Consider the following 72,089-nt stretch of genomic DNA (forward strand, 5'->3'; position numbering starts at 1 on the left):
TGTAATGTTCTCATTTTAACAACGGAGGAAGTAGAGGACCAGAATGTAAAATCAATTGACCAAGAATTTTTTGTGCTCAGACCTAGGATTTTGCTGGAATGGGAGAATCCTTCTGCCAGTGCAGACTGATAACTCATCTGCAACTCATAATCGTTGAGAAAATGATGAGGTCTGTGAGAGGTTAAGTGACTTGCCCATGGTCACATTGCCAGTATGTTAACAGAAGCAAGATCTTAATCCTGGTCTTCCAGGATTCAAAGCCAGCCCTCTAGTCACTAAGTCAGGCTTCCTTTCTTACCTAAGCTTATTATTTCATGTTGCTTATTTATGTGGCTGTGGTGTCTTACTGGGGCTGCCATGTGCAGCTTGAACCTAGAAGTAGGGGATTATGCCATAAAAGCATATGGATGTACTACATGAGTGAGAAATATTGAGAAAGATGACTTAGGATTTTTAGAAGGCCAAAAGAGACTAGACCCAGCAAAATTATCGCATATAAACCTGTAGTTTCTGGTTTTTTGTTTTGTAGGACCTGGCAAACAGTACATGGGAGTCCCGTCTCCCCTCCAGATTACTGTTCTCATCTTTAATAGATGCAGGAATTCTAACAATAGCCTTTTCCCCAAACCACTAATCTCCTTATAGGAAAAGAAATAAAGTGGAGAGCCTATACTATACTAACAATAGTTAAGCCAATTAATTTAAAACAAACAAACAAGCCAAACCTGGAACTGAGGAGCCTAACGAGTGGAGCCTTGACTTTGGTGGGATGAGCAGGGCTTTTCCCCAGGGTGCTGAATTCAGAGGGTGCTCACAGTACTTGGAGTCCATCTTTAGCATAGAAACAGCAGAGTTTAGTATCTAGCTAGCAAGAAGAAAAGGAAAATAAGAAGCTACTGGATGGTAGGTTGAGGTATGTCCCTTTTAATGATTTTCATGGCAGCATCTTCAGAGATGGCATTGTGCCAGTGTTTTCTACTGTTTCTCACGTCATATTTTGGTATCTTCCTCCCTCTTTGCCCCCCTCAACTAAATTTATGTCCCTTGCTTGAGATGCACATATCTTTACCTATAGCTCTGCCTGTGAAGGTCAGAGAGATGAAGATGCTTCACAAAACGCAGAGAGGAGAACAAATATGTCCATGTTGAGGCAAATGGGAAAACCAGAGAGAAATGAGGATGAACAACATTTACCTATCCCTACCATATGGAGGCCAGGAGAGCTAACTTATTAACTATGTTATAATTTTTTTGTTTTTACTTTTTAGGCATTTGGGGTTAAGTGACTTGCCCAGGGTCACACAGCTAGTAAGTGTCAAGTGTTTGGTCTGAGGCCAGATTTGAACTCAGGTCCTTCTGACTTCAGGTCCGGTGCTCTATCCACTGTGCCACCTAGCTGCCCCTATGTTATAGTTTTTAGAAAAGATGCATAATCTCCTTACAGCCTTTGCCTTTTTTTTCTTGATTTGACCGGAGTGGGGCAGCTACCAGTAAAGAAGATTATTGGAAACCTCTGTGTCTCCGAATTGAGTGTTTGTAGTTCCTTATACCCAGCAGAATGAAAGAGAAAGGTACTACAAACCTTCCTTCAAGAGTCAGACATACCTCTTTGTATGTTATCTCCTGCTACTAGGCTGTGAGCTCCTTGGGGGCAGGGGCCATGTTATTGGCTTTCTCTGTATTCCCAGCACTTAACCATAGTGCCTTCACAAAATAAGTGCTCAATAAATGCTTTCTGGCCAACATCGTTGGTCTTAATAAATGCTCACTGATAGTGTCAAGCAAGTAGAATGTGTAGTGGTTGAGATGCAAAAAAAGCATCAATCAGACATTAAAAAATGAAAAGAAGAAATCAAAATGAAGCTCAAAAGTGGACACAAGTAAATGGCAATTTTATCACTGGTGTGGTAAATCTTCAAAGCAGAAATTCAGAGTTTCATATATAACCTACTTTTAATAGTGAAATGTTAGTGTATGTTTATGATTGTAAGTCATATATGTATATATACATATATAAGATGTATGTATGTGTGTATGTTTATATATATGTATACACACACACACACACATACACACATATTAAAGCAAGCATTAAGTAAGTAGGACTGGATTAAGGTGTTATAACGGGTGCAAAAAAATGTTACTTACCAAAGGGCCATTTTTGTTTTCTGCTTCTGTGAAAACCTGCCTCCTAGCAGACAGGGCTTCCTAGGAGAACATCTACCCTACATTTTGCTTATGTATAGTGAGCTTGTGATACCCTTTATTTGGAGGGTATGATTACAGAGCTAAAGCCCTTACCAGAGATGGGAAGAGGCAGCTGGGAATTCTCTGCTAACACCCCTGCTACTATATTCAGCCCTGCATAAGAGGCCAAGGTAGTTGGTATTCCCATCTCTACTGCCTAGTGGTCTCAGCGTGGCTACTAGTTTCATCGATTCCCCAAGAAAGAGTTCTAAAACATTAGTTGAATGAGGGTGAGGACTGAATGGTTGCTTTAAACAAGGTGCCATGCTTCCTCTCTTTGGGCAGAGGAGGTTTGACTCTTGGGAAAGGAATTTCTCATTCTACTCCCAAAATGAAATTCCCTCCTTTTGGCTTAAGATGACCCAAACACCTACTCTTCCCCCAACCCTGCTGTGTAGGAAGAAGGTCCCTCCAGCTGCTTTGAATATTTATAGCTTCTCCCTCTGCCAGAGGTTGTTTTATGTTTCAGAGAACAGACATGCCTGGCAAGGTTTTGCAGGGTATGTATGGTTCCTCAGCAGACGCGGTCTGCTGGCTGCTATCTGTTGCACTGCGGTAGGTAGCAGAGGCCCCTATCTCTCCAACTACCTGAGGATTCCACAGGAACTTCTGACAGTCACTCTCCTCCCTATATTACCTTTAACTTTGGCCACAAGTGTCCCATACCCAGAATACATCCCTTCCCTTTGTAGATGGGGTACAGTCCTTGGTCATACTGCTCCTCCCTTTCCTTCTCTTCATATTGCTTTTCATTACCTGTACATCAAACAGTCCATTAGGCTACCTGTCATTTTCCTGGCTTGGTTTTAGAAATTCTTCAAAACGTGAAAGTAAAATTCAGAAGTTCTAGTGGGTAGTTTTCTAATTTTGATGAAAATTATATTTAGTACCTTCTTTCACATTAAGCTTTGTGTATGTGTGTGTGTGTTATTTTTGATAGGTTTAGTTACTAAGAAAGTCTCATTTCCCAGTGCTTCTCACATTAAATGGACTTCAGTCTACTCTAGAGCCTTTAAATAATTTGCATATTCGTGGGGGGGGGAAAGGGAGGGAAAAAGGGGCATGAAGGAGTCTCTATCCAAGCTCTTAATGGAGAAAGCAAGGATAAAGTCTGTGCTCAGGGAATACTCAGCTCATCCCCATTTCCCTCAATTGATTTAAAAAAAAATTCTCAAACTAAAAAGAATGGGCATTTTCATATACAGCCAGGTGCTGGCTGTATGCGAATGGAATAAGAATAATGAATCCCTGAAAGTGGCTGCTTGTATCCGAATTCACAGTATTTGAAGTTATAATTATATAAAATATGGTCATTGGTTCCAGCCCAATGGAAATATGCAGTGCAAATTCAAATACTGTGACCACTTCAAGGGATTCATTGTTCACACTAACCATGACCTAGGTGTATATAGTAGAACTGAAAAGGATTGTACATGAAACTGTAGATCTTGTATACAGTGTAGCTTGCCTTCCTTTTAAAGTATATAACAAGATCAACTCGTAGCTTTGAAAGTTGTTCTCCCTGTCTGGCCATCTTTCTTTTCTCTCTATTAAAAAAAAAAAAGATGCTTCAATAACCCTCGTTTTTCTTTTTTTCTTTTCTCTAACCCATCCCTATCCCTACCTGCCCTCTAACTCACCCATTTCCCTACTGGGGAAAAAAAAAAGAAAAACAAAGCCCTTTTACGAAATATACACAGTAAAACTAAACAAATTCCCACATTGTTTGTGTCCAAGGTTGTATGTGTCATTGTACACCTTGAGTCCATCACCTCTGCTAGGAAGTGGGTAGTTAGTAAGCTTTATCTTCAATTCTACTGAAATGTGGTTGGCCATTGCATCAGTCAGAGTTCTCAAGTCTTTCAAAGTTACTTTTTCCTTCGTAATGTTGTTTCTATTGTATAGCTTTTCTGGTTCTTCAATCCTATCTTATTTTTTTTTTCAGCTCTCGGAGCTGGGAGTTCTGGGAGTTCAGTCATATCTGACTCTTCATGACACCATTTGGGGTTTTCTTGGCAAAGATATAGGAGTGGTTTGCCATTTCCTTTTCTAGCTCATTTTACAGATAAGGTAACTGAGGCAAACAGGGTTAAGTGACTTGCCCAGGGTCACATAGCTAGTAAGTATCTGAGGCCAGATTTGAACTCAGGAAGATGTGTCTTCCTGACTCCAGGCCCAGCACTCTATCCATTGAGCAACTAGCTGCCCCAGTATTTAGTTGGTAGCAAAGTTTGCTTCAGTTTGAGAAAATAAAGATAATAAGATCACAGACTGAAAGCCAGAAGGCACTTTAGTGATCGTCTAGTCCAACCTGGTCATTTTGCAGATGAAGAAACTGAAATCCTGGGAAGTTAAGTTACTCAGATTTGCACAGGTAGTAAGTAGAGACATAGGATTTGAATCCAGGTCCTCTGATTGAGCCACAGTCTCAGATGCAAAGGGATAAAGCGATGTCTTCACATCCCAGGTAATGCCTTGCTGTGCAGAGTCCCTCAAATGATGTTTTGGCCAATGGGTCATGGACTTTGGGGAAGTCACATGTGCCACAACTCTAGAAAATGATGGTTCAAACATAAGGAGGAGCTGTGGCACTTGCAGGAAAAAAGAAAAATGCAAGACAGATGATTTTCCCTTGGATGTACCTCTGGGGGCCGGGCAGTCATATTAGGGTCATAAAGTTAGACCCAGAAGACCTTCAGAGACCACCTAATCTAACTGTCTCATTCCATAGATGAGATTACTGAAACCCAGAGAAGTCAAGTCATTTGTCCAAAGTCACACAGGTCATAAGCTTTGGAAGCTTAATTTGAACCCAGGTCCTCTGGTTCGAGAATTAGTAATCTTTCCACCATATTTTATTTCTTGTGGGTTTGATCTTGATGCCAGAGCTTGCCCATCAGGTCCCTTTATGTGAATTGGGATCAGCTCAGGTCTGGGGGGAATGTTTTTATCCCATACCAACTTTGAATCCATGAGTCTGGTGTGCTTTCTGTGGGGATGCCTTGATCAGTAATGTCCTATGCAAATTAAGATGGAGGGAGAAGAGTGTGATTCAAAGGAATATCCCGACCTCCATTTCACAGTCCAATTATATCTCTTCCTTCTCACAAAATTTGCCTAAATCCAATAGAGGCTGATAGTTACCAGGCAGCTTGTCAAAGCAAGTGCATCATCCCACACTTTGTTATTTTGATAGGAGTTACTGGGCCATGAAGTATACCGTACCTGCTTTGCTGCTACCTGTTTTAAAAACTGCTTGCCCATCTAGCCAGCCCTGGGTAACCCCCTGCTTCTAGCCAGCTGTCTACACAGTTGCTGAGCATATGAAAAGGTGATGCATGCCCTATGACTTGTTGGAACGAGGGTCAAACTGTAAAAAAAAAAAAGAATCTTTTCTATACTATAGGCATGTTACTCAAAAGCCTCTGCTCCCTGGAATTCTCAAGCAAAATTAGAAATGTCTCAGTATAGGTTTCTTCATTTATAAGATGGAGACAATGATATATATAGTATTTACCTCATAGGATTGTCATGAAGCTCAAATGAGATTATGTAAAAAATGCTTTATAAACTCTAAAGCACTATATAAAATACCACTTGTCAAAAGAAAAGAAAAGAAAGAAATCTCACAAGTAGATTTTGGAGTACCCTGTTGTTTTTTTTTTCCCCCTAACACTATTCTCCCTACCAGCATCTTAAGAGTAGGAATTGTTTTTGAAGATGGAAGTGGCAGTCACTAACTTTACTTGGAACAGTATTTGAGGCACTGGATTTGGAGTCAGGGGACCTGGGTTCCTGTCTCAGACACCACACTCACTGTGTGACCTTGGGCAAGTCACTTGACCTCAATTTCCTCATTTATAAAGTGAGGGGATTGGATGTGACTAAGGTCCCTTTCATCTGTAAATCTCTAATCCTATAACCCTGATTCTGACTCCTTCAAGCATGTTTTCCCTAATTCAGACAAAATCTGACAAAAAGATTTTATTGGATGAAGATATGGGGGGCAGACCCACCTATCTGTAGTCAAAACAAAGGCCCAGACCTCAGCAATGACCTGATTTTAGGTCCAAGGGGGTATGTATAGCTCTCTCCATCTAAATTAATTAGATGTAGCTTAATAGTTAAATGCTTAGATTGGGGAGTAATGTGTAGAAACTGTTTAGAAGCAGATTCTAGCTCTATGGAAGGGAAGATTTCCTAACAACTGAACCTGTCTTAAAGCGGAGTAGACTCCTTTAGGTTGTAGCCTTCCCTAGCACTAAAGGTCTTCAGGAAGAAACTGGATAGCCCCTTGTTAGGAAAAGCAAAGAAAGGGATTTCTGTTCACGTTTAGCTTGTGCCAGATGATCTATGAGATTCCTTCCAATTCTGAGATTTTGTGATACACAGTGGAAACAGAGAGTATGAGATCAGATTTCTTTCCACATCTCCCTGAGGCCCATTCATTTAACCTTGGACACACGGGAAAGGAAGTATTGTGTGATTGACGGATCTAATTTAATGGGAGTGGCAGGCTAAGGGAGGGCATTTTTAATTACAAGGCTCCTAAGAATAGAAGAACCATGCTACCTCATTCCAATTTTATGGAATTGTTTTTGCAACGTGGCAATGGAACTCAGCCACTAAACCATGTGGGTCAGTTCCTCCTCCTTGAACATCTAGGTTAAGGAGACAACAATAGTCAGAACTGAGCCACTGACTTTCAAGAAAAGGATTCTAGGGACAAGTGATCCTTGTACATATCCTTAGATTGTTATCTAGTCAGCCAAAGCAGAGGCCATTTCCATGTGGATAGTAACTAGAATATGTTCTAGAGTTCATATGTAACTCCTCTACCAACAGAGTTTTCAGGAAGGACCCTCCCTAGCTCTACTTTAGGCTAAATGAAATGTTAATCCCTCTCCTTCCCCCCAAAATGCTCCCTTATGATTATGAGTTCTGGTGCTGCTTTTTGGTTTTGTATCAGTTTTTTTTCCCCCAGATATTTCTACATCATTCCCCAATCCACCTCCCAGCCCTGCCCTGCTCATTGCCAAGCACACACACAAGTACCCTGCCTTGTAACAAAGAAAGAAAGTTAAGCAAAAATAACCAGCAGCGTTCACATGTGACAATATGTGTAAAATTCTGCACCATAGTCCCTGTACTTTCTGCTGATAGGAAGAACTTTCCAATCTCTGGGGCTAAGATTAATAAATTCAATCCCTCAGCATTTGGCTCTGTTTTTGACACTTTTTTTTTTTTTAACAGAGAAGAGGGATCTATCCAGAGCTAGAGAACATATGAGGGGGAACAGAGGGAGTCAATGACCTTTAGAGGGCCACAGTTGATAGAATGTAGGTTTAATAGCTAGTGTTGGGGACTGGATTTCAAGAAACTTGGGTTCTAGTCTCAATTCTGTCACTAATTATCTTTGAGAGAGGCAGCTAGGTCGTGCAGCGGATAGAGCACGGGCCCTGAAGTCAGGAGTACCTGAGTTCAAATCAGGCCTCAGATCAAACACTTGATACTTACTAGCTGTGTGACCCTGGGCAAGTCACTTAACTCCAATTGCCTAAAAAAAACCAAACAAAAAACCACACACACAAACCCCACCCCCCCAAAAAAAACACAAAAACCAAACAAACGAATTATCTTTGAGAACTTAGGCAATTAATTTAAATTCTCTGTGGCTTAATTTTCCCCATAGGGAATGAATTCTATACCTATAGCAATGGGGTTTACAGATCAATGAAATTATAGAGCTAACATCTTTGAACTTTTTTAGAATCTAGGAGCACATAAATCTAAGGCATTGGTGCTATCTTACTGTCTTCAGTTCACAGCTAGTATCTGAAGGCAAAATCTTCTCCTTAGCATTTCTTACCTCATTTAGTCCCAGGAAAGTGACTGGAAGAGGCCCAATACCGAGTCTCTCAAATTGCTTATCAGCTCTTGTTTTAGCCTCTTTAATCTTCTTGTCAGCAAGCTTCATCACTGTCCAGTTAGCCTGCTGTCTTACAGCAGGGCAGATCCAATGGGGGCATGATTTAGTTCCCCATTGTCTATAAATCTCTACCTTCAGTTGGTTCCACAGGGTTTTCTCACTCATTTCCCCACATTATACACTGAACTCTTCTACAGAATTATACTGATAAGTAACTTCTAGCTCTGGAAGCCTGTTGGGTGGGTAGAGTCAATTCCTGATATATATCAGTCCCTTTGCTTATGTTGCTTACATTTACCGGCTCACCATTGACAGTATTTTCTTCATGGGGGCTATGCAGCTAACTTATTTGCTTCTCTGCTCTGTCAACTTCTTCGACTGAGCCTGGTCACATGTTAGGTCTTGATCTTCTTGGTCTTCGTTGCTGGTGTCTCTGACAAGAGAAAGTCTGTCTGTAATCCGTCTCTCTGTTGACCTCTATCAATCACAGAACTCAGTGCTTAGCATATTAGGGTTGGGTGACTGGGTCTTTGATCCAAGGAGTTGAAATTTTTTTTTCAATAAAAATGTTTTATTAATGCCTTTTGTCATCATGTCACAATCATTTCTGGAGGGGAAAAACTCTCCCTCCATTCTAGATTGAATCCTTCTTTGTAACAAAGAAAAACAATTAAGCAAAACCACCTGATTTAGTGACCTTATTTGACAATGTAAACAACATTCTGACCTAGTAGTCTTTGTCTCCCCCTTAAAAGGTGGTGTCCTGGCATGTGTTTTCCCATGAAGCTTTGTGTCCTCAGTTCTGAGGTCTCTCTTGTTCACCAATTGCTTGCCTTGGGAGCATTTTGTGAAGCAACCCCTAGTCACCATTTTTATTGGCTATGGCATTGCAGCTTGGCTTTCAGAACCCTTCGTTCCTCATATTCCAAAATAGCTCCCACCTATACAGTCACTGAGGTCCCTCTATCCTAACCCCTAGAAGTTGTGAAAATGAAGACACAGAAAAGTCCCCAGACACCCCAAAATAACTATATTCAGAAATTGTCTTATTCTCAGCTTTCTGTCCTAGGCATGTAGAGGCTTGTCTCCTCAGCTTCTTCCTGAAGTTCTTGCCCTCACCTCTTTGTGCTGATTTTTTTTTCTATTGATGAGACAAGGAATGGTAAGGGGTAGCCCAAGTGAAATTAGAAAATTAGGAAATTAGAAAGCTGCTGGGAAGAAAAAGTATCCTAATGCCTTTCTGTTCACCTTTGACTATCTTTTGTTTCTACATTGCCTTTATTTCCAAATGTATACCTCCCCACTCCCTTGCCCAGTGAATCATTCTTTATAATAAAGAATTTAAAAAGAAAATTTAAAAAGCAGTTCAGCAAAACCAATTAAGTCATCAACCAAGTCTGACAGTATATGCAATATGGAAGCAACTCTCCTTATTTGGACTCTGTAATGAAGGGAGGGAGGTACTTTTCCTCAACTATTCTTTGAGGTCAAGCTTGGTCATTGTAATTGTTTCAGCACCGAATGCTGAATAGTTGTTGTTTCCATTTTCACTGAGTATATTCTTTTCCTGGTTCTGCTTACTTCACTCTGCATCAATTCATACAAGTCTTCCCATCTTATTTGAATTCTTTATATTTCTTATTTCTTAAGGCACAGTAATATTCCATTACATTCATGCACCACAATTTATTTAGCTACCTGAAGCATTTTTAGAGAAGGGCTTTGATTTTACAATCTCTTCATCTGATCTCCCAACAAATAAGAATATAAATAATAAACCAATCTCTATTGTTATTGAATAATAGAGCCTGTAAGAAAAAAAATGATACATCCAGGGATGTGCTGGAGCCAGCTCTAACTAGCTTTAGATAGCCTATTGTAAAATTTTCAGTATGAGCATTTGTATCTCAGAAATTGTCAATCCCTACAAATCAAGGCTTGATTCATTATTTTGTTGATTGTCTAGACTTAAGCATGTGTTAATTTTGTTGCTGTTCAGTCATGTCTGACTCTTCATGACCCCATCTGAGGTTTTCTTGGCAAAGATACTGGAATGGTTTGTCATTTCCTTCTTCAGATTTTACAGATGAGGAAACTGGGGCAAGCAGGGTTAAGTGACTTGTCCAGGGTCACACAGCTAGTCAATGTCTAAAACCAGATACGAATACAGGATGATGAGACTTCCTAACTTCAGGCTGGACACCCTATCATTATGCCACCTAGCTGTCCCAAGAAGGGGTTAATAATGTGGATTGAATTTAAAAGTGGGTAGATGTGATTTTTTCCTGAAAGCCCATTTCTCAGCACACCTTGCGGTGCTCTATGAACACAGCTAGAGTTCAGCAAGAGTACAATAGAAGGCTCAGGGAATGAAATCATCCTCAGACTGGATGCCTACTGACCAGAGGCTAGCTGATGATGATGATGATGATGATGATGATGACGATGGTGATGATGATGGTGGTGATGATAACAACAACAACACTGGTATTTATATAGTGTTTAGGGTTGGCAAAGCCCTTTAAATTCATTATCTCATCTGAGTTTCATAACAACTCCCTTAGATCCATTTCTAGTCATAGTTCAAAGTATCAAAAGCAGCCGTGTTTCTTAACAGCATAAGCTCTGTGATGAGTGGGGCTGCATTAATTTCATCACTCAAGGATCCATGAAGGATCCCATGTTATTGAGGTCTCTTGGGGGAGGTTATTGCTAAATGAGGCCTGCAGTAGGCAACAGAATCATGGAAGACTTTCATGAAAAAAGACACATTTGAGTTAGGTTTTAAAGAATGGGTAGCAATTCCACAGGCTAAGAGAGGGAAAAGGAATTGGAAGTAATATAAAGAAAAGGAGATAGAGGGATGTGCTATTTGATTGGGGCAGAGAATTGCCTAATTTGACTTGGTCCCACAGTATGTACAATGGAAAATGAGACAGTTGAAAAGGAGGCTGGCAGCAGACTATGGAGGACTCAGAAGAGACTGAATTTCATTCAGTAGACCATAGAGAGCCACCAAAATTTTTGAAGAGGGTGGCATTAAATCAGACCATCAAACGCAATTCCCTAATTTTACAGATGAGGAAACTGAGCCTGAGAGAAGCGACTTGCCAGTGTCAGACAGCTTGTAAGTGTCTGGGGCAGGATTTGAATTCAAGTTTTCCTGACTCTATCCATTCCTCTAACCACTGCTCTAAGAAAGATTATTATTTTTTAAATTCAATTTTAATTTTCAGTTCTAAATTTTCTCCTTCCCATAACTCTTCCTCAACCCCACCCATTGAGACCTTATGCAAAATCTATTACAAACATGTAGTATAAAGCAAAACAAATCTGTCAAGTTCCTGTATTAGGTGTGTCAAAAAATATTCTCCAATATGCACTCTGAGGCCTATCACCCCTCTTTCTGAAGGTGAGCAGTATGTTTCATCGTGAGTCTTTTGAAATTGTGGTTGGTCACTGTGTGGATCAGAGTTCCTAAGTCTTTCAAAGTTGTTTGTCTTCACACTATTGATGTTATTGTAAAAATTACTCTCCTGGTTCTGCTCACTTCTCTTTGCTTCTGTTGTTATAAGTCTTCTCAGGTTTTTTTTTAGAAATCATCCCCTTCATCATTTCTTACACCTCAGTAGTATTCCATCACATTCATATGCCATAACTTGTTCAGCCATTCTCTAATTGATGGGCACTCCCCCACTTTCAAATTCCTTGCCACCATGAAGAATTGCTATAAATATTTTTGTACACATAGGTCCTAGAAATATCAATCTGATAGCAGTATGAAGGTAGAGATGGAGGAGAAAGAAAGTGGAAGTAGGAGAGGTCAAGGAAGATAAGGACTGAAGAAAAGGTAATTGTATTTCACAACTTAGAAGTCATTGTTCATCTCTGAGAGTACCATTTCATTGGAATGGTAGAGACAAAAGCCCAACTGCAAGGGGTTCAAGACAAAGTAAGGAATGGAGGCATAGAAAGCTTTTTCTATGGTGCAGAGAGAGAGAGAGAGAGAGAGAGAGAGAGAGAGAGAGAGAGAGAGAGAGACAGACAGACAGAGAGAGAAAGAGGAAGACAGAGGGAGAGACACACACACACACAGAGACAGACAGACAGACAGACAGAGATTTTGGAAGAAATGAGATCGAGGCACAGGTACAGGGGATTATAATGACCTCTTCTGAGGGACAGAAGGAAGGAAGTAGCAGGGAATGATGAGAATGAGAAGTATTAAGGAATGGGAGTTGCAGAATTAGAGAGAGCTCACATTAGATAGCCTTAATCTTCTTGAAGCAGGAGGTTAGATCATCTATTGGGGATGGAGTGGAGAAGGGGAAAGATGGAGGAGGTAGCAAGAGGAAGAGGCTTGGAACATATGTGTAGGGAATGAGATAAGAATTGTATGAAGGTCAAGCAGAAGACCCACATGAGGTTGTTTAACAAGGTTGTTATGGGTGAAATTAGTCACATTTTGTGGAGTGCATCTGGGGTGGTGTCAGGCTGATTAGAAGAGGGATGAGGGTTCAGGAGCATGTATTCCTTCACATGTGAAATCAGGAATTCTGTGCTACAAAAATAAAGATATACTTTCCTCTTTCTGGTTTCTTCTCTTCCTCTTACCACCCATCTAAAAATGTTCATAACATAACTTCAGTCCCTTTTCTTAGGACCTAGTTTTTAAAGCAAATCTATAATTGTTTGGACACTTACTACGTGCCAGGTCCTGCCACAGATCCTAGGAGCTTCTCCCTGCTTACTGTGTCTGACGTCCACCCTCCTTCAATATTTCAAGGCTTTTATTCTTTGTATTTGTATCTTCAGTTAATTCTCCTATTAATGCTTGAAGGAGAGATAGTTAGGAGGCGGAGTGTAGAGAAGGCTGGACTTGCAGTTTGGAAGACCTGGATTTAATTCCTGCCTTAGACACATGCTAACTGTGTGGCCCTGAACAAGTCACTTAACTTTTCTCATCCTCAGTTTCCTCATCTGTAAAATGGAGATAAGACTAGCACATACCTCACAGGGTTGTAAGGATCAAATGAGATAACACGTGAAGCTCTTTGAAAATGCCAAAAAGTACTCTATGAATTCTGGTTATTGTTATTATTAGCTATTAATAGAGTTTCAGTGTTATTAATAGGAATGACAGTGAAAATGAATATATCTTTAACACTTTATATCCTATGAAAGTGTCTTCTTCCTTACAGCCCTGTAAAGTTAGTAGTGTGAATGCTATTATATTTCACAGATGGGAAAACTGAGACTCAAAAAAGGTGAAGCAATCTGCCTAGGTTTAGACAATTAGTTAAGTAACAGAACTGGAATATAACCAAGGACAAGTTCCAAGTCTAGCGCTTCCTCCCCTCCACCAAGTTGCCTCTCCTTGGCCACACCAACAGCTGTAGCTCATGGACTCAGTTTTCCTTTGGTCAGGAATGTGCTGCTAATATACCCTCCTAGGCACAAAGAGAAGAAAAATGGAATACCCAAGTTTCTGAAAGGCAGTGAATCAGGAGTGACAGGGTAAGAGGAAGAGCTTTTATTCTTACAGGGCCAGCATCTGTGATCCAAGAAATGGCCAGCCACGTTATCTGACTTCTGCTGGGATGCCAGTGTGAAAAGCCCATGCAGTGCTATTCAATGCATTCATGGTGGGTGAAGAGCTTTCCTTCTCTCTCTACTTTTCCCTTTCCAACAAGCTATATAAAGCCACAGGAAGCCATTGAGGGTGTCCTTCAATAAGTCTGAGAAAATCCTCTATCACTCTGCCTGAGCATAGAGATTCAGGCTTGATTAACCATCCTGAACAAGCCTGAGGAGAGTTCACTGGAGACACCACCAGGGTGAAGGGTGAAAGCAATATCCTTGTGTATTTCCACATCTTCTGGAAACCAAGTACTTCATGCTTTCTGCAGTGTCAGCAGGCCGTATCCCATGGCGCCATTTAACCCATTTTAAGCCTCAGACGTGCAGATACATATTAAATGCCAACAAAGTGCCGCAAGGACTGTTTGCTTTGAGATGAAATGCCCTTTCTCAAAGCAGTGGCCTGACAGAAGGACTGCTGTCTGGTGTCAGACAAGGTTGACAGTTGTCCTTTTATCTAATATAATGAAGTGGGAAGAAGCCGTGTGAGCCTTAACATCTTTGGGACTTTCCACCTCAGGAGGTTGATACAAAGCTAGGGGTATTCTTTTTTCATGTTATTTTATGACATAAAAGCAAGTGATATGCATGCTGAAAGCACACAGTCAGGGAACTAGAGGCTGAGAAATAAGAAAGTTCCCCCAGACCGCATTAACATCACTTTGATCTACAAGGGCAGCCAACACATGGGTGAACTTGACTGTGGCAATGACTTCCTTTCCAATTCATCACATTTCTTATATTTCTTTTTTGTAATGCTGAGTCTTATGCTCAAATTCCCCATGTACTAGTTCAGGGAAATTTTGGGCCAGGAAAGTACACATTCCTTCAGACAGCTGAATCATCCCAGGCCTAACTGTTAATATTAAAAAAATGCTATATTTTCCATCATTGGACAAGAAGTAAAGAAAAGATCAGTACAGGAAACCTCGGTGGAGAAAAGCAATAAAGAAATCAATCTGATTTCAGAGCCATGGATTGGAGGACTTGGGCCACTATAAATCTTCAGAGTGAAGCCTTCCCAAATTTTATACAAAGTAGTACGAGCTTGCATTTATATAGTACTTTCAGGTTTGCACTTTCCATACATGGTATCTCTCACTTGACCCCCCACAAAAGCCCTGTGAAACAGGAGCTATTATTATTCCCATTTTACAGATGAAGAAACTGAAGCTCAGAAAGGTTAAATGATTTGCCCAGGGCCACATTGCTAATGAGGAATGGTGCCAGTTCTGGAATCAGAGGCCCTGGTTTTGAACTATGGTCCTTCCACTTCTAACCCTTTTTGGCCTCACTTTCTCCATCATTCAAATGAGGGGGGTTGGATTAGTAGGTTCCATCTAACTCATACCATAACATAATAATCCTAAGTGTCTATAGTAAAGATCTCAAAATGTGTTCTATAGAGAAAAACTAGTTGCATTTAATTCATCTCATCTTTATATCACTTTGCATTAGATATGTTTCCTGTAAAGACCATAATAATTGAGTTTCTTCGTTCCTGGACCTTTTCTGTTCTTCACCTTTTTTTATTTAATGATGAAATTCAGACTCTTTATTTAGAACTCATTAATTGTTGTAAGTAATACATTTGATTTATATTCTAAGATTTTCTTCTTGTTCCCTTTGCTTGTGTTAGGTAGATTCTCAATCTATACCCATTTCAATTATTAAAGCCAATAGAATATTGTTTCTTAGCCAAATGTCTGAAGTAGGGATCAAATCCAGATCTTTTGAACACCAAGTCTGCAGTCCATTTGCTATATCATGTCATCTGTCACTTCTTCAAGGTCAAGAGGATTCATTTTGTCCTTATGGGGAGCAGATAAAAGGATTTCCTCCTCCTCCATGGCTTTGGAGAGGACACTATAACACCCCATCCAATCTGAAGGGGGGAAAGAGAACTGATCGTAGTATTTAGACAAGGAAGGGAACTGAAAGTCATCTGACCCAGCCTTTTTACCTTGCAGGCAAGACACTAAAGTCCTGGAAGGTTAAGGAACTTGCCTCACTGTCACACAGCTGGCAAGCCACAGAGTTAGGGTTCAGTTCATTGCTTGATCTTCCTTTCACATCTCTTAGGATCTCTTTCTTATACTTCTGTTTGGCATTACATATGGAGAAAATTGCATCTTAGATCCCTACAACCAACAGGCAACTAGGTGACATAGGTGTATAGAGCACTGGACTTGGAGTCAGGGAGACCTCAGTTTGAATCCTGCTATGTGACCCTGAGCAAGCCATTTATCTTCTGTATGCCCCAGTTTCATCATTTGCAAAATGAGGATATTAGATTTCATGGCCTCTTAGGTCCCTTACAGCTCTAAGTGTTGATCCTATAAACGTGGCTGCCTGTTTATGAGATGTTGATATTCACAGCTCAGGAAAAACCAGTTTTCCAGGAAAGGATAAGGTCACCTGCCTAAGTACTGTTCTCCCTGTCCACCTATAGCTTCTTCCTCCTCCTCCTCCTCCTTCTCCTCCTCCTCTTCCTCCTCCTCCTCCTCCTCCTCCTCCTCCTCCTCCTCCTCCTCCTCCTCCTCCTCCTCCTCTTCTTCTTCTTCTTCTTCTTCTTCTTCTTCTTCTTCTTTCTTCTTCTTCTTCTTCTTCTTCCTTCTTCTGGCAATTGAGGCTAAATGACTTTCCCAGGGTCACACAGCTAGCAAGTGTCAAGTGTCTAGTCTGAGACTGGATTTGAACTTAGGTCCTCGAGACTGTAGGGCTGGTGCTCTATCTAGCTGACCTCCACCTACAGCTTCTTAAACTACATTCAGCTTCAGTGTTGTCAAGGAAACTACTTGCTTAAAAAAGCAAGTTCACTTCCCTTGTAGTTCAGATTTTAATGTACAAACCAGCTTGGTAAAATTGTAAAGTTGACTTACTTGTAACTATCAGATAGGGAGGTGGAAGGCCCTGATTTTGGGTGTTTCTGGGATAAAGATAGCCATAGGCATATGGCAGTACAGATTCACTCTATGAAAGTTCTGTACAACAAGCCTTCCCTTACTGGTCTTTTATGCTAGTAAGTGGGTTCTGACAGGGCCAGAAAAAAGGAATGGCTTTTGGGCAAAAAAAACCAGGGGTCTCATTCCTAATGCCTCAGCCTCCAATCCACTTTCCACTGAACACTGAGGTTTAAGCATTGTCAATGGAGTCCTGGACACTAGGATGCCTCCTTTATAGATGAGGAAGCAACATGTTGGACCTTGACACAGCATAACACAGCAGTCTGCCAGAGGATTCCTCCTCTTCTTACTTCAGGTTCACTTGAAACCAGAACAAACATAGATGACCATGGAAACAGTCCATCTACTTTTGCCAAAGGCACCTCAAACCTCGAGTTGCTATTTCCTCACAAGCTGCCCCTTCTGCTTTCTCATGAGTAGGTTGCATAAATACCCTTCATTGTTTTTTGGCTTTTCCAATTCCCTTAACCTGGTACGCATTCATTCCCATTTCTGTTCCTGCTAGGCTTTTGCAAAATATCTCCATATTTTGGTCACTCACTTACTAGCTTCTTGAAGTTTTTATCTGGCTATACTGAATACAATCAGGGCCCAACTTTGTTTTTCTTTTTGACATGGGCAGGTTAGCCAGAACTTACTCTGGAAGGGAAGGAGATATCCTGTGACTCACATCCTGTCAGATATTATAAACAGACCTATCCGGTGTATCATTGCTGAGTTTGGTCTTTTAATCTTGGAGAGAGTTCTGTTTATATCATTTTAAATTTAAGTTTAAAAAAATTATTTTTTCATTTTGAACTCAAACATCAACAAACAGTTCAATATAAGAAGGATAGAAAAGAGGAATGTCAATAAAACTGTGGATTTTTATTATGCAGATTTTTAAAGTGTAAATTAAACTTAATATATGAAGTGGTAGCAAAATTATCCAGCTAATCTTTGTTTCTTTTTGAAATTTCTTTTCCTCTCTTTTTGTATATTAAAACTTTTTCATTAACACTCTTTTTTCCTTCTCCTCCTTCTCCTTCTCCTTCTCCTCCTTCTCCTTCTCCTCCTTCTCCTTCTCCTTCTCCTCCTTCTCCTCCTTCTCCTCCTTCTCCTTCTCCTTCTCCTTCTCCTTCTCCTTCTCCTTCTCCTTCTCCTTCTCCTTCTCCTTCTCCTTCTCCTTCTCCTTCTACTTCTCCTTCTCCTTCTCCTTCTCCTTCTCCTTCTCCTTCTCCTTCTCCTTCTCCTTCTCCTCCTCTTCCCTTTCACTGTTGAGTTTTGTCTAAGCATAGATTATGCTGGTGTGGTCCTACAGACCACTACTCTATGGAAAAAAATAAGAGGCTAGTCACAGTTACATAGATAGGGACAAGTCACACAGTCAGGTGTCAAGGAATCCTGGAAAAGGAAGTTTGGTATAGAGGAAGGAGTGGAGGAACTAGGAGAAACCTGGATCTAATTCTACTTTCAACACTAACTCGCTCTGTGACTGCATGAGCTGTTTAATCCGTCTGAGCCTTAGTTTCCTCATTGGTAAAATGGAGATGTTTTGTAGTTGAATTCTCCCATAATAGTTCATTGATATTTCACTTCCTATAACTTCATTGCATTAATGCTGCAGCCTAATTGAGAGGCTATTGGGAGGAACAGATGAGATCATATGTGGACAGTATCACATTATTTGCCTGGTATCCTTATTTTCACTCCATGGGTAACTCTTATAAAGTTCTTGGGATTCTCATCCCAACTCACACTGATGAATCAAGTCCCCAAGAACAAAGCAAAATCCTTGCCTTAGGATTCTAGGAATTGGAAAAGCCAACCCCATGAGGGGTTGGGTGATTCTTCTCTAATGCTATTGGTTCAAGCCCCAATTCCGGTGTATTCTTCCCAATGTTAACCATCAGTAATTAGTGCTCCAATTCTATTTACCCAATTGGCATCAAATAGCTTTTCCAAGGGGGTATTTACTATGAAGATACAGCAAGAACAGAAGTTACAAAGCATGTACTCTCCTCGCCCCTCAAACTTCGGGCATACTTTCCCCTATACCAGCTTGTTCCTTGTTCCTTGAAGCACTGGTAAAAAAATTGTTCCTCCCCATCCACCTCTGAAATTGACATAGCCAATGAACAGAATTGCTCCCTTGTTTACAGTGCCCAGCATCTCAGCTTCAGCAGTCAATCCACTGTTGAGTTGTGCTGGGCAGCCCGGGCTCAAAAGGCTGAAAACTCTAGCATAGATTCTGCTTCTCAGACCTCTGGTGCTCATTATTGCAACTTTTCAAAGCTCACAAAGTCATGGCCATCTTCAATATTCCTTCACCTAAAAGCAGGAAAGAAATGATTCAAAGAGACAGAGAACACAGGCCATATTTTGTAACAGGTGGGGAGAGTCTGAGGTTTCTTCCCATCCAGACACTTACAACATGTCTCTATAATTTGAACACAATCAGGCAGGAAAAGAGAAAAAAGAGGCTCGCTTTGTGCAGTTGGTATCTTTTGAATGTAACCCAGGTCTGACTAGTAGTCCATCAAAAGTTCATGTCTTCACCACATATTTAGATTACAGGAATTCTGAGGAAATATGTGGACTGAAATCACTATTGAAGTGGTATCATGAAAATTACCCATTCCATTGAAGTTCTGAAATCTTTTGTTTTACCACGTATATAATTTTCATGTCTCTCATTTTATAAAACATGGATGTCTAGTGTCTCTAAAATCTAATTTCTCTGCACCAATATGAATGTTTCCAAATAAAAATGTATAAATGGAAAAAATCAGTTACAGAATGTTTTTGCATATTCCATATCATGACTTTTCATTTTAATGATGATTTTCCAGTAGTAGGATCCCTAGACATTTGTACTTGAGATGGAAGCAGGCAGAGTATGTTGGGTGTGTTTTGAGAATGTGGATCTATTGGCTGGACCTCTGTAACACATGAATAAGGCAACAATAATGTCTTAGATTTTACAGGACAATCCTAACTTCAAGGGGAAAAAAAGTGTCCTTTTGATAAAACTTTGCTAATGGAATATTCTTTAGCAGATTTTGTGTCCTGATTTTGTTTAAAAATTATGTTGACTGTAACTATGGACTTACTAAATGGAGGATGGATGAGTTCAAATCCTTTTTGGGCTAGTAAATTTGCAAGCTAAGCTTATAGGAAGTGGAAAATCAGGCTGGATTCATAGCAGACTCTTCTACAGACCACATATTAAACTTCATTTTATTTTAAAAGGATAGGACTTTGGAATTGGAAAAAACCTTAGAAGTCATCTAATCCAATTTTCTCCCTAACCTGGGAATGCTTTCTATAGCATCCCTGACAAGTGGTCTTTCAACCTTCCTCCAATGAAAGGGAACTGACCACCTTATAAGGAAGTCTATTGCATTACTGTAGAGGTAAAAATTTATTAAAAAGTTCTTTCTCCAATAAAGCTGAAATCTGCCTGCCTATTCAATTGAGTTCCTCCCTCTGGCACAATACAAAATAAATTAGGTTTGGATTAGAGGGTCTCTGTAGACTCCTGCCCCACTAAACTGATGATCCTATGTTCCTAGCCATCTTGGTTGACTTCATCTGAATGTACTCTAATTTGTCTGTGTCCTTAACGTGTGATAACCATTATTGATTAATTTATTTATTCAAACCAATATTTATTGAGCACGCATTTCAAAAATTTGTGTGTCTGATAAGTACTGGAGAGGATACAAAGATTAGATAAAATAGTCTTATTTATGCATCCATACAGCAAATACTCTTTGAAAGGCTAGAAGATACTTGTATAAGAATAAGAGACACTTGGCATAGTGGATAGAGAGCTAGCCTCAGTATCAGGAAGACCGGGTTTCAAGTCTAGCCTTGGATACATACTAGCTATGGCAAGATATTTAATCCAGAATCACATAACCCAGTGCTCTAGGCAATTGTCTAAGACTGTAAATTGCAGACAATGTAGTCCCAGAGCTGGATTGGTAAGGGAAATTTCCTAGTCTGGGAATTCTCTATATGAGTGAAATCACAGTCATTTATTTGTTGTTTTCCAGTTGTGTCTGACTTTGTGACCCATTTGGGTTTTCTTGGCAAAGATACTGGAGTGGTTTGCCATTTCTTTCTTCAGCTCATTTTACAGATGATGAAACTGACGCAAACAGGGTAAAGCAACTTGCCCACAGTCACACAGCTAGTGAATGTCTGAGGTCAAATTTGAACTCAGTTCTTCCTGACTCCAGGCCTAAAGCTCTATCTACTGCACCACCTAGCTGCCCCTGAAATCTCTTATACCTTTCCTTACATGAAAGATACAAAATAAATGTTGTTGAGGCGGGGAGAAGGGGAGTGTTATAGCATTATTAGTGGGAATAGGGAGCAAAAAAGGGGGGAATGTCGAGGATTATGTAGTTACCATTTGAGCCACAGTGCAATGCTCCAGGTATGGTCTGACAATATTCATAGAATCTTAGTTTTAGATGGGTCCTTGTATATCATCCAGTTTGACCCCTATCAATCATCAATCTTCAAAATCAACTCTCAAATAACAACTTCATTATGAGAAACTGGGCTCAGAGCATCCCCATATGGAAATCTCCCCAAAATACCAAGAACCAATGCTCCCACCAAAGGATCGGGATTTTCTCTTCTTTATACCTCTGGAGACAAGGTCCTTCCCTTTACTTTTCTCAGATGCCCCCAAAATGCATTCTCTCTGCCTACTCCATGACATGCTCAGCCAGCTATTTAGGATATATTTATCCTGTAGTGTAAGATCATGCCAATGAAATCACCAGTCCAACAAAGTATCTTCCCAATTCACTTTCCCTCAAAGAGCTCTATTATTAATAAAACATGAAATACTTCTTTTCTATTTGCTCATTGTGTTTTTTCCCCCCTTGCTCTGGATGATTCAGCACACAGATATTTCCAGAGTTGGCTTGATCCACTATAGCATAATATCTCCTGACATATTTATGTGGAACTTTGTAGTTAGAAAGTGCTTTCCATTCATTCTTACTGTATCTTCCTAACAATCTTGTCATACAGACAAGATTTGTTGGTCCCATTTTACAGATGATGAAATTGACTCAGGGATGTAAAACACCTTGATGAAGATCACAAGGTTTAGTTGAGGCAGGACTCTAACTCAGGTGTTTGAACTCAGGTATAACTCAGGTGTTTGGATTCCAAGTCTGGAGCTCCATCTAGTATACTATCATGTCTATTAGCATAGAATAGTTGGTGTGTTCATTCTTCTTGATATTTATATTAAGAACTCATCCATCAACTTCTGTAGTAGCTAGGTGGTATGGGGGATAAAAAGTGGGCCCCCTAGAAAAGAGAGAGAGAGAGACTTTGATAGTGGAAAAAAGGAATTCTTGAGATTATGAGGGAGGGCTATTTGGAGTTTTTCGGTATATGAGGAGGAGAAAAGAGGGGCTTAAGATTTGGAGGAAGAAGTATAGAAGGAAGAAGGGAAGGCTCCCTAGAATTAGGGTAGTTGTGGGATGGAGAAGGAAAGGTTCTTAAGGAAGATCCTTAGGTTCAGTGATGAAAATTGAAGGAGGGGAACATTCCAGATTTGGAGGAAGGGAGGGGGATTTTAGAGAGGCCCTCATATTTTAGAGGGGGAGCATGATGTATGTGAAGGAAAACCCTTGGAATTTCAACTAAATTCAACCCAACAAATATTTGTGAAGCATTTACTATATATACAAGAAAGAAACATGAGAGGGGAAAAGATATGGAAAATATGTGGATGATGTGGAGAGTTAGGGGAGAGAGAAGAAGGGGAAGGAGAAGTTATGTAGAAACAAGAAAGGTCTGAGACTTTAGGAAGGGAATTAAGACACTCAATTTGAGGGGAATACATTTGGAGCAGGGAGGAATTTGGAGGTATGGCAGAAATATATAGAGACTTCAAGAATAGGAAGAGGGAGGACATGAGGGGAATGAGGGAAAGAGGTTGGGTGGACAGAATGACCCTCCCCAGAGCAGGGAATAGATAGGAGAAGGAGAACTTAGGGATAAATAGAAAACAGGACTCTCAGGTTAGGGATAAAGGCTGAGGACATAGGATCAAAAGGTTTGAGGGAATTCCTTTTTGAAAGATGAGGGGTAAAGGTGACCCCTCTGATAAAGGGTTGCATGTACTGAGGAAGGAACATGGGAGGAGGGGAGGAATTTAGGTATGATAAGGAGAGGGGTGACAGAAGGAGGGGAAGTTGGGGAAAGATGAAAATTGAGCATAAAAAAACGATTTGGGATCCCTGGGAGAAAAAAAAAAACTTCTTAAGAATCATCATTGTTTGGCAATGGATTGGATTATACGCTCTCTACAACCTCTTTTTTCTCTGAAAGTGTGTGATTCTGTGCCATCTGGGGTATCCATATTACAGAGCATCCTGGCCAGCAAAAGCACAGGTGGCTCTCTGGCCAAACTGAGCCCCCTCATCCAGGCTTCCTTTTCTAATCCCTAGCCAACCCCTTATTTTAAATGGAACAGTTAAGAGACCTTTCTCAGCTTCCCTCCATAACCATCCTTAAGGTGTACATAAGTTGCTTGAACTACTCCAAAAAGCTTTTCTTCCCATACACCAAATTCTCCCTTGTACTTAAAAGCCTATCACCTATCAACTGAGAAAGCATTTCTTTATGAAAATGGCTACCTACTGTAGTTTAAGTTGGGGGAATGTTTACTGATTTGGCCCCAGGGAACTATCAACATCTTAGCACATAAATGAATATCACCACAATACCACTCATTTCTAGCATCTGAAATTAAATGGTGTTCTTAGTGGGAAGGGCTTCTCATGGCTGATAATCTCATCTGACTTAACCCTGAGTAAGAGCAGCTTCACTTTATCCCTTTCTGAGGTGAGTTCCCTTTGGCAGGAATGAACACAGAACCTGGGCACCTGGGAAGGAACCTCGTCAAGATGCTTCTATAAAAATCTAAATGGAGGAAGACTTACCTGCTGTCAGTGAATGGCCACAGGCACGTTTGGATTAGGCAGTGGATTAGCCTTATAATTGTCCTCTTTGGACATCTACAACTCCCCTCGGATCTTTTATCTGCCCCTTTCCTTCTGTTTCTACTCATGCCCTATCTATCATAACACTATCAAATGATGTGTGGACAGCTCTTGAAGAACTTTTAAGTGCTACTGAATTATCCTACTCACTACCCCCTTCCTGATCCTCTCTCTTCTCATCCACACTGCTGATAAGACAATTGTCCTAATATATAGATCCGATTATATCAAAACCCATGCCCAATTCAAAAACATTTCATGGTTCTCTATTGCCTAAAAGATAAAGTTAGTGGGACATTTGAAGGTCCACCAAAATCAGCACCTATACACTCTATTCTGTTACCTTGTTCAGAGTAGATAGCCATTTACTTCTTTGTTTATCTAACCTTCATTTCAAGCCTTTTTCCCTATTCCGCTCCATATCCTCCTTCCTATAAGACTGGTCTATTAATTATTCTGTAAACATGCTAAACACTTAGGTGGTGCAATGGATAAAGCACTGATTCTGGAGTCAGGAAGACTTGAGTTCAAATCCAGGCCCAGAGACTTACTAGCAGTGTGACTCTGGGCAACTAAGTCACTTAACCTCTGTCTGCTTCAGTTTTATCAACTGTAAAGTGGAGGTAATAATAGCAGTTTCCTCCTTCCTAGGGCTGTTGTAAAGTGCTTAGCATAGTACTTGGCACACAGTGGGTACTTACTAAATGCTTGTTTCATTCCTTTTTACTTCTATGCCACTGCATGATCAGTTCTGCCTGCTTGGAATGCTTTCCCATCTTCCCTATACTTACCCAAGCCCTATTCATTCTTTAATCATATAACTGTGGGCCAGTGCCAAGAGCCTTGAATCTAGGGTAAGAGAAGTCTAAGTTCAGATCCCAGCTGGACCACTTACAGCCCATGCTGCCTTGGACAAAACATTTCACCTCACTGGGCCTCAGTTATCTCATCTGTAAAATAAGAGGGCTGTACTAAATTATGTCTAAAGTCCATTCCAACTCTAAATCCTGGGATCTTCAAGTTCTTCCTATTCCTTGAAGCCCAAAGGAAGCTCTCCCAGCTCTCAGCTATGATGAGCACTTACTGTACTAATTTCCTAAACATATATTGCTTGTTAAATATTTTTGCATTGCCTAATTCTTCATTGCTTTCAATGCCTTGTGGATAGTATGACTCAGCACATATTAATTGATGTTAACATTGACTATCAAAGCTGCGAGTTAAATAAAAGCCCCCTTGGTACAATTTGGAAAGAGGTCCATTCCTTTGTTAAAATGCAACTACTTTAACTGAGTCAACACATTAAGCTTTTATCCTAGCAAGTTTTAATGGCAAGAAGGGAGATGGAACTTGAGAATGCTAGATTCAGAGTTGGGAAGGGAGTGTCACTTCTCATCACTGCACCTTTGCCTAGGCTGTTCTACATGCCTGGAATGTTTTCCTTCTTCATCACCACCTCTTAGAATCCTTAGCTCAGGTGCCATCTCCTCCTGGAAGCCTTTCCTGATCCCTCTAGTTCTTAGTGTTTTCTTCCTCCTCAAATTATCTTGAAATTATTGTTATTAGGTCTAGATAAAGAGAGGAAACCCTCAATTTTTACCAACTATTGATCTACCCCAAATCTGTTGTGGTGCCAGGACTCCTGGGATCTTCCAGGACCTTTATCTAAGCACACCTGCAAAGCTGAATTCCATTAAAAATGACACAATTTTATGCTAGAGAGAAAAAGGTATTTAGTGGGGTTCATCATTATATAGATTATTAAGGAATTCTTGGTTCATGAATGAGCATACCAAACTATCAGAAAGGACTTGTAATAAAAGCAGAATTCCTGACACTTATCCTCAGCTTGTAAGGCACACAGCAATTTCCATAAAGAAGATTTTTACAATGCCTTATAATTGATACCTGTCCAAAACCCAGGGTCCTGCCTGTATGTGAGCCCATGAACTTCTCAACTCCCTTCAGGGAAAGACAAAAGAGAAAAGGCTGCAAGGCCAGGCCTGTGCCTGTCATTCAGCTCAGCTCCAGGTCACAACAAATCCAGGACAGCTAGCATGGCCAGGAAGGACAGAGGCCCAGAGCTCTTCCACACCCAGCAGAAGGGAAGGAAAGGGAATGGAAGGGAAGGGAGGGGAAAAGGGAAGGAAAGGGAAGGGAAGAGAAGGCCCAGAGCCCAGCTAAGGTTGCCAATATCTTCCACAGCCAGGAATGAAAACAAGTAGGAGCTAAACTGCTAACATGCTACTCTCAGATGAGCCAGCAGGCAACAGAGAAAGTAGGAGAAGTAAGCCAGACCATTCTACTCCCTCCTAGCTGCCCAGAATGGAAAAGAGCTGATGCTGCTCTCACGTCAGCCAGTCACCAGGGAAGAGAGAGAGGAGTCAGGTAGAAAGTCCAAGTGAAGAGCCCAAATCCAGAAGGCCTGACTATTACTTTCTGTTAAAATAGGACACATGTTCAGCCAAGTTCAAGGCTGTGTTAGCTCCACTTCCAAGCACGACAATGCCCATCTACACTGGAAGATCTTTAAGAAGAAGTTATTTTGCAGCAAAGGAAGCCTGACCCTCATTATATGAACAGAGAACCATCTCCCTCAATCGACAGGACTCTTTGGGAGCCCCATCTCTGGACTGAAACGGTCCCCAGCCCATTTGACAGTGGAAAGATGCCCTCAGGATCCTAAGACCCATTTGGCTGTTTGCACTGTGTGAAGTTAGGTGGGGGAGGGACAAGTTATTCTACTACCATTCTTCCAACTCCTATTGGGAAGCAGTCATTAACTATGACTTTGTGAAGGCCAATGGAGCTGGAGACACAGCTATAAGGTAACAGCTATTCACTATGATGTTACCCAAAAGAGTAGAAAACTGGGTAATTTACTTGTGGGCCTGGGGTTCCCTTTCCCACCACCTGGAGCAGATGTTCTTAATCATTTTTATGTCATGGGCTCCTTTGGCAGTCTAAGGTACCCAATGGACCTCTTCTCAGAATAATCTTTATAAAGGAATAAAATAAATAACAACATCTAGCATTTATATAGAGCTTTAAGGGTTTACAAAGCTCTTTACAAATTTTATTTTATTTTGTCTTTGAAACCATCCTTGGAAACAGGTGCTATTATTATCCTCATTTTACAGATGAGGAAACTGAGACAGATAGTGGCTAAGTGACTTGCCCAGGGATATACAGTAAGTATCTGAGGCAGGATTTGAACTCAGGTCTACTTGACTCTAGGCAGGTCCAGCTCTCTATTCACTGTGCTACCTAGCCATTTAAAATAAAATACACAGGACGGCAAGTAAACCAACATATTAAATACAGTTATATACATACATATATGTTTATATGTTGTTGTTCAGCCTTTCTTCTGGAAGAGGTTCAATGACATCATGGGGTGATAACCTGACATGCGCAAGAATCAGATTTGAGGGAGGCAGAGCTGTGCAAAGTCATCAGTCTCTCTTCCAAAGTCATAGAAGTCTAGTCACAAGACAAAAGTCAAGATCACAGGCAATGGCCTGGGATGCAGAGGGTGACCTTGGCCTTTCTAAATTAAGGTCTTTCCCAGGCCTTAGTTTGTCTGAGGCAACACCCATTCAATGACTAAGGGCTAGGTAAGAATTGGGACAAAAGATGGCCTAACTTATCATCCCAAAAATATCAGCCCAGAAGGGGAAGACCCTCAAAGTTTCCGACCAGAATAGAAAACAATTGCTATTTAAACTCATTCTAAGCCATCAAAAGCTAAACAATGAGCCACAGAGGCTTAGGCTGGGGCTATTATTGGCCATTCTATGAAAGCCAGAGTGATTTGGGTTTAAAGGGTTTGAAATACAATGGGCCTTTTAAAAGCCTGTTTTTTTCAGAGCTATATCTCAAGAAATCATAAATGAACACTACACAAGACAAAAAGCAAACAAACACACATATACACACATATGTGAGCAATGGAAGCTGAATACACACACACACACAGTTCACAGACCATAGGTTAGGAATCTAGGTGCTGAGATATTAAGTGGCTCAGCCACTATCACACAGCTCCAGGTATCAGAGACAGGAATTGAACATCAAATTATCAAAAAACCCTTTTTGAATCCAAGACTGACTCTCGATCTGCTCTGCTTTTTATAGTACCTGGTGCCTTCTACATGGTAGATGTCTATCATGTTTGATGATGTCGATGAGAAAAGGGCACCTAAGAGGAACAGATCATGGAATTTTTAGAAAGGAAGGGACCTTGAATGATTTAGCCAAGGTTGCTGAGCCAGTTAGTTAGGTTAAGGCCTAGAACTCAGCTCTGATGGCTCAGATGAGGGCTTTGTGCATCCATATCATTCATATTTTTCTCTTTTGAAGTGGAAGGAAATGCTTTCCACTGGCTGCTGTAAAAGTAAATAGGGTGGAAGCTTGTAAGGATCATACAAGCAACACAGCTTTCATACAAGACTGCTTTTTCTGAGTGTTAGATAAATCAGTGTGCAAAGGCATTTTTATATTTCCCAGGGGTTGTTTCTTTCTTTCTCAATGCCCTTTGCAAGCTCATGAGGGACTTCCAGCTTTAATCCTGGCTATAAGCTTATCTAAGCTGTTATTCACCTTTCTTGTGGAGGAAAAGCAGTCATATGCTCAGAATTGCAGAGCTGCTCCTGGCTGCTGATACTGCTTGAGTAATTCTACTGTAATCTGCTCCAGAATGTCTCCCTCAAAATAAGAAGTTTCAAAACACACTAACATTGTACAATAGCAGTTCTGTCAGCTAAAAATAAAAAAAGCCTTCCTCTCAAAAACATAAAAACACGGCTAGAGGTAGGCCATACCCAGCAACACCAAGACAATGGCAATAAATTTACAAAGACTGTCTTGAGCATACATTCTTTCAGTCACTTCTAGTAAGTGCATATTATGTGTTGTACTACCTTAAGCACTGGGGATACAAAGTCATAAGTGAAACAATGCCTGCCCTCAAGGAGTTTACATTCTAATGGGGAATATAATAGGACAAAGGATTGGACAGTTAGAATTCAATTCAGTTCAGTTCAGTTCAGGTTAACAAGCATTTTTATTAAGTGCTTACTAAGGGCAAGGAGAGAAGCCAGGTGGTATAGTGGATAGAGTGCTGGGCCTGGAGTCAGGAAGACTTGAGTTCAACTTTGGCCTTAGACATTAGCTAGCTGTATGACCCTGGGCAAGTCACTTAACCCTGTTTGATTCAGTTTCCTCATCTGTAAAATAAGCTGGAGAAAGAAATGGCAAACCATTCCAATATCTTGGCCAAGAAAATCCCAAAGCAGGTCATGAAGAGTTGGATGTGACTGAAACCACTGAACAACAACAGCATAGGCAAGGCACTATTCCAGGTACCAGAGTCACCAAGATTCATTTTTCACTTTCCTTCCTTTACACAGTTAGTCCTTCATGCCTGGAATGTACTCCCTCCTCCACCCGTTAGGCTCTCTAGCTTCAACCAGGATTCAGCTCACATGCCACCTCCAACAGAAAGATCCTTTTCCTGATTTCTTTGGTTGTTAATTTCCCCAGAAGTTACAGGATCACAGATCTAGAGCTAGAGGCCATCTCAGGGATCATCTAATCCAAGCCCCTCTTGTTACAGATAAGGATACTGAGACCCAAAGTGGAGTAGTAACTTGCCCAAGGTTACAACAGGTAGTAACGGTCTGACCAGGATTTGGTCCTCTCATCCAAATTCAACTTTCATGCCATTATTCTATGCTGTGACCCTGTGGGCTGCCCTCTTTCGCTGGCTGACTATTTATTCCCTATACCTCAAAAATCTATTTCTTCTTTCAACCTCTTCCCCTTTTGCTAGTCTCATAATTTCATGTAGCTCTCCTCCTTGTAAAGGCTAAACTTCAAACTTGTGGCCGTGATCCTGTTCTATCTTCAACCTTTCCCTCTTCAGCGGCTCTGGTATCGAACTAATTAACAACCAATCAACAAACATGTATTAAGTGCTTACTATGTCCCAGGCATTGTGCTATTCAAATGCAAGAATGAAATAATCCCTGTGCCCAAAGAGCTTGTATTCTAATGGAAGACATAAATTCATACTCTTCATAAGTATATGCAGAACACACATAGAGAAAATAAATTGTTGTTTCATTCTTCATTTTGAAGAGGACCAGTGGCATCATGGGGTGATCTCTTGACTTGCAGGTGAACTAGATTTAAGTGAGGCATATTTGCACAAAGTCATCAGCCTCACTCTTTCTTCCAGGGTCATCAAAGTCCAGTGGCAGGAGAAAAGTCAAGATGACTGGTGTATCAATGAATAAAAAGTAGAAAGGCAAAGTAGCTCAGTTGATAGAAAATTGTCTTGGAGCCCTGAAGATCTAAGTTCATACTAGTGGTGTGATCTTTGGTCAATCACTTCTCTCTGTGTTCTAGGCAAGTCTCTAATGCTGTAAGCCGCAGATAAGCTACTCTCTTGTATTGGTGGCGAGACCTCTCTCATCTGGGAGTTCCCTAGACCACAGAAATCATGGGTCCAATCCCTATCCTTAAATACAAGTAGTTGGGAGGGAAATAAATTCAGTTCTTCACCCTAAAAATGACAACAAATAATAACAAAATCTTTCCCTTTACCCTACTACTTTTTCAAGCTGTTGAAAGCTATCTACTTTACTGCCAAGGTTTCAGAAGAGTAGTGTGTACTGCCTCCCTCCCTTCATTAATCACCATACCGACTTACTCCTCACCACCATGCAATCTGACTTCTGTGCCCACAAGTCTACAAATTTTCTCCATGGTCACCAATGACCTCCTAATTCCCAATTCAATGGTCTTTGGAAGACCTCAGCCTCATCTTTCTGCAGCAGTTAGTACTATTGTCTACCCCCATCTTCTTGCCATTCTCTTCTCTTCTGGTTTCTGTGACATTGTTATCTCTTAATTCATCTACTTTCCTGGCCTCTTTAACTGTCTCCTTTGCTGGATCTTCTTTTTTTCCTCTGGACACTCAAAGATGGATATTCCTGGAGGATGTGTCCCTATTCTTTCTCTCTACATTTTCTTTATTGGAGATCTCATCTACCTCAATGCTGATGTGTCCTGACACTTTATGTTCAACTCTGATCACTTTTTTGGATTCCAGTCCCATATTTTAAGTTATCTTTAGGACCTCTCTACAAGGATGTACAACTGGAACATCAAACTCAATGTATGAAGTAATTAAGTATTTATTAAGAGATTACCAAATGTAGTGACTGCAATCATATTCCCTTAAACATCCTTCTTCCTAATGTCCCCATTTCTGTTGATGGTACCACCATCCATCCTTCCAATTACTCAAAGTTTGAAACTTCAGAGTAATTTCTGACTCTTCCTTATCCTTCACTCCATTAATTAATTGCCAAGTACTGTCAGTTCTACCTTCATAATAACTTTTTTACCCATCCTCTCCTTTCTATACAAACTGCCTATTTCCAGCCCTTTTTTATCTTGCCTAGACTATTATTACAGCCTCCCAACTGGCCTCCCTGCCCCCACTCTCTCCCCTCTACAATCCCTCCCTCTCACAGCTGTTAAAGTAATATTCCTAACACATGTATCTGTCATGTCCCTCTTTTGCACAAAAATGTTCAGTGGTTCCCCATGATTTACATGATAAAATACAAACCTTTTAGCCTGCTTTCAAGCCCCGCCATTATCTGACTTTAACTTACTATGCTACTGTTATTTGATACCATTTCCCTCCACATTTTTTGTTGTTGTTCAGTCCTTTTAGTCATGTCTGACTCTTTGTGACCACCTTCGGAGTTTTCTTGACAAACATGCTGGAGTGGTTTGTCCTTTCTTTCTCTGGCTCATTCTAGAGATGAGGAAACTGAGGCAAACAGTGACTCGCCCAGGGTCACACAGTTAGTAAGTATTTGAGGCTGGATTTGACTCAAGAAGTCTTCTTGACTCCAGGACTAGGCACTCTATCTAACCCTAACCCTAACCCTATCCCTAACCTCCCTTCATATACTTTACATTTTAATCAAACTAAACTACTACCTACTTCCACATTAGATTCTTCTCCCTCTTCTTCCTCCATGCCTGGCCCAGACTCCCGAGACATATTTCTCTTCATATATGTTGATGTCTTTCTTATTTTACAAGGCCTTGCTTAGGTTCCACTTCTTCCACAACACTTTTCCTGTCCTTTCCTACTAAAAATAATCATTACTACCTTGGACGTCTCTTGATTCTCTTTTTGACTTCTCCTGTTCACTTAACACATTCTAGCAAACTATTTTTAATATTTTTCCAAATGTCACTCTCCCCCCCCCCCCCTTTCCATAAGCTTCTCATCACCTCATGGAATCGCAATAGTGGGTCTGCCTGCCTCAAGTCTTTCCCTGCTCCAATCCATTCTCTATTCAGACACTAAAGTGATTTCCTAAAATACAGATGTGATCATATCATCCCCAACTCCATCTCTCAGCTCTAGGCATTTTCACTGGCTGGACATATGCCTGGACTATTCTCCTTCCTCCCCTGAACTACTACTGCCCTCTCTGGTTTCCTTTAAGCCCCAACTAAATTCCCACCTTCTATAGGAAGCCACCCCTAACCTATCTTAATTCTAGTGTTTTCTCTCTGTTAATTATTTCCTATTTATCTTATAAATAGCTTGCTTTGTATGTATTTGTTGACATGTTGTGTCCCCCATCAGCATTTAAGCTCCTTGAGGGCAGGGATTGCATTTTGCTTTTTCTTTCTTTCTTTTTTTTTTTTAAATCCCCAGTGCTTAGCACACCACCTGACACATAGCTGGTGCTTAATAAATGTTTATTCATTGTTTAATGGCAGGCCTCTAATTTCATTTTCCTGTTTGCAGTGACTACTAGGGTACCTCACATATAGACACATGACCATTGTTGGTTGAATTAAATTCATTCTCTGCCATCATGCAGCTTGGTGCTGAGAGTTCTCTGAAATAAAGCTTTTGTGATAAATAATGGATAGCTGACGCGCTGGTCCCCTGCTGTGCATTTCCCCTAGAAGTGCCCAGCTTTAGGGAGATCACTTTTTAGCTAGTAATTCAGTCCACATTTTACTGTTTGTTTTTCTGAACTTCTAGGCTGACTAAGAAGGCCACAGGATAAAATTATCTCCACTCATTTGATGTCACTCAGATTTGAAGAAAATATGAAAGGTCACCATGGCACTTCTGTCAAAGGCCTTTGTTAATCTTGCCTTTGAACTATGTCTTCTCCAATTTCACTGTCATATGAGGTAGTTGTTAGGACAGAGATACCCACACAGCAATTTAGGTGCAGGCCTCAGGATGGGAAAACTAAAAAACCCTAAGAAACCAACACTCTAGTGTTACATAAAAATGATTTAGGATAATAACACTAACTTACTTTGTCAGTCATGCTTTGATATTTTGGTAGACCCATAATCTCAATATGGATACAATCTCTACTGGTGTAAATTATAATCCATCTGGGCCTCCTCATTGGGAAACAGCATGGTGCAATGGAAAGTGTCCTGGCCCTGGAGTAAGAGGACTTGGATTCAAATCCTGCTTTTGATGTTTACTGCTTATGTGACCTTGGCAAGTCACATAATCTTCCTAGACCTCAGTTTTCCTTATCTGTAAAATCAGAGGCTAAATTTGGTGGTCTCTGAGTTCCCATCTTGATCTAAATCTATGACTCTTGTCTATGTCCTCAATAAGAGATCTACCCAATGTGCTGGAGACAATTTTCTTGGTCTTCTAAAAATTTTATTTATTTATTTTATTCTACAAGAATAAATTTGAATTTGAGACATAAAACAAGCATCTCCATAACACAGTAGAATAGGAAAAAAAGATGATTGTATATGAAACTGCAAATCTATTATGTACAACTTGCTATTCCTTTTAAATGTATAAAAAGTTATTGTGTAGCTTTCTTTTTTTTCCCCTTTTCTCTTCCCACCTCCCATCCCCACTCCAGAGATGGCATTTTATGGATACCAATGTGACATATAGGCTATCTAACTTGTCTCTCCCTCTCTATTTGTTAACTATAAAGAAATATACTAAAGCAAAGCACATAGAAAAAAAAACTAAGTAAAAGAATACTGTCTTGCAATAACTTCACTTAGACTTTACAAAAATAGCTGAGAACAAGCCATTGATAATTCCAAATTAATATTGCAAATAATTCCGCAAACAAGGTATCTAAGGTCCCTTGACCAGTTTTTGAGTTTCAGAATGTCCGGCCTTTTTTTCCTGAAAAACTATTAAGGAATTCTTCTCTTGAGGCAAAACTTCTCTTTTGGTGGCCTTTCTTTGCTTCTTTCATTGGGAAAAAATGGGGGTGAGGTAAAACAAATGATTTCACCCCACAGAAAATGTAGAAGAACCAAAGGACTCATGGGAATCTGAAAAGAACATACATAAAACACTCATAGTGGCCCCCCTTGGAAGAAAATGAATTTGAGGTTGCCATTAGCATAGTCCATTGGCATTCCCATGAGTTGCTAGATCTCCCAGAGTCTTGCATAGAAATTCCTACACTTATTATGACCCCTGCAATTTTGATCCCTTGCCCTGTGGAAGGAAAACCGCTTTGGGGCTGCTGAATAGGCAATCCTCTTCATTTGTTGTTTCTTGGTCATTTCAGCCCTAACTCTTCTTGACCCCATTTTGGGTTTTCTTGGCAAAGATACTGAAGGGGTTTACCATTTCCTTCTCCAGCTCATTTTATAGATGAGGAATTGAGGCATAAAGGGTTAAGTGACTTGCCCAGGGTCACATAGCTAGTAAGTGTGTGAGGCAAGATTTGAACTCAGGAAGATGAGTCTAATTTCAGGCTTACCATTCTATCCCCTGTACCACCAAGCTGTCTTCACATTAGATATGCACTATTCTATCAATAAGGAGCAATTTCACAAGGTACCTACCTCTTGCCCATCACCTACAGCTGTAGGGAACATATGGGAGATTGCCATCTTTCTCCAAGGTGTGCCACTACTCAGTTCTACTCAGTGATTACTCAGCAACCATTAGTGAGTCACTTTTGTGAATTGAAAGTCAGTTTTCTGAACTCTCAAATGCACGAATTCTTATTCTTAGAGGTTACTCTTGAGGTAATACCTAAGGCTAGCCCTGTCCTCCAAATCTCCATTTTCTAATTGGAAAACCATCCTTCTTTGGCTAATGTAAGAGATTCTAAAATTCTAGAGGGTAATGTTTCCCACAAGGCAACCCTGGAGACTGTTGTTGCCTAAGAAATCTGCCTTTTCTGGTTTGAAGGCTGGCTTCTGGTGTCATACTGAATAGGAAATCAAATGCCTCCAATCTCTACAGAGAAAGCAGAACTTCAATAACAGTTTTAATGGTACAGCTAGGTGGCGCAGTGGCTAGATTACCAGAGCTAAAAGGCTAATGCTCCTGAGTTCAAATCTGGCCTTAGACACTTATTTAGCTTTGTGATCCTGGGCAAGTCACTTAACCCTGTTTGTCTTAGGTCGTCATCCGTAAAATGAGCTGGAGAAGGAAATGGCAAACCACTCCAGTATGTTTGCCAAGAAAACTCCAATTGGGGTTATGATGAGTCACACATGACTGAAAGTGACTGAAGAACAATAGCATTTTCCATGGACTACTCTCTTGGGCTGAGTGTTCAAGCATATGCCTGCATTTGCCATGTGCTTCTGCAGGAACTCTATTATTGTGTTGGTCTATCTTGTAGGACAGAAAAATTCACTCTCAGGAAATTTCCATTCAGGAAAACACATATCTTTCCTTTGTACCATAGTGCTTGCCAAGTCACACCTCTAGTAAGCTATGAGTTGGGACTTGAGCCTAGGTCGTCTGATTGCGGGTCCAGTACTCTTTCTGTTGTAAAAGGTGTTGTGAGCAACTCAAAAGAAGTGTAGGACCCAGCCCTGACTTTTCATGCAGTTTGTTTAGTGACAAAATACCTAAAACAATAAGAATAACCTGGTAAATTCATTAAATGCTCATCATTCATTGCTAAAAGTTCATTTTCCTTCTTTTTAGAAGATGGAAACAATATTTTAATCCTCTTATATTCATTCAAAAAGAGGAGGATATGCTTATGAGAACCATGTGGAATATTGACCAGAAAACATTGTTGTCTTCAACCCTGCCTGTTCTAGATAAGTGGAAATCCTTAAAAAGTTATTACATTTCAAGTGTGGAAGAATTTGTTAATGAAGGGATGTGGGAGGAAATACATAGAAATCTCTTAGCTCAACACTGGCTACCTTTAGCTACTGGTTAATAAATCCCCTGGCAAATACATCTTTCAAATTCTACTTGAGCCCTGATATTTTTGAAGAATTAAATGATTGTTCTGAAATGAATAACCTTCTTCTGCTAGAAACACTTAATAGCAGGATTCTGGGGATATTCGATTAAAAGCAGCCATCCTTCAGTCTTTTCCCATAATGTTTTTGTTATGGATATAAGAAATGAATGCACTCATAGCTGCTGTGATTGATTATTGGTTGTTTATATTCATGGCAGAAAGTGTTTCAACATTTTTCCCTCACACTAAAGAATTGCTCAATGCCAGTTGCTTGATGAAAATATTATTTAATTCACTAAGAAATTCACTAGTCCTTACATACACACACACACACACACACACACACACACACACAAATCCTAAGACTCCAGTGATTTGGCCAGCAGCAATATACACAGGCTTGAGCCTGATGGGAAGGCATAATGCACTAAAAGCTAAATTGGGTTTGAATGTGATCATCAATAGCAACTCAATAGTCACTGAACATAAGATTGCACATTTGTGCAAAAAAAAAATGGCAAGAAAGAAGCAAAACTAAACTAGGGAGTGCAGAAATAGAAGGTTGAAGAGTACTGCTGAATGCAGTTGGATTTGATCTCTGGAAGTTACCAAACTCAGCTGAATGAACATAGGGGAATTTCATGTTTTGCTTCAATCCCACGGCTGCTGTCCTTTGCTTCTTGGTGTGGCTTCAGCAGCTGCACTGATTCAATTTAAAGGTGTTGATTTTAGATGATGTCTTTAGCTGTCTACCAGTATTCTCTTGCTATTCAAGGATTCATGGCACCCTGCCATCCCACGCTCTCTCTCCATGCAATCCAAAGACACCTGATTACTCATGAGACTTATGCATTCAGTAGGTTGCAACATTACTGGATTTGTTCTTGATCATTAATAAAAATTAAAGATAGTACAACAAACGGACAAAAGGCTAAGAGAAAGAAAAATCTTTGTTATCAGTCTGGTATTCACAGATTTCCCTATTCAGAGAGATCAGTGGAACTCTGATGAAAGATGAGACTCTCTTATACAGACAATAACATAAAATGAATTTGCTGAAAGATTTGTTTGGGCCAAATTCACCAAGTTTCATTAAGATAGTCCAAGAGATCAGACCCTTTGTTTCTGGATTCTCTACATTCAGTAGGTTGAAAATCAACCCACACTCTTAACTAATCATTAAATAAATGATAGTGCGATAGATTGGTGAGAAACCAAGAGAAAGAAGTCTTTATTATCATTCAGTAATAAATGTTTCCTATCACTCCTAGTAGTATCATGGTTGTAGAAGAGGTCAGCACCATAGCTAAGGATAGCAACTCCTGTTAAGTATGAAAGCTGGGGAGAAGCAGTTGAGCTACAAAGGGTGAGCTGCCTTTTGATGACATTGTAGCTCACTGCTGCCTTAATAGAAACTTTAAGGAGGAGAAATGACAATTTATTGCCCTATGCTGGCCAGATTCTGCGCCCTGCTGCAGTTTAGATTATTCACAAAACAATGTTAAGACCCAGGTAAGCCTTGAGAACTTGGGAAAGATACCACTATGGTGTCTGGGCTTCCCTAGGAGACATGATTCTATAACTATTCCTTAATGCACTAACTGGGAAGTAGCCAGAAGTGTGTATCTTGTGGCAGAGTCTAGTACTGCTCCCACACGGCAAGATGTCAATGTTCCAGTATGGATTGAAGCTGTGATGATCAGGCCTTTCTGAGACAGCTTCCACTACATTTCTGAGACTCTGCTCCCATCACAGATGAGCATGTTTTAAGAGTCCAGTCATAATAATTAATGTTGTGAAAACACAGAGTGACTGAGTGGAATGATTGAGTCTTTTATTCTGCTTTTCACTCTCTGGGCCCATGCAACTACTTTATTTTGGCCATTTTCTTCCATGACATGCCTCCTGTTGCTGCTGTTCTACCCTTTAAATCAGATCACCAGAGGCCATCCCTGGGAGGAGCTAAAATACTCAGCTCTTTACTCTCTGAGACTTTGGATCCTCATCTTCATTCTAGCCATTTTCCCTTCTGCTGTGGAGCATGTATCCACCCCCTACCCCTTTTCTATCTCTCTTTGTAAGCTGTAATCACTACCATTGATTCTAGAAAGAGTACTCTATTGTTTCATTTACTCACTTTGTGGCTTCCCAGACAGTAACTCCTTCCCAGCCGTATTAGAAGAGTGTTACTCTTCTAATATGTGTTGGACTCTCCAATAGAAGATAAATTCCTTGAGGGCAGGGACTTTTCCCTTTTTGCATTTGTATCCATAGCACTTAGCACAATGCTTGGCATATAGTGAATGCTTAATAAATGCTTTTCATTTATTCATACACAGCGTTCATTCATACTGGTTTGTTGGTTGTTGTCCTTCCTTCTTGAAGAAGACCAAAATAACATCACTATGTTGGAATCAAGGTACAGTGTATCCAACTCTAGCTAATCAGACCAATATGAGCTCAGAAGACTCTACTGCAGGTCAGGCACAAATAGTCCACAATGACATCTGAAGTGGAGATGTCTCTAAATTTGTACATTTCACATTTAGTTTGAGCTACTGTGATTTTGCTTCACTCATAGAGTACAACTCCTTCTTTGATGTGGGCACACCAAGTTGGGTGGTCCTTTGCCAGTGTCTCCCATGTTATGCATTTGATTCCAAAGTTCTTCAGAGAAACCTTGAGAGTATCCTTGTATTGCTTCCTCTGACCTCCATGTGAGCACTTGCTTTTTGTGAGTTCTCTGTAAAACAGTCTTTTAGACAAATGTATGTTTGGCATTCCAACATGACTAGCTCATCAGAGTTGTACTCTCTGCAGTAGAGTTTGAATGCTTAGCAGTTTGGCTTGAGAAAAGAGTTCAGCGTCTGGTACTTTATCTCACCAGGTGATCTTCAGATTCTTCCTAAGACAATTTGAATGGCAGCAATTCAGCTTCTTGGCATGGTGCTGCTGTACTGTCCAGGTTTTACAGGCATAGAACAATGAGGTCAGCACAATGATTCTGTAGGCTTTCAGCCTGGTAGGCAGTCTAATGCCTCTTCTTTCCCATACTTTATTTCAGAGCCTCCCAAACACTGAACTAGATCTGGCAATGCATGCATCAACCTCATCATCTATGTATATAACTCTGGAAAGTATACTTCCAAGGTAAGTGAACTTATCCACAGCATTCAATATTCCTCCATTTGCTGTAACTGATGATTCCATGTATGGATGGTGTGATATTGGCTTGGTAGAGAACCTCTATTTTCTTGGTATTAATTGTTAGGCTAAAATTAGCACAAGCAGCAGAAAATCAATACATACTTAACTGCATCTCATCCTCAGAGGTGTGGTCTTTTCACACCACAGGCTTGTGGTCTTTTCAAGTTAAATAATTTACCATTAGTTCAGTAGCTGACCTTGATGCTATTTTCATCCTCGTTGAAGGTACCTGACAACATTGCTGAAAACCATCATACTAAAAAGCATGGGCACAAACACACAGCCCTACTTCACTACACTGGTGACTGGGACAGCATGAAAACTTCATCCATTATCCAGAGCCCAAATAAGCATGCCATCATGAAACTGGTATATAATACCGATGAATTTTTCCAGGCAACCAACTTTTGCCATAATTTTCCACAAGCCGTCATGACTAACAGTATCAAAGGCCTTGGTCAGATCAACAAAGGTTGTGTACAGACCTCTGTTCTGCTCATGGCATTTCTTCTGGAGTTGTTGGGCAGCAAATACCATATCAACCATTCCTCAGCCCCTTCTGAAGCCACACTAATTCTCAGGTAGATGATCATCTTCCAGGTGAAGGATTAGCCTATTAAAGAAGACTCTGGCAAGAATCTTACCAGCAATGAGTAAAAGAGAGACCCTCCCCCCACTCCATCCCCACCCCCTATGATTCCTTTACCTTCATAGAGATGGACAATGGAAGCATCCTTGAACTCTTGGAGGATAACCTCCTCTTGCCATATAATCCAGAAAATTTCAGTAAGCTTTTATATAAGCAGTGGATCCTTTGCTTTATAAATCTCAGCTGGCATCCAAAACCACTTTTTCAGTTGGAACTCCAGCTAGAGAGGGACTGACTTCAACCTGAGGTAAATATGAGGCCCGATATGAGTCAATAATGTGATATAGCAGCTGAAGAAACTAATGCTGTCTTGGGCTTCCTTAAGAGAGGCATGGTTTCCAAGAATAAGATGAGAGTTTGATTGTGTTCAGTCATAGATAGACCACAACTAGAGTACTGTGTTCTATTCTTTGCATGACATTTTAGGAATAATAGAGATTTGTTGGAGAGTCCAAGGAAGGGAAAAAGAATGATGAAGGACCTCAGTCATGTCATGTAAGTGTTGGTTGAAAGAATTAGGGATATTTGGAAGTGAAAGCTAAGGGATGACATGATGACGATCTTGAAGTTTTTGAAGGGTGGTCATGTAAAAGAGGGATTAGGCTTTTGCTGTTTGGTTTATGAGGGCAGAATTGGCAGCAAAGGATGAAAGTTGCAAACAGACAAATTTGGGCTTGATGTAAAGGAAAAAACCTCAACTTCTTAACAATGGAAATTGTCAAAAAATGAAATAGGGTAGCTCAGTAGGTAGTGGATTCCCTCTTATTAGAGGTCTTCAAGCAATGGCTGGAAGATGATGTATCATGTGTATTGTAGAATATTGTACATTCTTTCTTCTATTGCAGTAGCTTCTATTTAGTCTCCCTGCCTCAAGCTTCTCCTTACTCCATCCATCCTCCACTCAGCTATCAAAATGGTCTGCCTCAAATGCATGTCTGACCATATAATTTCTTATTTAATAAACTCCAGGGGCTCCCTATCACCTCCAGATCAAGTATAAAATCCTGTTTGGCTGATAAAGTCCTTCATAACCTGGCTCTTTCCAACCTTTCAGTCTTCTAATATCTTACTCCCCTCCTCTTACTCTATGATTCAGGAACACTGGCTTCTTTGCTGCTCCTGGTAAAATACTCTCCATTCCTGATGGTGAATTTTTACTATGTCTGCCATGGCTGGAATTCTTTCTCTCTTCACTTCTTGCTTCACCTGGCTTCCTTTCAAGTCTCAGTCAAATTCCCATCTTCTACAAGAAGCCTTTTCTAGTTCTCCTCAATCTTAGTGCCTTCCCTCTGAGATTATCTCCAATTTAATTCTGTATGTATGTCTATATGTCTATCTATCTATCTATCTATCTATCTATCTATCTATCTATCTATCTATCTATCTGTCTGTCTGTCTGTCTGTCTGTCTGTCTATCCATCCATCCATCCATCCATCTTGTTTGTGTATAGTTGTTTGCATATTGTCTCCCCCATTAGAATATGACTTCACTGAGAGTGGGGAATGGTTTTGCCTTTCTTATATTCTCCAGTGCTTAGCATAGTACCTGATATGTAGTAATAAGTACTAAATAAATGCTTGTTAGCTTGACTTTTTCAGGTGTGGGTTGTCTTAGATGCCAAAGTCCCTTTCAACTGTGAAATTGTGTGATTCTGAGCTTTTAGTCTAACCTGCTCGTTTGACTAATGAAGAACTACAACCCAGAGGGAAAGAGGCTTGTTCAGATCTATGTAATCAATGAGTGACAGAGGTAAGACTCAGACACAGGTGTTCTGAGTGAGCCTGTGTTCTTTCCACTCTATCACCATGTACCCATTTCTTTACTAACTGAATAGTTAGTAGTGTATTTACAGGATTCAGTATTTCTTGATTTTCTTTTGATGCTATTGTGCATGGCACCCTGAAGAAAAAGAAAGACATAGGCAAATGGTAACTCTTACTTGAAATGTGTGGAACAATTAGGCTTCAAGGATGAAAAATCATCAGACATTTGCAAGTCAGCCCATAAAACACAGAAAGACATAGATCTTAAGGTTAAGACCATGTTTACTACTTAACATTTTATTAGCATGCAGGTTTTATACAAACTCAGTTGCATGTGACATGAGTAAGTAATGAGTCTTTGAGAAATGCCAGTTTATTACTAACTCAGTAATCATCTCTTGGTTTTAAAAACATAGCAGATAAAGGGGAGCAGAGTATGCTGGGAGGGATTACTTCCCATGACAGTGAGGCACAGCAAAAACATCAGAAGAACAGATGTAGAAGAGATAGGGAATGTGCCTAATTTGCTATCCTGAGAACAAACCATCATCTTGAGAATCCTGACAATTACCTTGTGTAGTACTTTCTTCATATTGACCTCCCTGACTTTGTAACCAACCACTGCTGGAAATCCATCTTGTGTCCTCTGAATTTCACTCTTTTTAATATTTCTAGTTGGACTCAGCACAGAATTTAAGTTTCAAGACTTGGATCATGCCATATGTTTCCTTGTAGAATACTGCCCTACTATGTTCATATCCTTGAATTACCAGCATCCCTCCATTTCATTCCAACCTTAGCTTTAGACTGTTTTCAATAGCTCACACCATATTGTATAGTCCTTCTTTAGACAAAAAAGACAATGCGATTAAAAATTCTTTGTGAAGGAAAACAAGAATTTAGACAGGAATAGTGCAAACTGAGGAGTGATATAAATTGAAAATATAAGCAATTTGAGTTATGGGAATGACTGTACACACATTATTGAATTCAATACTCAGACTCACTAGGTAGACTACAAGACAGCTCTAAGGGAAAACCTTGCTCTTTGTGCAGATCATTTCACTTCTTTTGGGCCTTAGTTTCCCCATCAATCAAAAGAAAATGTTAGAATAGGTGATCCCCCATTGGCCTCAGAAAGTAGGGAGCTAAAATTTCCTCCTGCAAATTCTTGCCTTGAGGGATTATCTCTCTTTTGGACTGATGACTTGCCTTGCTGGTACTATCTGCTATCATGATTTTCCCTCTGTCTCTGAAAAAAGGTTTTTTTCTCTTCACATGTGAAAAGTTGTAGAAAATTGGGATGGATTAAGGCTATACACCCCCAGAAACTCAGAGCTGGAAGGGACCTCTTCTAAGTTGCTATCAATCCATTAATGACTACTTTTGGGGTCCAAGTATTCAATATATTACAAATCTTAACTGTGCTATTGTCTAGCCTCTATCTTGTCCACAATGAAAGCATGAAATTCTTTGCCAAATGCCTTGATAAAATCTAGGCAAACGACATCTACGGTATTCTTTTGATGTATCAGTCTAGGAAACCCTGAAAGAAAATGAAGCTGGTCTGGAATGAACAATATCTTCTCACAGAGGCTTAGAGCTCTACCTTAGAACCTAACCAGTGAGTCTGAATGTCACATTGAATGCTGATTCTCCGAAACTCAAATTATATGTTTAAGTTGAAAGCACTCAATTTACACACATTTTTATTTTTCTCCATGTAACACTGTTAACCTGATTTTATTTTTGATGGAACCATGTTAGCTCTTTGTGATCCCTGTTTACTTTCCTAGGTATTTGCTAACTATGCCTTTAATCACATATTCTAGAATTTTACCAGGAATCAAAGTCAAGTTCATAAGACCTGTAGTCTGTTGATCCCATTCCTTTTTCTTTTAGAACACTGGAAAAACATTTGCCCGCCTTCATTCCTGCTGATTCTCTCCTGTTGTTATCAGTGATCTTTCAAAGATTACTGACAATGACTCAGTATCAAATGTACTTTTAGTAGTTTAGAATATAGCTCCTCAGGCCCTGGAAACTTAACCATGTTAAGTCTCCCTACTGACTTAGGATTTCAACTCCTACAGCCATTTTTATTTCTATCCTTTTCAAAGCAAGGATCTTTATCATTGGCTAAGAAAATATTAGTAAAGCAGAGTTTTGACCAATGCTCTTCTCCTCAGCCTATAAAGCCTAGAATGATAATACAGTATTAAAACTAACTGTAAAATTGTTGCCATACCCTGTGATCCTTTCATAAATTATGAAAATCTCTTTGGTTGCATCAGGAGGGAACACTGTGATTAGACCATGGAGAGGATTCCACGAAAAGAAAAAAAAGAACTTCTAAGGTCCTGCAGTGCCAGAGTAGTGAATGGCCTTGGCCACACGCATTTCCCACGTGAGTGTCAAATTACCATTGCACTCTAAGTTTGTGCCACACTTGCCACTGAAGGTTTGTGCATGCATTTGTGGGTGAATATGCTCCAGAATAATGAAAGGAATGTTTTGCTGCAACAGCATCCCAGTAAATGCCTTTGGTAAGAGTTAATTGTGCCTACTGGCATGAGTGTTAATGGGAAGCACACAGTGGGGGCTCATGACCTATATATACTTAGGAATTTGAATCTTGAGATATCAGCCACAGTCACCTCTGGAAGCCCAACCTTCAAGTGTGAATGCAAGCTGGGGGTGAATTCCATCTACAGAAGTAAAATTAAAGCTACACAGATATGATAATTCTCTGTCATGGGTTATTATCATCCCATTCACCCTGAGCAGTGGTCCTAGTCTTGCTCTGATCCTCCTTTTCCTACAATACAGCTTAAAAATTATTTTTCATGTCCTTAGCCTTCTTTGCTAGCCTCAGCTCATCCAGAGTTTTTGTACCCCTGAAAACATTCTTACAGAAATGTATCATACTTTTGTCCTACATCATCTACACTTGCTTCTATCTTTTAAAAATCTAGCGTACCCTGTGTACCTAAAATCAATTTCTTTAGACAACTCTCTATTTTCCTCATCAGAATTGTTTTTCTTTGTATCTTCAGGATTTCATTTTTAGAGCTCCTCATTCCTATTTGCTTCTCCTATAGAATTTTAGTATAGGATCCCAATCATCTTTTCTCTGAATCTTTTGAATTTTATCTACCCACAAAATCCTTTGGAAAATTAAGAAAAAACTGATTAAATTTATAGGATCATAGGATCTTAATGTAGGAAGGATCCTTTAAAAAAAATTCTAACCCTTTCCCCCCATTTTATTGATGAAGAAATGAAGGCCAGAAGAATGAAGTAACATGTCCAAGGTTACATAGGAGTAAGTGTTTATGTATGTCAAGATTTGAACTCAGGTCTTCACTAGCCAGTTTTTTTTTATTGTTGTTTTGGTTTTTTATTAAATTATTTTTAATTTTCAACAATCACTTCCATATGCTTTTGATTTTAAAATTTTTCTTCCCCTCCCTTCCCATCTCCCTCCCCAAGATGGCATGCAATCTGATATAAGCTCTACATATACATTCCTATTAAACATATTTTCACATTAGTCATGTTGTAAGGCGGAATTAGAACCAATAGGAGGAACCACAAGAAAGAGGAAACAAAACAAAACATTAGAAAAAAAAGAGCAAATAGTATGCTTTAATCTACATTCAAACTCCATAGTTCTTTCTCTGGATGTGGATAGCATTTTCCATCATTAGACTTTTGGAGATCCTTGCATTGCTGAGAACAACCAGTTGTTTTGAAAGCAATATCTGGAGAGGGCACGTAATAATAATAATGATCATGGTGGTGGTGGTGACGGTGATGATGATAACAGTCATTTTGCCCTTTAAGGTCTGTATATTGCTTTACATATGTTATCGCATTTCATCCTCACAACAGCTTTATGAAGTAGGTGCTATTATTAATCCTCATTTTTATAGGTGAGAAAACTGAAGTTCAAAGAGCTTAAATGTCTTACCCAGCATAACATAACTAGTAATCATAATACATTTATTAAGCACCTACTACGCACTAGGCACTGTGTTAAGTGCTAGGGATACAAAATGAGGCAAATGATAGTCCCTGCCCTCAAGGAGCTTACAACGTAATATAAGTAAGTATCTGAGGTAGTATTTGAGCTCAGGTCTTCTTGATTCCAAATCCAGCATTCTATGGACAAGACCACCTAGATGTCTTCTCAAATGGCTGCCCTATAGATCAAATCACCATTCTTGGGGTTCTTTAGAATACCCTTCCCTAGCCATTCCTTCCATATATGTTGTATTTCTCATTATTAGAATATAAGCTTCTTAAAGGCAGAGACCTTCTCATTTTTGCATCTGTATTTCCTACACAACACAATGCCTGGCACATAGTAAGTGCCAAATAAATTTTTTATTCATTCATCTTTTCAGACATTCATTCACCCAGCCATTAGTAACCTGAACCAATTGTTTCATTTTTTTCCCAAATAGGTTTGTGTTTAGACATAGCCTAAAACCCTGAAAGATGCTTGCCAAGTTCCCATTGGCATATGGCTTATTCTAAGCAACTGAATCCCACACTGAAGGATTTCCAGTCAGTTAAGTACATGTGATATTGGCACAATCCTCCTGGGATTCATTTGATGCGTATACTATATTTTCTTTCCCTCCTTGTGCAAATGAAGGGCCTCTTAAAACTCTGTTGCATTTAATATGCTTAAAGCCACTAGGCACAGCTTGTCTTTCATTGGCCTGATTCCCTGTCTCTTGAACCCCTAATTTTCTGCTGACCATTCCTGCTTGGTTTAACCACAGACTATGTTTCATTCCAAATTTAATTAAAGGCAAATGCAAAGGAAAGCAATGCCAAAATGGTATATACATTTCTTTCTTATTGGCTCTTTGCCTGGTTTGGGAAATGCAATCGGCCATAGAATATGAAGGCTGGGAGGCACCTCCTTAGAGGTCATCTGGTCCAACCTCCTCATATTACATGTAAGGAAATTGAGGCCCAGGGAGTTGACTTGACTCACCCAACTCCTATAGGTAGTTACTCTAGCAGTACCCTTGGCTAGAGCACAGATCTACTGACTCTTATACTAGTACTTTTTCTGCTATATAAAAGTACATCATCTGAGATAGGGGAAATCACTTTTCCAGATGACAGCAGGCACCAAATTAACAGCCCTAAATTGTCAAGATGCAGTCTTTAAGGTAAGGGGAGGATGGCCTTTTAGTTTCAATAAATCATTCAACTGGAAAATGTACACCAGGTTTATCCTCATTTACCAATGTATCCCTCCCTAGCTGGATGATCTTTCTTCTATTTTTGCTCTCCCCACGCATGATTCTCAGAAGATATATAGTTTTATCTGGACCACTTTAAATGGCTCCTAATTGGTCTCCTTGCCTCCAGTTCCTCACTTCACCATCCAACCTCCCCCACTCAGCTGCCAGAGTGATATTCCTAAAGTATACTTCTGACCGTATCTTTCACCCACTGCTCAAGTAGCTACAGTGAGATCAAAGAACTTAACTCCACAAATGCTGGAATAGCAGAAATAAACATCATCAGGTAACCTTCTCAAAGTGTACGGTATTCATATTTTAACATTTTTTTTCTTGAACAAGAAACCAGGGGAAATTAGCAATATTTTCGAAAACATTGATTATGGTACTATTTAGAGCAGAGTTAGGGTTTTGGAAAAATCACTTTTTTGAAGGGGAAATAGGGATAGATAAGACAAGATTGGAAGCATGCTAGAGAATCATATGAACTAAAGATAATTGTTTCCAGAAAGAGAAGGGAGCGTAGGGGAAATAGGAGAAAGAGGGGGAGGAAAAGGAGAAAAAGAAATACCCAAAGCAGGAGCTTCAGTGACTTCCTCTGCAGCCCCTAGGATAAAATACAAACTCCTCTGTTAGGCTTTTAAAGGTCTTCCCATCTGGATCCATCTTATCTTCCCACACTTATTTTCTATTACTTCCCTTCACACACTCAACATTCTAGCCAAGCGGCCTACATGCTGTATCCTCACCACCCCCCTCCACTTACTTTGTATTTTCTTTGTAAATATCTTTAATATATTTCTCTGTGTACAAACAATTTCTCCCTCTTCCCCTCCTGTTAGAATTTAAACTCACCGAGGGTACAGTTTTCTTTCATTATGTTTTTATATCCCCGTGTCTAGTACAGAGACCAAGAATTTAATAAATGTATGTTGAATTAAATTGAATTGTTGAATTGAAATGAAAACTTAGAGAGAACAGTTATTTTTCTTTAGGCCCATTGGCAAGAGGAGTAAATGACAATTGCTGCTTTCCCTTCCTCCAAAACAAGGATTTTGAACTGAGCGGTACCCTGGGATGACCATCCTCAGGACAGCAACACATTCTCAGACTACATGTCTCAAGCCCCATGGATCAGTGTGGTAAAATGGGGGGAAAATGTGTGGGCCAAGAAGTCACGAGACCTTGGCTCTAGAGGCAATTAGCTGATGGATACAGTGGACAGAGTGCTAGGCATGGAGTCAGGAACACCTGAGTTCAAATCTCACCTCAGACATTTACTACCTATGTGACTCTGGGCAAGCCGCTTGACTTCTCTGGGCCTTAGTTTCCTCATCTGTAAAATGGGGATGATAATAGCAACTACCTCCCAGGGTTGTTGTGAGGATTAAATAAGATAATATTTATGAAGTCCTTAGCATGATGCCTTGCATATAGCAGGTACTTAATAAATGCTTGCTCCCCTTTCTTATGCCCCTAGTCTTGGTTGCTGTTTTGGGTCTGTGGATTCAGAAGAACCATATTTGTATCCTGGTTCTCCACTTATATCAGTTTGGGCAAATCATTTCTTTTCCTCATCTGTAAAATGAGTGTATTGGATTTGATAAAGAACTCTTCTGGCTGTAAATCTCTGATCTCTGATCTGATATGTCACTATACCTTTCTTTAAGTTTGTTTCATCATCTGTCAGAGGGGGATGATCACAGAATTTCAGAATCAGACAGGAATTCAGTTTTCATCTCGTCCGACCTCCTCCCCCATCTCTAAGCATCTCTCGTGTAAGATAGCCAACAGAGGTCATTGAGAGTCCACTTGAAGGTCTCCCACTGATGGGAGACCTGACCTGGCATTTCTGCATTTTTAGTTGTCAGTGAGCTTTCCTTATATTGAACCAAAATCCAGGATCTGCATTCCTAAAAGTGCCAGACATCAGTACTAATTCCACCTTCTGGAGCTTAGTTGAACCAGATTAATCCATCTTCTAGGTAACAAAGGTTTGAATATTTTGCAGGGCCTACAAAAGTACAAAGTGCAAATAAAATTCAAGGCATTCCTTTGCTCCTTGTTGGAATATTTACTAAGGGTACAAACTATGGGAAGCTCAATGATTAGTCACAAAGTATAGATCCAGTGTCCACCTGTGGCCACCTTATATTAGGAGATGACAGAATTTGGAACTCAAGCTTTTTTAAAAAAAAGTTTAAAAATTATTTTAACATGTAATTGGGGGAAAAATAAAACATATATTGAAAAATTAAAGGACAAAAAGTATGTTAGGAGTCTTAGAAGAATGAGCATTGGAGTAATATGGGTTCAAATATTGACTCTGTGACTTAATATTTGTTGACCTTAGTATATTAACCTTTTGAGGCCTTAGCTGCTTCATCTGTAAAATAGGAAAGCTGGGTGCTAGATGACTTTAAAGACCCTTTCCTACTGCAGAAACACGACATGACATATACTGAAAATATAACACTTGAATATCCATGAGGTCCTGATAGCCAGTCTGCAAGTTCAAGGAATGTCCACAATACTCAAGTTACTTACTATTTCCCCAAAAAGGTAGAGATGGCCTCCAATTTTGGGTCAAGATTGGAGGATCTGTTGAAGAGGGTAGTGATCAGAGGCATCCTGCCTATGGAGTGCACGGACCATGCAAGACTTTGATGAATCAGGGGGACTATGCAGGAAGTCTTGTCATTGACAAGCCAAAGAAACAGGCCCCTAATTATACAGAACTGGTATAATATATAGATCTAGCAGGCAGAAGAGCATACAGACAGGGAGGACATGCTGAGAAAATGGCCATGCAGTGTTCTCAGACATCTTTCCAGGGATGGACCTTTGAAGTTAAGTGAGATGCTACTGTGGATTGCCCAGGCTCCACCTCAGGAAAATCATGGAAGGTTTAGTGGGCAGAGACGCCCTTAGTAGAGGGGGGGCAGGGAAAAGAACCTAGGACTAGAAGCAATGGTAGTCTGAGGGAAGAACAGCACCAGAAGAACATAACCTAAGACACTGAGCTAACTCTTGTTTTAAATACAGACTAAATGGTCACACATATGTATTGAGTGCACATACGAGGAGAACCAGGTGTGTGTCTATTGGAAGCTGAATTCCATCGAATTAATCAGGGATGGGGGGGCACCTCTGACCTTGAAGAATCTATCAGGGGTGGGGAACTTCTGAGGCCACATGTGGACTTCTAGATCCTTGGGTGTAGTCTTTTGACTGAGTTCAGGTTTTACAGAACAAATCCCTTTATTAAGGGGATTTGTGCTGTGAAGTTTGAATTCAGTTAAATGGCTGTACCTGAGGACCTAGAGGGCCACATGTGGCCTTGCGGCTGCAAGTTCTTCACCCTTGAGTCCTAAATCATGCCCCTTGCAGTGTTCCTGGGCTCTTTCTATCTCGATTCATAGGACCTTGCAAAACAGTAGCTGTGAGAACTGAATATTTAGAGCAGAAATTCCCAACTTGGGGTACTTGTACACCGAGGAGGCATGAGAAGTTTGGCAATGGGGTTACAGAGAATATTTAATAAGTTACTATATTTTCTTATTGAAATATTCCAAAAGGAGTACTTAGTGAAAAAATTTGTGGTTTGAATAAATATTTAACAACCTTATAATACTAAAAATGTTATGAACTGAATAAAGTTTCTTCATGAAAAATTCATCTATTTTATTTTATTTCATTTCTTACACACATAGCTATATATATATATATCATATATATATAACTATATATATGATACGTGTGTATATCTATATGTGTGTATATCTGTATCTGTATCTATATTATCTCTATCTGCACACTTTCTTTTCTTTCACATTGAATGGAGGACAGAGGAAGGTTTTACTGAAAGCCAAGAGGTATAGACACTGTAAAAGGTTGGAAGTCCTTGATGTAAAGTATCCTGATCTGTTGCACTATCTAAGATGGTGAAACTCAAGTGCCAATTATATTCCAGTTGTTCTATGAGAGACATCTATCAAAGATACCTCTTTAGTATAGGAGGGTGTTAGGTCTTTGCGGGCTGGGTGAGAAGGACTACTCATATTTGAGCTACATCAGTGTGCTGAAGAAATACATAGGTGTCATCAGGAAGGTGGATGCCAGTCTCTGGTATGTCCAAATCCAATGAACACTTCTGATTTATTAACATTAAGACCAAGTCTATTCTGTTCAAAGTACTAGCAGGATCCTGCAGGCAGCAAAGTGGGGCCCAAACAGTTAGACATGCTGACAAACTATGCCTCCTATGAAGAAACTGACTTCTTTCCTGCTGCCGTTGCTGCTCTAGGTTCCAAACTGAGCCTCTTAATATCATACCTGGGAGAACTTAGTCTGCTCAGCTCTAAAATTCCTATGATGCTTCTTCAATTCAGCCATTTTATACCCTGCCACTGAAACTGCTTCGCCCTTTCCACCTCACTTTCTACCTCTTGCTGTAAGACTTAATATCAAATAAACACTATCAGTGGCTCTGAAAAGAGTATGTCACTTGACTGCCCTAGTATTCTACCCACAGTCCCTGAGGCTAAGAAGGCCAAAATATATTTCCTGGTCTAGCATTCCCTTATGGGGGTGGTCTCCCACCATTATAATGAAAGCTTCTTGAGGGCAAGGATTGTCTTCCTAAAATTTAGTACAGTGCTTAGCATACAGTGATCAATATAATCTTCCTTTCCTTTCCTAAAAAACAGAAGCCAATGGTAACAACCTCAAAGGAGCATTAGCTTTTCCAATTTGATCCAGAGAAGTTTGACTTGGTTACTTTCCAGCACCTCAGGAATGGAAGGAGATCTGATGAAGAAGCTCAGTGTTAGGGCAGATGTGTTCCTGTTTCATGGGTAGGTTGTGGCCAAGATCATTGGCCAAGTTTTGATGGCTTATGGAAGTGCTGATGTACCTGGATGATCTGCTGATATTGCAAAGGCTTTGGCAAAGGAACATGAAGAAAGACTGGTGAAAGCCTTGGATCATCTAAAAGAAGTTTGTTTGAAGCTGTCAGGTGAGAGGTGCCATTTTTGCAGAGTCCTGGTCAAGTATGTTAGTCACATAGCATTTCAATAGTGATAGTACTGACCCTGAGAAGACTTTATTACTCCTCAGCTGGCCATATCCAAAGAATCTTCAAGCTCTGAGTTTTTATAGGATTTAATGGTTAATATAAAAATTTTTTATGAAGAATTATGCTATTAACATTAAGTATTCTAATGGTTTCACCCATGACTAGGTGGTTAAGAAGAATCAAAAACAAGAGATCAAGAAAGTCAATCTGGACTCACCTAATATACACCATTTGGGAGACCTCTGAGATAATAAATGTAAACAAGACTTCAAAGACTTTTTTCAACTGCTTCAAGCATGCATCACTGTTGGCAAGTTTTTTATACCACATATTGATAATAACTGACTTGGAAAGACTAGGAACAATTTTGTATTAAGAGAGATGGTCACCAGGAAGTAATATGTTAGTATTTGGCATGAGGACTTACTGACAGTGAAGCCCTTTATTCCATACATAAGTCATCATTTTTGTCTTTGAAGTAGATGGTCATTGAGAAGTGATGAGACTATGTATTCAGTTGCCTTTCATTGTTTTAGCGTTAAGTAGATGTTTCCTGATAGACATGGGTAGTGACACCATCTAACTATGAGTTCAACCTGTATGATATTCAAGAAAGACAAATATTGATGTCAATGCCCTATCCTTTAAGACTTGAGAATCCAAAGGTATTGTGATATTCATAGAAGGAGTGAAGACTATTTGTGATTTTCAGAAAGCTGGACATGAAGGTACAGGTTTCCCATTAGATTATGATTCCCCATTAGATTGTGAGATCCTCGAGGAAAGGAAATTTTTTAAAATCTCTTTTTTAATCTCTTTTCATCAGTGCTTAGCACAATGCCTAGCACATAGTAGGCATTTAATAAATATTGATTGATTGATGACAGTTCAGCAGAGAGTCTGGGACTTCCACCAGGGAGTATGCCATCAACAAATAGGAATCTTGTTGCAAGGAACCACTCTTTCTCATCTGGCTTATTCTTAGGTGACTGATGGCAGGAACAATGGATGATGAGTGGTCTTGACAGTTAACATAATCCTTGGGGATTCAGGCTTCATTTCTCAAAAGGCATCTTACTGGTGAGGGATGGTGAAATTTGGAGTTATGAGGTAGAATGTAGTACTTTAATCCCAGACATGGTAGCAGGAAGTAGTTTGTACTCCTAAGGTATTATGTTTTATCACTAAGAAAATTACAAGATGATATTGGAAAGCTGGGTCAAGAGAAAGCTCTAGAGCTGATATAAAACAGATTCTATTTACCTAGGATGGCAGGAGATATTTATAAGAAGTATAAGATGTGCTCAGTAGGTTCAAAGAAAAGTGCTACCAACTTAATTCTGCATATGCACACCAGCACGTCACTGGAGTTTGTGTGGTTTTTTATGTCTGGAAGGAACTAGGAAAACACAATATATCCTAGTGGTGATATACTTTTTTTTACCCAGTATGCCCAGGCATTAAAAGGTTTCATAGTTGCTAAGGGGATGTGGAACTGTATGACTTTTCCACTAGGATCCACTCTAACTAAAATACATACTTTGAAAACAAACTACTTACAAATATGTTGGTTTTGGTGGGAATCAAGAAGTCTAAGACCTTATTTTGACACCTTGCAGAGACCCACAGCCTAAGCATGTCAACAACAATGAATAAACTGGGTTAGCAGAAATCTCTGTGCAGTCAACATGTGGGATTTCAAGTACATGTAACCAATGCTGCTGAGAATAACATCATAGGTTTACACCAGGGGTGGGGAACCTGCAGCCTCAAGGCCATACGTGACCATCTAGGTCCTTGGGTATGGCCTTTTGAACGAGTCCAAGTTTTATAGAAGAAATCCTTTTATTAAGGGGATTTGTTCTTTGAAGTTTGGATTCAGTCAAAAGGCCACACTTGGGGACCTAGAGGGCCACATGGGGCCTTGAGGCCGCAGGTCTCCCACCCCTGGTTTAAATTATATCTATTGACACACCATATCAGCCCTGGGTGGGAGGTCACATTTACCTGTTGACTATATTTTAGAGTTTCAGAAGATGATGATGTAGACATTCACAACCAGTATGTTTCTTGGATGAAATGCTGTTGGCTGAAGGAAGCATACCATATGGTATCAGCTCAGAAAAGCTCTGATAAAAACATGAAATGGTATGATACTTGAGTCTGATGTCAGCATCTTCAGCAAAATGACAGCATTGAGCTACAGACTCATGATGTGTGGGAGTATACAAAATAGCTGACCAATGGAAAGTCACCCCATACCAAATAGTTGACAGATTAGACAATATGTTAATCTACAAAACAGACTCTGAGAATGTTTGGGAATCTGAAAAAAAAAACAAACCCAAAGTATCACAACAACCTATTGTCTACTGGGAAGTAGGCTGAACTTCCTCAGGAGCTAGAAGAAAGAGAGATGGAGAATTATCCAACTGGACTGCAAGAAGAGTTAGATCACTCATTGTGGAGAGACTTTCAGAGCTAGATAGTAGCTCAAAAGATGATAAATTAGATGAAAAGGAAAGTAGATGTTGTTAACCTCCAAGGGTTGGGAAATCACCCGAAGTTATTCTGTCTCCTGATATTCTTTCATTCAGACAAGGCAAGGGATTCTCAACCCAAAAGAAGTCTCTTTCTTGCCTTATATTCACGTTGTGGAGACACCTAGGGAAAAGAGGGCTTCCATAGAGCCTGGAGATAGTGATAGCTTGAGACATCCACAAGCTTAGACATAGCAGAAGTGCCAGGAGCATTTGGCCAGTAACCAAGCTTACTTATAAGTGTGTAGGAGAAATAGAAGTGGTTACCCATGGAACAAATGATGCCCATTATTAGAGTCCGTTTGTGCCTTGTTTGTAACTGTAACCTGTTATTATGCACTGGATATGACATGCTTGCTATTCAATATTATTTTATTGCTCTGTTATGCTATATGTGTACATAATGTGTTTTGACATGTAATCTGTGTATGTGGTCATTATATGGAACTGTGGTATATGATGTAATGTTTTTTTATATTGAAATTTGTGTCAATTCAATCTATGCCATGCCATGTAGTCTATTGACTATGAGATATATTATGTTTGTCACATGCATTATAGTTTGCTGGATGCAGCTTAAATGTGAATGTCAAGTAGGAGTGTGCTGGTAAATGTTTAACAACTGGCCCTCCCCTAAATTATAAATGACATATATTAATGTTTAATGTGCATTATTAGCATCTTTTCCACAATTTTCTTAAGTTTAGAGAGCAACAAAATAATAAGTCAGGGCTTGATTTATAGTGTTTGCTAATTTCCAAGGTGTGAATGTTCACACTGAAAATTTAACAATTGGCTCTCCTGAGCCAGTACCAGCAAGCTCTAGCATGCTCCTAACCAGGAGTCAGATGTTTCTATGTTCACTATGTTGTATATTTGGGATGCTCACCTATGACTGTGTTATATGCCAATTTACACAATTTATTATGTAAATTCATAGGTATAAAGACAATTTGTCACAACTGCAAATTCCTTACTATGGAGAAACGTTGAGAGATTGTGCATTTTCATTGTATTTTTAAAATTCAGCACCAAGACCAAGTCTTTTTGAGACCCCTCCCCCTTTCCTGCCCCTCCCCAGCAGCGATTTGGTTGAGGGTGGTGGTGTAAAGAATAATGACCTTGCCTCCTTCGGTTAGCTTTTGTTATGGTTTGGTATTATTTATTTATCAAACTGGGGAGGACTTCTGACATTTCTAACCCTAAGTCAAACAGTGGTCTGGAACAACAGATTGCCATTTATCCTCAGTCACAGGGAGGTAAAAGAAAATAATTAAGCTCACCTCAGGTGGGAGGGACTGACTGACTTTTGTTCAGCCATTCCTGTATGATGGTTCATAGCCTCCAGCTCTCACTAAAGAGTTGTTAGCTTGTCTTTGTCAGGGAGAGACTTTCTAGTCACTGCACCTTAGGAGGGGAACTGAGATTGATAAAATGGTTGGCAGACAGACCTTAAAAGATGAAGTCAAGAGTTGGTGGCAGAAAGTCTCAAGAAACAGCAAGATCAGTCGAGTGATTCAATAGCCACTAGCAGAGCAATGTGTATCAGAGACAACTCACTAAATAGTGTGCATGACACCAGCAGAGATGAGGCACCTAGAGGGAACCAGATAAAATCAGCAGAAAGCAATAGAAAACCATTGGATTATATCACAAGGACATGTGCAGCATTGGAGGGAGAAGTTGATCTAATTATACGTATGCCCTGATTATGTATGTTCCTTCTGTGAATGCCCTTTATGCATATGCCCTCTACGTATGTGTTTGACATTTAAAGTCCTTCATTACACAGCCTCCTCCTACCTTTCCAGTCTACACAGAGGTCTCAGTTGTTTTATAAACAAGACACTTCATCTTTTGGCTCTGGGCATTTTCATAGGCTGTCCCCATGCCTGGAATGCTCTCCCTCCTTAACTCTACCTATTGACTTCCCTAGCTGCCTTAATGTCCAGGCTAAAATCTCATCTTTTACAGGAAGTCTTTCTCAACCCTTTTTAATTCTAATGCTTTCTCTCTGTTAATTATTTCCTATTTATCCTATACATAGTTTGCTTTGCATATATTTATTTGTATTTTGTGTCCCCCATTAGAGTGTAGGTTTCTTGAGGGCAAGGACTGTCTTTTGCCTATTTTTGTTATCATTAGCACTTAGCACAATGCCTGGAACATAGTGGGCACTTAATAAATATTGAACACTGAATAATGCATTGTTGGTGGAGTTGTGAATTGATTCAATCATTCTGGAGAGCAATTTGTAACTATGCCCAAAGGGCTATAAAACTGTGCATACCTTTGATCCAGCTAAAATAGCACTGCTAGGTCTATAACCCAAAGAGATCAAAAATAGGGAAAAGAATCTATTTATATAAAGATATTTATAGCAGCTCTTTTTCTGGTGGCAAAGAATTGGAAGTTGATGGATGTCCATCAACTGGGAAATGGCTGAACAAGTTGTGGTATATGACTGTGATGGAATATTATTGTGCTATAAGAAATGACAAGCAAGATCATTTCAGAAAAACCTGGAAATACTTATGTGAACTAATGCAGAGTGAAGTGAACAGAACCAAGAGAACATTGTACACAGTGACAGCAACATTGTGCGATGATCAGCTGTGAATGACTTAGCTATTCACAGCATTACAATGATCCAAGACAACCCTAAAGACTCAGGATGAAAAATGCTATCTGCCTCCAGAGAAAAAACTGATGTCATTCAATTACAAATTGAAGCATGCTTTCTTTCTTTCCATCTTTCTTTCTGCTTTCTTACACAAAATGACTAATATGAAGATGTTTTACATGATTGCACATGTATAATCTGTATCATATTGCTTACCACCTCAGGGAAGGAGAAGGGGAGGGAGGGATAGAATTTGGAACTCAAAAATTAAAAAAAAACCCAAATGTTAAAAATTGTTTTTATATGCAATTGGGGAAAAATAAAATATTATTAAAAATAGATATTGAATGATTTGCCCTGGCCATAAGGATTGCAGACATGTGACTTTACAAGCACGTTCTCTGGCCACACAGGGTCCCTAAGGGTGTACCTTCCATGCATGGCTCATATGTTCTTTGGGGATGAGGTAATTCATATGAAAGTACACCCTATGTGCACATGGGCGAATTTTTCTCTTATCATTTTATTTATTTTGCTGTTTCATTAAATATCTCCTGTTTGAACTACTATGTTCTTTGACTAGTAAAAGTAAATACATTGCTTGGTGCTCATGATCTACAGTTTTGAATAGATATGAACCTACCATATTTAACTTGGAGCAGCTTTTCTGGGAGTCCAAGATGAAAGTGGAAGATTTCTCAGGTCTGTATGTAACAGGTGTTTAATAAATGTTTGTTAAATTTAACTGAATTGAATAGCTCCTTATCAAAGTAAGGTGAGATATTAATTGAGCATGTGCTAGTCTATTCTTCTATTGGATGTGTTTGTGTGTGTGTGTGTGTGTGTGTGTGTGCACATGTGTATATTTCTGAGTATGAAGCCATCTGCAGAAAAATCAATGAAATAGGTAAATAATCCATTGAAGTGAATTATAGTGGTAAAGGTAGCATTCTCTTTGGGTATTTCCTAAACTAATGAAACCACAGGTCTGAGAAAGAAAAGAAAGACAGAGAAATAGAGATAGAAAGGGACAGAGATGGAAGCAGAGACACAGGGAGAAAGGAAGGAAGAAAAGAAACAAGGGAGGAAGAGGAAAAAAAGAAACAGAAATAAAGAAAAAAGAAAGAGAAAGGAAGAAGAAAGAAAAAAGGAAGGAGGAAAAGAATCATTTAGTTCTTTTCTGTCCTTTCAGGTTCTGATCCATTACCCCTTCCCTATTCCTCCATTGCTTCTTTCCTAATCAGGGTTGAAGAGGGAAGGGAATAAGTATTTATATAGTGCCTACTATGTGCCAGTCACTGTGCTAAGTGCTTTTTACAAATATTATTTCATTTGATCCTCACAATAACCCTGTGCAGTAGGTGCCATTTTTATACCCATTTTTCAATGAGGAAACTTAGATAGGCAGAGACTGACTTGCCCAAGGTCACACAGCTAGTAAGTATCAGATGTTGGATTTGAAGTCAGGTCTTCTGGACTCCAAGCCCAGCTATCTGCTACCCACTGCTTCGAAGTCATCTTCCATTCTTTTGACTAGCCCTGAATTTTCACATTCAGCTTTGTGTTGTCATTACTTGTGTTCACATCTTATCTCTCATACTAGACTATGAGGTCTCTGAGGGCACAGATTGAGTCTTATTCTTCTCTGTACCCTTCCAAAGCAATTATCATAGTGCTTGCATGTTATAGGTAATCTATTAAGCATTTGAATGACAGAAAGCTATACAGATGAGGGGTTCTATGAGTAAAGGGACAACAAGAAATTTTCTAGAAGAGAAACTGCCTTAGTATTGCTTGTGCCCAATTATATTAAGAACTATTTGGTAACATGAGTAAGGGAAGGCATGAATGGCTTAATTTGATTACAGCTATCCCTCCCACATCTAGACTTTCCTCATCATGGTTTTGATATATTGCAAGTTGGCCCATGAAATTAAATGGGAATTTTTTGGGAGGTTTGTGGAAGCTGCAGATAACATGTGAAGGCCAGCAGACACAGAAAGTCTAGAAACTCAGAAATGCATGAAATATATGTATAGTATTGTATAATATCAACCTAAATTTTACAATAAGATAGTGTAACATCCCCAAAATATCCCCAGCTTTTCGTATCTGTTTCTACTGAAGGGCCATGTCAACTCTCTGTACACAGGCCTGAATCTTAGCTTTGCTTTTATCCACAATAGGAGATTTGCTGACTACAGGTTCCCATTCTCTTCAATTATGCAAAGTTTTGACTGACATTCTATTTGGATGGTTCCTGGAAGGCAATGGTGTGAAGAGCAATGAGGAGAAATTGCTAAATGGAAAGAAAACAATTCAAAAATAAGAAATGTTAAAAGACTCCATTATCCAATGTAGAACTACAGAGATAAGGATGGTATTGAAATATTAAAAAAAAAAGATCCCATTAATTCAACAAATATTTATTTAGAGTTTACTGTGCATACCAATATTCTACTATTGATGCCATAAAGATGTATGAATGAACAAATGAATGAAAAAACATTCATTAAATGGGTACTGTATGGCAGACACTGTGCTAAGTGCTAGAATTACAACTACAAGCAATCAGGACAGTCCTCTATCTTTGATGAATTAACATTCTAACAGGGAAGAAAACACAGCTATATGGCTGTAACTTATACACCAACACAGTGGATAGAGAACTAGACCAAGGGTCTGGAAGACTGGGGCTCCAATCTGGCTTCAGACACTTACCAGCTGTGTGCCCCTGAGCAAGTCACTTAATCTCTGTTTGCCTCACTCCCCTCATCTGTAAAATGGGGATAATAATCAGGTTGTTGTGAGATATTTGTAAAACATTTTCTAAACCTGAAAGCACTATTTAAATGTTAGCTACAGTTATCCTCATCACCATTATTATTATTATCTCCAAAGAAGGAAAACTCTGACTGACTCAAAGGGAAAAAAAAAAAGACGTATGATGGACAGATGTAGACAATAACACAGCAATAGTAATGATCTTTATTCAAATAGTAGGACAAAAACACAAGTATGACTGGAAAAGGAGGGGGATCAGTTATAGAGTGAGGGGTCACACATGGACAGTGTAAGTATTGCATAGGTGCAATAGATCATTTTACAAGATGGAGAAGAAGGCCTTCTCAGCACTGAGTAGATTTTTCTTTTTTTTTTTTTTAAGGCAATTGGGGTTAAGTGACTTGCCCAGGGTCACACAGCTAGTGTCAAGTGTTTGATCTGAGGCTGGATTTGAACTCAGGTCCTCTTGACTTCAGGGCCAGTGCTCTATCCACTGCGCCACCTAGCTGCCCCCTTGAGTAGATTTTTCTATGATGTATTTATGGAACAACATGGACAAAAATCACCCAGATTGAGGAGGTGAGCATATATTGTGACCCGCATTGCTAGGAACATCTTCACTGATGAGATAACACATCCCCTAAGGTACAAAACTACTAGTCAGGAAAAGACTTTGGTAAATTTTATCTAGTAAATGACTGCTGTAGCTTAATTTCTTAAATCATTGTGGGTCCAGATGTTTTCTCTCCATTTTGGTTGTTGTTATTCAGTTGTATGAATTGTGTCTGACTCTCCATGACCCCATTTGGGGTTTTCTTGGCAAAGATACTGGAGTGGTTTGCTATTTCTTTCTCTGCCTCATTTTACAGATGAGGAAACTGAGGCAAACAGGGTTAAGTGACTTGTCCAGGATTACACAGCTAGTAAGTGTCTGAGGCTGGATTTGAACTCAGGAAGATAAGTCTTCCTGACTCTTGGCCTGGCATTCTCTCTAATTCCATCAATTCAGGGAATAATAATACCCCCCTCTAGAACTAGTATAAAAGGCTATAAGGAATAAACCTGTAGTTTCACTGAGACAGGAAACTCTCAGGTGAGGAAACTCCCTCTGCCAATGAAAGCTGGTACCTTTTCTACAACTGAAAGTCTTAGATAGTTTCTACAACTTTTCTACAACTTAGAGTCTTAGGTAGTCGCCTAGGATACCAAGTGGTTACGTGACTCACCCAGGGTCACATAGCTAGTATGTCAGAAACAGAGCTTGAACCCATGTCTTCCTAGCTTTGAGGCAAACCCTCTATCCACTCATTATTCCACGCTATCTTTCAAAGGATATATTTGGGGGACAGTAATAGGCTAATAGAAAAACTGACATTTCATGAGCAGAAGAATGGAGACCACAAGCAACATAGGAAGAAGAAACACTTAGAATACATTAAAGAACGATTTAAAGGGGGAAAATCACTTCAGATTTGTATAGAATTTATCTATTTTTCAAAGCACATTTACTGACCTTATCTCACTTACTTGATTCTTATAACAATTCTAGAAAGCAGATAAGGCAGGCATGATTACCCACATTTTATAGGTAGGCAAACCAAGGCTCAGATCAGGTACTGATAGTGGAGTTAAGACTAGAATTTGGGTTTCCTACCTTCTAGTATAGCTAGGTTCTGACGAGTGAGAAGAATGGAGCCTTTGAAATGGTCATTTACATTCAAATGTTTTTATTGTTGTTTATTCATTTGTTTAGTCATATCTAACTTGTTATGATCCCGTGGACACCAATGCTGTCCATGGAGTTTTCTTGGCAAGGATACTGGAGTGGTTTGCCATCTTGTTTTCCACTGGATTAAGGTGAACAGAGGTTAAGTGGCTTGCCCAAGGTCACACAGGTCACATTTGAACTCAGGTTTTCCTGATTGTAGGCCCAGTACTCTATCCACTCAACTACCTAGCTGCCTTTTGTATTCTAGGTTACAATTATGTAAATTATGGTAATCGGTTCCTGCACAATGGAAATATGCTATATGAATTCAAATAATGCTATAACTTCAGGGGATCCATTTTTCTGTACTTAAAAGTCTGTCAAACACATTTTTTTCCTTTGGAGAGCTGGTTGTTAAACATTTACCAGCACACCCCTGAGGGCTATTTTATTACTATCTTATTAAATTTAACAAAGATCTTTTTTAAAAAAAAGTATAACACTTTTTACACGTGAGGAAATTGAGGCATTTTTTGGGAGACCAGGAGTTAATTCCTGGGAAACTGATAGTGAAGCACTTTTTTTTTTTAACTATTCAGATGAAGATAGTTCCCTGATCAAGTCTTCACATAGCTAGGATTTTCCTATCTCTACTGTGGTCAGTTTATGTAAGGAGTGATATGTATTGAGTTAATGTATTGAGATTCTTATCTCACCTGTAGTCAGTTCATACATTAAGTCATCTTTACCCATTGACTTTCATTATAACTTTGGAAATGTGTTCCTATCTCTTCACAAGTCCCTCATTCAGAGCAGAGTAGGATTAAATGTGAATTTATTTTAAGTACAGTATTCATGAGTAGCCATTAGGAGGGGTGTCATTTTTTAAATTCTGAACTTTAACTCCAAACACAATGAGCATTTCCATATACAGAGTAGCACAGAAAAAGAGGCTTGTATATGAAATGGCTACTCTGTATTATTCATAGCTTGTTTTTCTTTTAAAATATACAGTAAATTCAACATTTAACTTTCAAAGCTCTCCTGCATGTCTATAATTTTTCTTCTGACCTTCCTTCTGTTCTCTGCTGTGCATTCTTTAAAAATGACCTCTTTGCTTTTTCTTTCTTTTTTTTGAAAGGAAGAGGAGCTCCCTTTTATCTAGGTCCTTTTTCCCTCCCAGTTATCCCCCTGCTGAAAAAAAAAACAACCCTTGTAACAAATACATACGTGTGTATATGTATATATGTATGTATATTTACATACACATATTTGTATGTATGTGTATATATGTATGTATATATTAGCTATATCTGAAAATGTATGTCTTATTATGCATCTAGAGTCCCTTACCTATTCTTAAGAAGTCGAGTCACATAGTATAGGTGTTCTAAGGCCTTCCTGATATATTGTTTAGAGATTTTTTTTTCTCTCCCCATCAGGGACACTATCATTATTTGCAAAGAGGAGAATCTGAAAAAAACCATACTTAAAGTGACTGCTGGTAATTGAGTGAAATAAATATTTTAAAAGAGCCTTTTTTTGTTTTTGTTTTTGTGCAGGACACTGGGCTTAGGGATACACAGTTGAAGTTAAGATACTGACTTTGCCATCAAGGAGTTTATAACCTATAATTAAATCTAATTCTAGTTGACTTGACAAATAGCTGCTGTAACAATTATAGAACTCTATTGTCTCAGAGAGACACCACTTTTTAAGGCTCATATTTTCTTGACTTCCTATCCTGATGGCTTTCTAAATGGAAAAAGCATGTTGTATAGAGCTGACCCAAGAAAGATGGCATTGCCCTGATTCAGGGGAGAGGTTTATTATGGAAACTGTAAGCCTGGAAGTTTCTCTGAATTTTAAATCAATTCTGCTTGAAACTGGACAGATCCCTTCAAACCCATTATTCCATCCAAGGATCTGGAATCTTATTGCAGAATAAAGGGAAATAGAGAATTAGTGATGAAATATAGTCCTCTCCTTTTGGTAGAGAAATGGGGTACTATGGAGAAAGAATTTTGTATATACTTTAAAATGCTACTATGCTGGTTGGTTTTATTAGCTGTTTTTCTTTGTTAAAAGGGACAGTTAAAAGGGGGGGTAGATATCAGGAAGTAAATGGTGTAAAAAACAAAAGGCATCAATAAAACTTTAAAATATGTAGGGAGTAGCCATAATGTTATGTGAATATATATGGCAGGGAGATATTTCTGGGAGGTAGTGGGTATATTTCTAGGAGGGGGTGTTGATAACAGTGATGGGAAGAAGACAATTTGCAGAGGATGAAAAATAGTGTGGCATACCATGATCCTTCAGGCATTTTAACGGACTTTGAGATTTTCTTTCTCCAGCTGCTGAAAACGAAACAAGGGTAATGAAACACCAGCACTGATATAGCTTCAGATTTCATCTCTCTTGCTAAGTCCTTGCTTGGGAATCAATAAGACAATGCTTTTCTAGTTGTAGAGAACATCACCCTTGCACATGGGCACTGTATTGGTAGATTCCTAATCTCTCAGCTTTTTGGTGTTGAACAGACAACCTTGGGATACAATTCTTTCGTGTTCACCTTTGGAAAATCCTTCCACATCAATTCCCATTTCCTTCAGTGGAGAATAGTTCTACTATAGCTCTGGTCTAGAGACATAGGACTCATAGCTTTGGTCACCTAACAAGTGGGAGAGGGTGGTCTGCAGTTTCAAATGCAGTAGAGAGGTCAAGGAGAGTAAGACTTGAGGCAAATAGATTTGAAAATTAAGAAAGCATTGGTAACTTTGGAGAGAGTAGTTTCAATTTACTGATGAAATTGGAAACCATATTGCAGAAGGTATGGAATAAAGTGAGAGGAGAGGAAATAGAGGGATCAAATATGGACAGCTTTTCTAAGGAATTTGGCTGAGAAAGGGAGGAAAGATAAAGGACATAGCTAGCAGGGTGGTGGGATCTAATGAGGATTTTTAAAGGAAAGATGACTAGGGCTTGTTTGTAGGGGACAAAGTAGGAACAAGTAAATAGGGAGAAATTGAAGACTAAAGAGAGAGGGGGAAGAAAAAGGATTGCTTTGATGCAATGAGTATCCTGTTGAGATTAGATAACAAATTTGTACTGAACCTAGCCCATAGTTCTGAATATTATTCCTCTTGCTCTAATTAGCAGCTTGTGAGTAGAAGTAGAAGAGTTGGATGGTGGTAATCATTCAGGGTGAAGGTTTAGCAAGGCATGAATAATAATAGGACAAGGGAATGAGGGATTCAAGGGCAAAGGATAGTGTAGATTTGATTTAGTCTATTAATGGGTTGATATTGGGATAGAAGGAGAGTGTAAATAGAGTAGGGGTGACAGGCTGGTAAAGAACTGAGGGGTGAAGAGATTGCAGATTGTGGTAAAAATGAAGAATAGGTTTAGGAGAAATGAAACATAGGAAGATATGGACTGACAGAAGATTATGATTATATAATGAAAGTTCAGAGCTCTAGATCATAGAAGTTGAATCCTTGTGGTTGGTGGCAACATTATAGGTATGACTATCTGTGGATGAAGCCAGTTTGGAAAAGAGGAGGAGTCCGTCATGGTACTAAGCAAATGGGAGGTTAGGGTTATTTGAAGGGACATTAACAAATATACCGACATCTCTTCATATGAGAGTGAAGTAGGAATGGAGATGGAAATTGTGAGCCAGGCACTAAACTCACTGAAAAAGTAAGAATGTCCTTAGGATTAGTAGATACCAGAATATGGATTGGATGATATATTTAGAAAGAGTAAACCTCAGTGAAGGAAAAGTGACTGGGTGATGGTAGTAGAGGGAAAATCTGATATTGCCAGAATGCAATAAGGTGTATTCTGACTCAATCTCCAGGATCAGTGTGTATGTGTGTATGTGTATGCGGGTGGGACTGAGGGAAAAGGTGAGGTGCAATATGAGAGAAAGTGCTACCCATCTGGAAAGGGAGGTTAGAGTTAGTGTCATTCAGGTGGCTTGGCCTCAGGGAAAGCCAGAAAATGAAAGGAGCATGAGAGGAAGAGGTCTAAAATGGAGAGAAGTTTGTTAATTATAGAATGGGATTTCCAGAGGGCACAGTAGGAGTGCAGTGGCTGGCAGAAATGGAGTATGACATTGAGGGGTTAGGGTTGTAGTGAATGAGGGTGAAAGAGAAGGCAACAGGGGTTGGAGAATTAGGAAAGTTGGTGGAAATCTAGGCTTGATTATCATAGATGGGGTAAATTAAGAATGGGTGGGATGAGGTAGAAAAGAGTGCTTGAGGCAGATGAGCAAGCAGGACATGAGATAGGAGATGGTGGGAGTGTGCTAACAACTGGGACTCCAGGCATAGTAGGAGTGCAGGGAAGGCAAATGTAAGAGCTACAAAAAGCCGTAAGTATACTAAGTTGACCCCTCCCCTTTATGAATAATCATAGAATCACAAATTTTCAAGAGTTGGGAGAACCCTCAGAGTACAGAAATTACCTCTAAATATCCTCAAAAGTGGTAGCCCAGCCTTCCCTGGAAGGTCTTAAGTCTTTACTAGAGGAACCCAATACCTTTAGGCAGCCTATTCCACTTCCAGGTAACCCTAATCATTAGGAAATTCCCCCTTCCCCAACTGAACAGAGAAGATAACTTCCTATCTCTTTCCCATCAGTCACTCTGTATGGGTACCTGGAAAGAGATACATTAGGACAAATATAACCTTTCTCTACCACACCTCTCTTCCAGACTCTATTCTCTAGCCAGAATACATCATATTAATATTTTACTCCATTTTCCATCAGCAGCTCTACTTGGCTTGAACATCATGCCCTACCCCAGGATAATCTGATCACATGAAATCTCATCACTGTGCAGAATGACTCAGGCTTTGATATCGACACCTTTTCTCTACTCACTCTCAGTTGCCTATTTTCTGACTGGATGACTAGAAGACTGAGCACTAAACTCCTTCCAAATCTTCCCTTTAGAGAGGCCTTATAACCTTCCAAGTAACTCGATTTTCTAGCAACAATTGTGCTAGTCTTTTCCAAGTAGCACCATACCATGTGGTGGCCACCACTCCCCATCCTTTTTAGCTTCCTTTCATGTGTTGTCTTCCCTCAAGTGATAGTAAGCTCCTGGAAAAAAAGGGATTATTTTTTTCTTATTTGTATCCACAAGGCTTAGCAGTACAGGGCACATAGGTGTTTAATAAATGTCTGCATTAAGTTGATCTGCTATATGCATTTAGGAACTTGTAGCTAAGTATTTTGTTTTCCTACATACTTTTACATTCAGAAAAAAGGAGAAGCTTTTGTTTTTGTATGACTTTTGCCAATAGGTACAGTTGGACAACTTCTCCCTGTTTTTAAAGACCTTTAGGTAATGATTTTACAAGGGCCCCAGGCTGCATTTGTTTCCCCTCTACACTTCCCCACCCCTCCAGTTTCCACCCTAATCTTGCTGTTCTGATGGTCCCCAGTGCACAGAACAGTCCCCAGGAAAAAAAAAAGAAGAAGAAGAAGAAGAAAAAAGAGACAGAAAAAGAAAAACAAACAAAAATCTTCTACTACCATTTAGGCATCTTTTGAAATGCTAATTTGTTGCTTCACTTGGCTGTAAGCTCAGAATTCACACTATTCAATTAAGGATCCAGGTGACAAAGCAAACTTGATTTGACCTCTCAGAACAAAAACAGAAAGAGTAAATTAAGAAAGAAAGGAACCCAGCAAAAGACAGATACCTCCTTAAAAAATCCATCTTTTTTGTAAATGGCTAATGGAGGAGGCCAACGGCCTTGCTCTTGTATTTATAGTTGAAAAAATGCAACATATTTTATGTTAAATTTTCAAGAGACAGTTATGCCACTTATAACTTATGGGACCTTGAGCAAAACTTCTCTGGGTCTCAGTTTTCTGACCTGTAAAATGAGAAGGTTGGATTAACCATCCCAGAAGTCCCTTCTTGTTCCTTTGACCTAACAGTACTGTAGTGGGGGAGTGAGGCAGAGAAAGGACTGAGAGAAGACCGCTAAGGTGGTACCGGGTCATCAAGACTTGAGTAATTTGAGCGAAGTTCAGTAAAAGGAAGGAGAAACCACCTCCCTTTTGTAACACTTATGTTGACAGGAGGAAGAACTTGGGGGACACATGGTTCAGGATAGGCCAGCCATAGTCACAGCCTTGGAGCTGGGGAAAGGAAGGGAGTTCCCATGACTGGGCCATAGGAAATACTTCAGCTGGCTTGGGAAACAGGGTTGGCTGCCAAGACTGACCACTGTGGTGGATGGGAGTCCAGAGCCTCACAAGACAGCCTACTTGGTTTGGGATTGCCTGGGAACTCCAAAATGTCAGGGTACAGGGTGGTATCCACCTAGAAAGAATTCACAAACTCAAACCATCTTCCAGTCAAGTGGCAAATTTTATTGTAATGCCAATAGAAGCCCACAGGGTTTCTAGTGAACTTGCAACTTGGGTGAGACTAATGCTAATATACAAAAGAGACAGAGAAAGGATCTGAATGAGATTAAGGAGTGGTAAGTAGTTTGGGGTGGGTCAGGTGCAACAGTAAAAAGGAATATCAAATAAGCTAATAAGGTGATCTAGATGGGCTGAGGTGGGCCAAATGCCTTGGGCAGAGGATGCCAGTAATCTAGGCTGCTGAACTGTACAGGAAAATTCAGGGACTGGGTTTGTTTCAAAACATGGTCTTTTCCTTTTAGGGGGCCAGGTCATATCACCCCATCAAGCCCAAGATGGGGAGCAGTCTAGAAAAAAGTAAAGCAGGTAAGCTTTATTGAGGGTAAACACAATGTGAGAGCTAGTCAGAGTAGATGGAACTCGATCAGGTCTTCTGGGATGCATGTGTTTTTATAGGGTTCTTCTCTGGGTCTAGAAGGACTTGACATTGTGGGGAGGGAAGGGTGGACCAGAAACTGGTGCTTGTTTTTGCTGAGGGAGTGTCAGGGAAATGGGTGGCTAGTCAATATATTCAAATTCCTGGGGGCAAGGGACTTTCAGCCTTTACTTTAGACTTTGGATTGATTTAGGAGATTTGGGCTTCCCCAGATTTCTTTTTAGTAGGGTCAGGGAAGATAGTGATGTAACCCCAGTTCCAAAGGCCAGTGGGTATGGGACTCTCATCAGCAGAGATCAGAGTTGGGAACTGGGTGAGTGGCAGGACAGTGGGTGAGAGCTTGAGAGAATTTCAGTGTTTTCAGTCTTCTTTGTGCCTTCTTTGAGTTGCTTTGGGCTGTAAAGTCACTTCAGCTGCTTCTGGCTCATAACTTCTAGAGAGAAGATGAATGAAGCCAATCCCACTTCAGGCTGTTGAAGGAAAATATTCCGGGAAGAAGGTGACATGAGAGGAACTAGCTGTCTCTATCATGTCCCTATCTCCAGCTTGCTCCCCTAGAGACTTCAGGGGAACTTCCCCCGACGAGATCCAGAACACTCTCTCTTGGTTGAACTGAGTTACTTTGTTCCCAATGTAAGCGCTCCTCCAATCTGTATTGTCTGGTATATATTCTCATGTGTCTACTTTTTCTGATTTCTGTTTTTGCTGTCAATTTGGGGGGGGTGGGGAATGGGGTTTATTTGCTAATTGTTTTTTGTGTTTATTGTGGAACTGCTATTTAGAGGGGAAAGGATCAATACTTAGAGCTTGGGGTCCTGCTTCCCCCTATTAATGAAATGGAGAATTGAAGTTAGTTCAGACCAGGACTGGGAACCTCCAGCCTCCAAGTCCTCAAGTAAGGCTCTTTGACTGAATCCAAACTTCTCAGTCAAAGGGCTGCACTTGAAGACCTGAAGGGCCACATGTGGCCTTGAGGCCACAGGTTCCCCATCCCTGGTAGAATAGTATTATTTAAGGGAGCAGATAGATATCATTTTAGCCTGGTACCTACTCTCTTTGAGGAAAACAGAGGGCAAACTTCTGGCTTCCATCTCCTGCTTCCCCTCCTGGCAGGAATTAAAGTCTCCCTTGGAGAAGGATTGGGTGAGAAGAGGCAAGAGATGTCCATTCTGCCCGTCTTGAGCCATATGATACCCCCATGTTGTACGTGGGGGATATCACTTTACCACATGGATGTCCATACTGGTCCCTACCCAAGGAAATTTGTATATATTTTATATTTAATTTTGTGTGTGTTTATGTTGTTTCCTCCCAACCATCCTTTGAGAGTAGAACCTGTTTCAGTTTTCACTTTATGTCCTCAGCACTTAGAGTATGGCACATGTTGGACCCTTAATAAATGCTTATTGAATGGATGAATGAATGAAAGAGCATGATAATTGTCTTCAAATATGCCAAGGAATGTCACACAGAAGAGGGATTAGATTTATTCCATTTGGACCCAGAGGAAAGAATAAAGAACAATGGATTGAAGCAACAGAAAAGTCAATTTTAGTTCAATGTAAGTAAAAACTTCCTTAACAATTAGAGCTGTCCAAAAGTGAAATGGAGTCCCTCAGGAAAAAGTGGCTTTCTGTAATCCGTGAGGCAAGCTCTTCTGCCACGGTATTAATGAACTGAGAGTGAATTTTAAAAATTAGAACAAATAAACAAATCTAAAATAAGCACAAAAGAGGAGTTATTAAAAAATTAGAGGGGAAATAGGTATATTGGAAACAAAAATTCCCATAGAAATGATAAATAAAACTAAAAATTGGATCCTTGAAAATACCAATAAAATTGTTTAAGCCTTAGCTAATCTTATTAAAAGAAATGAGGAGAATATCAAATTGATGAAAAACAAATGAGCAGGGTGAAATCACGGCAAAAGCAGAAGAAATAAAAAGAATAATCAGAACATAAAATGCATAATTATATGCTAAAAAAACTGGAACCACAAAAAAAATAAAGGAATACCTTCAAAAATATAAAATATCCAAAGTATTAGAAAAACAGTTAGAGATCTTAAATAACCCAGTCTCATAAAAAGCAAAGGATACAGTTGTAAAGCAAATACCAAAGGGAAAAATCTCCTAGTCCTTAGGATTCACAAGAGAATTTTATCAAACGTTTAGAGAACAGCTCCCACATGTTGCACATTATTCTCAAAAACTGAGAAAGAAAGCACTTTACCAGAATCTTTTTATGAGATATATATAGTCCTAAAATCTAAGTCAGGTAAAGATAAAACACAGAAAGAAAAACTATAGGCCAATATCATTAATGAATATTGACTAAAAAATTTTAAACAAAATCCTATCAAACAGACTACAGAGATTTAATCAAGAAATCATTCATTGTGACCAAGTGTGATTTATATCAGGGATGCAAAGGTCATTCAACACTAGATAAACAACATAATTAATCACAGTAAAAACCAAAGCATCCAAAGTCATATGATCAAGTGACTTAACGCAGAAAAACTTTTGACAAAGTACAATACTCTTTTATACTAAAAACCCAACAAAGTGTAGTCACAGAGGGACCTTTTTAAAAAATGTCACAAAAAGTATCTAAAACCAAAGGCAAGCATCACATGCAATGGGGATACACTAGAATTTTCGCCAGTAAATATGGAGTGAACCAAGGATGCCCATTCTCCTACTGCTATTTAACCTAGTTCTGGAAATGTTATCAACAGCAATAACATAAGAGAAAGAAATTAGTCATAAAGATAGGTAAGGAAGAGATAAAACTATTCTTATTTGCTGATACTATGAAGCTCTACTTGAAAAATCCCAGGGAAATAGCAAAGATACTAATTTATACAATCGCTTCAGCAAAATCTCAGACTACAAAATTAACCCTTAATGATCAACAGCATTTCTAAATAACAATAACAGAAGAAGCAATAATAAAAAGGGAAATTCCATACTAAATAACCACAAAATGCATGAAATAGCTGAGGATCAACCTACAAAAGCCCACAAAAGACTTGTATAGATTCAGTTACAAAGTACTCCTTAAAGAAATAAAGGACAACTTAAACAGGTGGAGGCATATTCAGTGCTCATGGTTAGGACATGACAATATAACAAAAATAACAATACTACCAAAATTAATTTACACTTTTAATGCTATACCAATCAAATTATCAAGGGAATACTTTGTAGAACTTGATAAAATAATAACAAAATTCAAAATAAAAGATCTGATATATCAAGGAGAATGATAAAAGGAAGTAGGGATGACAGGGGAACAGCATAAATAACTCAAATACCTCAAACTGGGGCAGCTGGTGGATAGAGTGCTGGGCCTGGAGTCAGGAAGACTCATCTTCCTGAATTTAAATCTGTCCTCGGACACTTACTAGCTGTGTGACCCTGGGCAAGTCATTTAAACCCTATTTGCCCCAATTCTTTATCTCTAAAATGAGCTGAAGAAGGAAATGGAAAACCACTCCAGTATCTCGGCCAAGAAAACCCTAAATGGAGTCATGAAGAACACCTCACAC

The sequence above is a fragment of the Phascolarctos cinereus genome, unplaced genomic scaffold, assembly GCF_003287225.1.
Source record: "Phascolarctos cinereus isolate Bilbo 61053 unplaced genomic scaffold, phaCin_HiC Scaffold_3;HRSCAF=262, whole genome shotgun sequence".
In the NCBI taxonomy this organism is placed as follows: Eukaryota; Metazoa; Chordata; class Mammalia; order Diprotodontia; family Phascolarctidae; genus Phascolarctos; species Phascolarctos cinereus.